Below are 70,167 nucleotides of genomic sequence, written 5' to 3'. Positions count from 1 at the left end.
GATCTGTAAAAAATTTGGTGTCTCTACACGATGCTTTTTTGGGTCATGAATTACTCGGTCTCATAGCAGTGTGATGGGGTGAGTTCCCATTAACAGAGAGGCGACTGTTCGCCGCCGCTTTGTTTGCATTGAATAGTTTTCATCTAACGGTATCCACGGAGTTGGGTTGTGTGCCAGGTGTGATTCGGTATTCCGCATGGTGCTTCGGCTAAGATCGTGGGCAATTATTTTTTGCAAGGAAAGCTACATGGTCCTTTTCAATGAAGCAGAAAGCCGTCGGTACGCTAACGCAAAGAAAGAAAGAATGATCGTCTTCTCCTGGGGGGTGTAATTCGCCCAAAAGATGACTGCGTTCCTTCCTCATCAAACCCGGTGTTGTTTGTAACCGGTGTTCGCTGTGCCCCTCCCCCTTTGCCGTTACTGCACCATCTTTGAGAGGGGTATGCCACGCAAGAGCAAGGAGGCATCACTGCGCATAAATACACGCCACCAATGGAGTCGGGAAAGGTTGGATAAAAACGAACTTGCCGCGTATCGGCTAACGCCGGTGGCGCAGAGCCGTCAGCACTGATATTTGGGCAAGTTGGTTGCCAGAGGACAACAACGGTGCCAACCTATGTCAGACGCATTGCAGCGCCTGGTGAATGAACACGGGCCTTGCGCGAAAAATACACCACACACAGGACGGACGGGACGAGCGCAAACTCTCAACTAAATTTTATTGAACAGATCATACACGTATAAGTACACTACCATCTGGTCACACATGCGCATTCCTTCAATCAATACAGTCTTTACAGGCAGCTCCATCACAATACTACAGACACATGTCAAGAAACTTAATCTCTGGTTTATGAAGCAACACCGATGTATCACTCACGCATCCCTCTCCCTTCTTTCTTATATGGTAGGCCTCCAAAAGTTCCCGTGACTTCGTGTCGCTGGAACTGCGCAGAACCTTAACTTCTTTTAGCAGTGGTTCACACACTCACCACTCTTGCAGGCCAGACAGTGAGTGGGCAAGTGGGCATTAGTTTTGTTCTTGATGGAGAGGTCATGCTCACGCATACGGTCATTGATACAGCGTCCGGTCTGCCCTACGTAGACTTTGCCACACTTCAGTGGTATTTGATATACCACACCCACTTTGCAGTCCACGTAGGGGTTGGCGTGTTTCTTGCCGCACCCTTCACGCTTCTTGTTTCCTTTTGCGATGCGTGAGCACATGCCTGCAAGTTTCACAGGGGCCGAAAATACCATTTTAATCCCGTACTTGTTGGCGACCTTTTTAAGGTTATGGGATGTTCTATGGACATAAGGTATGACCTGAGGCTTGGTGGCTCTCTGCTGCTCATCTGTCATATTCGCTCTTTCACTGACCTTCAACTTCTTCAGTAAGGTCTCCGCTACAGCGGTCATAACCGGCTCCGGGAAACCCGCGGCCTTGAGGCGCGATAGCTGTGCAGCGAAACTTTTATGCATAGAATGAGGGCATGATTTCATGAGTGATGATCGGATGCACTGAGTGGCTATAGCTCTTTTTACGGTCTTCGAGTGGGCAGAATCGTAAGGGAGCAGCTCTTATTTCGACCGTGGGTGGTAGCTCCAACATACATGATTATCTAAAAAGGTGATCGTGATGTCTAAAAACTGCATTTGGTTAGTCGATGAAAGTTTATGGGTGAATGTTAGACCTTCCCCATGCGCCTCAAAGGCCTTTAAAACATCAGCAATGGCTTCGTCATTTGTAAAAACAGGTCGCTTTCTTAAAAGAACAAGGAAGTCATCCACATACCTAAAAACTTTTGCAACAACATCGGTGTAGAGTACGTCATACAGGGCACGGTCAACATCGGACAAAAAATGTTGCATAAAACGGGTGCGACACACGAGCCTATGCAGATGCTCTGTTTTTGCAGGTAAATTTCATCATCGTAGCTAATAAAGGTAGCGTTGAGGTAAAACTCCAGCAGGGCTAAGAAGCTATCCACAGTCACTCCTGTTGCATTTTGGAAGGCTACTTCGCCATTAAACTCAATACATTTGCGTACTGCTTTAAACATTGGCGCATGAGGGACCGAGTAAAATAGATCTTCAACATCAATTGACAAGGCGCTTCCACAAGAGTCGTCTGCCTGTAGGAATTCAACCACCGCTTCAGAATTTTTAAATGCAGAGCATTTCTTTAACTCACGATGTCATCCGTTACAGTTGTCCGTAGTAGTCCGCACCCCTCCCCCTACACTATATAAAAAAATAATACTTACCGGCGCCTGGTTTCGACCCCACGACCCTGCGGGCGGAACGCAAGGTACATGGTGTTCTACCCACTGCGCCACAAAGCCGACACAGAATGGAGGGCTACGAACACGCCTTATATCCTTGACTCATTCAAACTACGTCAAGAAGCTGCTGATACAACGCATTCACTACCTGTGGGCGGAACGCGAGGTACATGGTGCTCTTCCCACTGCGCCACAAAACCGACACAGAATGAAAGGCTACGAACGCGCCTTATATCCTTGACTCATTCAAACTACGTCAAGAAGCTGCTGATACAACGCATTCACTACCTGTGGGCGGAACGCGAGGTACATGGTGCTCTTCCCACTGCGCCACAAAACCGACACAGAATGAAAGGCTACGAACGCGCCTTATATCCTTGACTCATTCAAACTACGTCAAGAAGCTGCTGATACAACGCATTCACTACCACCAACTCCCCAAACACTAAACGTTAACGCAATACACCCACCCCCTATGCGACGCATTTACTCGAGTCCCCCTTGCGGGGAGATGGGCCCAATTTTTGTGGCGAAAGGATCGTTAACCTCAAGAGGCCTTAAATGCTTGAGCAAAAACCGACTAAGTTCATTCTGCCAGGTTCCCCTTTCGCTTACAATCGTTCTAAATGGCACCTCGGGCTTATGCGTTTTTGCTGAGAAAAATACATTCAGCTTGTATCCTTTACACTTGGTAACAGAAGTGGCTAGCTTACGTAGTTCCAGTTCTTTGCAGAGCGCTACTGCTTTGGATTTCACACGTGTGGCTTTCACGTTCACTGGCTTAAAGTTCTTCGCAACTGCTGCAGTTGCCTTTTCGTTAAAGAGTCCCACCGGTATCACGGTGAAACCCCCTTCCTTATCTTGTTGCAGCAGTCTCAAGTCATTCTTTTTGAAAAAGGAGACGATACTCGCCGTTGGGTCATGCCTCCTCGAGTGGTGGGGGCGGTTACTGGTTGTCTTCAGCAGACAGTCCACGCCGTCCAAGAGGCACCTTTCCTAGTTTTCTTTTTCCGCCTTTCTGGCCACCCCGCGGTTTAGAGACAGACACTCGTGCGGTTCCACGGAAGCCTGTACGCTGTACTTGGGCCCCTTCTTCAGTGTGGTCATCACATCCTCAGGAACAACGGCTCCACCAAGTACGACGACGTTTCCTGGTTACAGCTTCTTGCTTTTCTCCAGTTTCCCTAGTGCGTCATTTAGACAGCACCTCCACCACTGTTCCGTCAATTGGGCCGCCAGTCGTCTGGAGTCTCGAAGCTTTATACTGGCCAGCCAACTGGGATTCTGGGCGTAGAGCAGGACCCGCAGCATATCTTGGTACAATCGAACTTGTCGCCACAACTCTGAGCGCAGAATCTTGCTGATACGCTTAGCATGTCCTGAGGGAGGCCGGACATGCCCGAACAGGCCAAGTATCTCCTGAGGACTGATGCCTTTCCTTACGTTGAATGCTAGTAGTCTTGCACGGCAGTTTGTAGTGACGATGTTGGCAATGATCCTAGGCACTTCGGTTACAGAGGGTGAAACACACATACAAGCGCCCGATGTAGAAGAAACGTAGTTTAGCAGAACTTGTTGTTGGGCGAGTTGGTGCATCTTTGTGAATGAACACGGGCCTTGCTCGAAAAATAGGTGTATTTTTCGCGCAAGGCCCGTGTTCATTTACCGAGATGCACCAACTCGCCCAACAACAAGTTCTGCTAATGCAGCGCCTGTTTTAAATGCGAATGCCTTTCTTAGTCGGGGGTTGTCGTGCTCCGTCGGCGTGCGCCTGCATTCCTCCAGCGCGAGCGCACGTGAGCGCGCGCCTCGTAGTTCTGCCTTCGTCGTCGTCGTCGTCGGCGTGCGCCCGCAAGTGTTATCTCTCCGCGCTCCTCCTCGCCCCTAGCAACGGCTGTGGCGCGCCTAGCAACCGGAGCAGGTGGTAGCTCGGCCGGGAGTAGCGGAGGGCAAGGGGAGAGGAGGAGCGCGCTCGGGCGTGTGAGGGCGCTCGCATCGCCGAGCTCGGGCGGAGTAGCGGCGAGTGAGTGGAGAGGAGGAGCGCGCTCGGGCGTGTGAGGGCGCTCGCATCGCGGAGCTCGGCGGGAGAGAGAGCTCGCGTGCGGGGCGGGCGTGTTGCGCGGGTCTCTCTCTCCTCTCCGCGTACCCTCTCTCCGCTCGCTGCGCTCGGAAAATGTATATAAATGCAGTGGAGCGCACGCCTCTCTCCGTTACTGCTTGCCGCAGCGCACTCATCGGTGCACCCAATGCATTCGCATTTCCGCACGATCCCCTTCGGGGAGGTGGGGGGAGTTTTTTTCACACCCTCGTTTGCGTGGTCGTAAAAAGTGGAGTCCATTTCTTGCCCCAGAACTTTCGTAGTTCGTTCCTCGATCGAGTCGTTGGTCTGCCTCTACTTCGTTTACTGTCCATTGGAATTGTCACTTCGTTAACGGGATATGGTTTCTCTGCTGTCCCTCATCCGCACAACGTGGTTTGCGCCAGCGCACTTTTTAGCTTAATTTGACTCACCACGTCTTCCGCTCGAGTTTCTTCCCTAATTCACGCTGCTGTTTATCTGAGTGTAAGCTCTAGGATTATTAGCTCAGAAGAAGCCTTCGTCCTGTGGTAGGCACAAACATGATGCTGATGATGATGATGAAGGGTGGAGTGGCCGGTCGTTGGGGGGAGGTGACGGCATTCCGCGTCTGCACCCTTTCCTCCTACACATCCTAGTTGATATTTTACATGTAGAACACATTTATTCCGACTTCAAGCGTTAGTTATAACGCATGTAACTTCGCAAACGATAAGTGTAACGAAAAGCCAGTGGACATCAATCGGAGGGGGTGGTCAACCGCCACACCTGCTTTGCGGCGAAAAACCCTCCGTAATGGTCGTGCACAGGACAAAATTATCTGGATAACGACAAAAGCGCGGCAGTTACAGGCACGTAAAGGGCCAGCTCTAGCCTCGAAGAGCAGCTTCGGCTGATCCATCGGGCTGAGGCGGCTGGACGCTCCAAAGGGGTCCTGAACTGAGGAAACCGCCCGCTTGAATCCTCTCATTAAATAAAGTTTATTCTCTCTCTCTCTCAAGTATTTATTTAGAATAGCCAAGTACATCACCTTTAAAACATTTACAATTGCTATGCTACACTAATGGTGACTCGTGGTGCTATCGCAGTGGTAAGGAATGAGCGGAATCAGACAGTCGCACACTTAGCTAAACGTCCAATCCTCATTAGAGAGAAAAAAGGAACGCTTGCTGAAGCAATTGCCGAGGACGTAATGTCAGAAACAGCGCAGCGTATTATGTGGATGAAAGACGCAATATGTTGGCAAAAATGCACACAATTGATTAAAAACCCAGCAAAGCAGCTTAGATACTAAATTCGTGATTTCTAGCCTTCCGTAGTTATATATACCGAAGAAGAGATCAACAAAAAGTCGCCGTAAAGAAGGCATGCAGTTTCAGAAGAACGATGTATGCTCCTCGGTGTGGTCGAAGGCGCTCTTCTGGCTTCAACAACGGCATGACCAGCGTTCCGGAATGCACGGCTGCAGGGAATACCGCGACCGTGTCAGCTTTGCAAGTTTTAACAAAAACCTTCATTCGCAGCTCACAGGCTCTACCGCAGTTGAAACACCAAAGGTAATCTAGAATTGCGGCCATCTTACAGGGAATCTCCGGCCTGCAGTGGAAGTTAACCCCACGCCCCGGACAAAAGGGCCGAGAAGCACAATCCTTGAAAAGAAAAACAGCAGAAAAGTCCGAAACTGCATAAAAATAAGCGAGTTGGTTAGAAGAAAAACAGCGCTGCAAAACACAGCGCGCAGTTCGCAGTCCTGTAGCCAAGCCAAGCCTCAGCCGAAGAAGGAGCACTTGTTGCGCGGGTTCATGGCGGAGTCCACGGGGCACCCGAAGGCTTCGGCAAACGGCAAGAAGTTGCGCACCGCCTTGTTGCAGTCGACGTGAAACATACTCCCACTGGCCGTGCAGGCCATGTAACAGGCCGTCAGAAAGAAGACCTGATCCCCCGACGGGGCGCCCGGCACGCCTTCCACGGCGTCAGCGCTGGCGTTCTGCGCGGCTTCTCGGTACGCCCGGTAGGCCACCTCGAGAGCCGGGATCTCGGGAAACAGGGAGCTGCTGCCGCCAGCCGCGCCCTCCGCCCCTCTCAGGCAGCCGTCCCGGGACTTGAAAGCACGCGTCGATGAGCTGCCAACGCACGAGGGAAAAAAAAAAAGATTCGGCAACTTTCGCAACTGATATGCGACGACGGAAGAAACAGCCGTCACTACCGGCTCTTCACTAGCCGCTCTTCATTACTCTTCAAACACTCTTCACAAGCGGTAACCCGGCTTTCCTTAGGTCTGCCTCTTTCTTAAACGGGCACTGACACAAAAATTTTGCATCTTGTTTTTTTTTGTTGCGATAAGTAGCTAGTGACTTACTTATAACCTGTAGAAACCTCATTTGCTTCAGCGTGCGACGGTTGTTTAATTAGAGGCATTTTCAATGCGGCCAGTCGCAGTTTCGGTTTCAGCGAGTGCCGTGAAACGATGGATTTTGTGTGAACAAAGCTGACCACGTGACCGTCGGAGGGATATCACAGAGCAGAGCCGCCGTAGCACTGTCGAATCCGCATCGACGGCAGTTTATGCGAATGCTTCCGCGTACTGATCTCGTGAGGCGCTTAATTAAAAAGCGACCGTGGATGTGACGCAGGCGCTGCGAGTGCAAATCCTACCGCGGCTAAAGAACGACGCGCGACGCTCGAGACGGTGGGTGGCAAGACGCGCGCTTGGGAGCAGCCGGCCGGTCTGCCTACAGGTCCGCCTACAGATGTGTTCGGCTTAGCACTGCGGCGGATATTCGAGTGCCGCTCTCGTAAGCGGTGCAGATGACAATTTTTAATGCAACCCGCCATCGCATCATTAACTCCTTTCTCATGTAAGCCACCATGGTCGGGACTTCGGGACAATTTCGTGCAGCGGTAACAAGCTATCACTCGAGCTACCTGCTATCACCTGCTAACAAGCTATCACTGCTAACAAGCTATACCTGCTAACAAGCTATCACTCGAGCTACCACGGCCACTTCGCGGCTGTGGCCGCCGCCTGCACAGCGACCGTGCGGCTCGCTCAGTGGGCTTTTCGTGCCTGCGGCGCGTTTTCGCATCCAATGGTAATAAACAGTAATAGAAACAGAGTGCCTGGAATCGCTGTAGAACTTTGGTCGCGGCCAGCTGCCCGATGAGCTGACGAAATCACGGCGCCTCCGCCGCCAACGATCGGGTCGTTCGTTCTCGAGAGCAGAAGCTCCGCCCTCCGGCCCTCCGATTGGAGCGGCGAAAAACGCCGGCAGTGCGGAAGCGCCAAACACAAACTCGTGACGTGTTTGGATGTTGTTTATTTACACAATATCCTCGGGATGTCGATTGCGCGTGGTCCTCTGCTGGCTGCTCGGTTGCGTTTCGCACACTTTAAAATTGATTTTAAATATGTTCTAGGCTGTATTCGCCGCTGATATTTTGCAGATGATGTATATGTGTTCCCACCAATCTATCTCCGAAGTTATCTCGCCTTCAAAATTTTGTGTCAGTGCCCCTTTAAGAGAAAGAGGCTAAAAAGCGATTGATTGATTTTGGGGTTGAACGCGCCGACGCTATACAGGCGACGAGGAGCGCCGTAGTGTGGGGCTCCGGATTAATTTCGACCACCTGGGGATCTTAACATGCGCCGAAATCTTGAACGCACGGGCTCTTTTCGTTTTCGGCTCCATCAGAAACGCGGCCGCCATGGCCAGGAATCGAACCCACGTCCTGGGGCTTAGCAGCGCAACGCCTTAGCCACTGAGCAACCGATATCCAGCTCCTCGTACCCCTTGGGCCTTTGGGGCGGCCCAGTGGTTAGTTTGCCAGTTTCACGGCGCAGAGGACTCCAGTTCGATTCACAAAACATCCCTAACCACATTTGTTTCTCGAGCCGCGTCCTCCCAACACCTGGTCCTGGGCTCCTTGCCTCTTCGCCACTTTCTCTCACACTCCTGGACCTAGCATTTTCACCCTTTTCACTTCCCCGATGACGATAGTTTTCCGTTAAGGATCCGCGCAACCACAGCTCAAGTTTAAATAGCTCCGCTGTTATTAGTTTTGAAAGCATGGATTCTTTCCTGCGGGTGTTGGACGGGCGTACTGACGTAGCTGCAAATGTCATCAGCGCAATGCGAGGTGCGGCCGGCGGCTAAAACATATCGTTATCTGTGTCCGTGATGTGGCGGAGGTAGCACCATGTGGCGGCTCGTCAAAATTAGTTAGTTGTACATGCGGGTATGGAGCTTGTAATGTGTCTAAAAATGTCACAAAATATTCTCCTTTGTGCCGCTTATGACAGCGCCAATCAAATATTCGCCGTTGCGAAGCCTCCAGGCGGCCCTGCCGCCAGCTCCGAACCCTCTGTAACCAGTAAGAAACTGTTCGAAAACTGTTCAAAACCGCCCATCGAAACTGTAATCTGTTCGAAACTCTAAACTGTTGGGAAGCAGCTTGAAACTGTAAACTGTTCGAAATCGCCGTTACAGACGTGCTTTTCGGTATTGGCGCAAGTAAAGGTTAAGTGTTTTGTTCCTTAGCCAGTATAAATTTTTGGGGAACGGGGCTGCCACGTGGTCGCCAGCAATACTACCCCCCCCCCCCCCCACACACACACACACCTGCACTCTTCCCCTCAACGCCTCTTTTTCCTGGAAGAGAAAGAGAGAATAAACATAATACCCATGTTTATTGCTGAAAGTGTTGGGGGGAGCCTTCCAGGGGTGAGCTCTCCCTGCGTCTATAGCCGTCAAAACCATCATGTGCTGGTCCTCGAGGTCGCAGGTGGTCAGAGCCTTTTCTTACTAAGCTTGTCAGAAAAAATGGATGGGTTTATGTGAGTTAAGAGATAATTAAACCCGTACGGTATGAAAAAATGGCCGCGTATCTGCTCCCTGCGTTGCAAATGTCGACAAAAGACAATAGTCTTTATCAACTTTTGCCAAGTAAATGCCTTCCTTGGCTTTCCCGCTCACCTCTCATGTTGTTGTTCTTGCGCCACGCTCCTCCCAAGGTAAAGACGCCAAAGGTTTGCTTAAATCATTTTAAATTTACTGCGTTCCACTGCTCCATGCCTGGTGTCTCGATGCCAAAGCTGTCGTACGGCGGAGACGCGCGTAAATCGAGGCGCCTTGCTTTAATGTTGATACAACCACGTTGCCCTACTCCGCGTGCGTTCCAAGGCGAACGTGGAACCTATCTAGTGGAACCTTTCGTAACTGTTGCCGGTTAAATTCTTAAAATGGCACGAGAAGCTATACTGGCGGGGGTGACAGCAGGCGGCGGCGGGGTTAATTGTTTTTCTGCTGTTGATGAAGTATTTAATTTCGCAAAAATCAAGCATGTATAATTTCTTATAAAAACACGGAAAATATCACTTCTGTATTAATGTGTTGTCTTATATTTGTGCAATGTCTTGTTCTTCTTCAAAAATGTTGGCAAGTATGAACATTACACCGGACTTAACAAGAATATTTAGCTATGACAAGACAAGACTATTGCGCATGCCTTGTTTTACTTTGGCCCGGTGGCTGAATCGAGTCACAGACAGACAGACATACAGACAGACCAAAATTTCTGGGATTAAGTAAGAAAGACTGTCGTCTTTCAAATACGTTCTAGGGGGTCCGCAGTATAGCGGCATGGCGAGGAGTATAGGGTGGGGTGAACTGGGGGTGTCCAAGTGAACGGCCCGGAGCTGCCCTTCTATAGGTGTTTATGTGCTGAGTGGTAAGTCCTCAGCGCTAACCCAGAGTTAGTGCTGTGCGATCTCGCGGTATGTTCGATAGGATCGTTCATATACGGTTCACTTCCCTGGGTCTGGAAGTGCAACACTCAGGCGAACAGATGTGACATTTTGTTGCATTGGACAGCAGAGTGAGCGGATCATGATGTGTCTGTCTCGCGAACGCTGGGTAATGATTTGGTATGTTGTCCTGTGAATTCGCACGCGCGAGACGTTACAAAACGCGAGATGTGGATGGGTAATGACTTGTGCGTGATGCCGAGAGCTGTGGCCGCTTCCTGCGCTTGCATAGGCGTGCGCACAGGGGGGGGCGGGGGGGGCGGCCGCCCCCCCTAATCATCTGAAGGGGGGCGCCAAATTGGCCCATATTTTGCCAATGTAACACATTAAAGTAAAAATTTCTGCTCAGAAATATTTTGTATGTGTTGCAATTCCATCGCATTGAAATAAAAATTTGATATCCATCCCTCTTTGCACTGCTTTCGGACCGCTAGGCCTTCAGGGGGAAGAGGTCGGGAGTTGCTGGAAAGCGGGGGGGGGGGGGGGGGGGGGAAGGGGGGCGCAGCGGTAAGACTTTGCCCCCCCTAATCGAGAACTCTGCGCACGCCTATGTGCGCTTGTAATCGTGGTAGCGTTACGATGGTGACAAGCGAACCGGGCTGGACGGCCGCGGCCATCATTGCTATAATGTCGGAATGAGCTGGGCCGTTCCGCCCGCGAAATTCCGTGCGACGCTGTTTTGGCATGATGCGACAGCAACCATATACAGCTGAATCTCTCCAAAGCTATCGTGATATCATATACTCACGAGACTTCGCCACTCATTTTTACGTATTCTCTGCTTGGTGAACCCGTAAAAGGTGTTTCTGTAATGCGTGATTTGGATGTAATGATGGATGTGAAAATAATTTTCAACTCGCATGCGAACTACCTGACCAACCGCTGTCTGCGTATGCTTGGCGTGATTTCCCGAGAGGCTAGTGAACTCCCCGAGCGATCATGCTTCGTCTCAATCTACCGCGCTCTGAATTCACCGAAGCTCGACTTTGCCCGTGCATTTTGGAATTGTTTAAGCCCTTCGTCGTCCCTTAGACTACAAATGATTCAGAAGCGCTTCCCTAGAACCGTCTTTCTGCGTTACTCACCACTGGGCCACTATGTGCACGGCGGGCTGATTCTGGATGAGCTATCTGTTGGCGCTCCAGGCGTCAGCTACTCTTAACAGGATAGCGTTATTTGGCTCATTTTTTGATCTCCCCGTGGCTGCTACCATTCCGCTATCAGCCGTGCTCTTCAAGCGTCCACGGATGTACGTCATCGCTGCCACTCAGAAGCTATGACTGAAACAGTGATGTGGGACTGTTCGACATAATATGGAATGTGGCACAACGGCAACTGAAGTACAGAAAGGGGTACAGTGATACCACGGCGGACTCGCATTTTCAGCAGGTGCCGCTCCTGCGCAGTTAAGTTCGTTCTACGCCCTGTCAGTGGTAGCATGCTCGGAAGACACGGTCGTCGGCCATGCATGCAACTGGCGCCATCACACCAAAGCACCTTTATACGGGAAGATAAAAATTGTTTTGGTAATTCGCATCCCGAAGCCAGACCAGGGCTACGAGGTGCGGAGTAGCGGACGGCTCTAGATTAATATCGACAATATGGCTATATTTGACGCACGCTCGAAACTCGATACACTGGCGTTCTTGTTTTCTGCTTCCTTTATGTAAACTGCCACCACGGCCGGGAATCGAACCCGCTTCCTTCGGCTCAGTGGCGCAATGCCGTACCCACTGAGCCACCGGGGCGTGTTTTCGACCCAAATTAATGCCGGAACCAGCACTGTGTCTCCAAACTAAAATATGGGCAAATAATGAACGGTAGTCTCTCGAAATTCAGTTAAGGCATACATTAAAAGCATATACGACTAAAACCAAACGCTATGAACTGACAATTGTACACGAATTTCCGAAGTATTTTCCGATATTCGCGCGGTTTTGTTTCCGCCGCTAGCTGTATTTGGAAAACGACGGAAGGCGCAAGTGGCAAAGTTAAAAGTCACCCCGAGAGTAGGGACAAATTTCCTCCCAGAGAGCAGTCACGTAAGAATGCTCGGGGTGGCCGTAGAATGAAGCGGCAGAGATTATCTCACAATCGCCGAAAAAAAAAGAGAGAAGGCCACTTGCCTAAATTATGAAATGACTAACCAAGAGAAGAGCAGGAATGACAGAAGAAACAATAAGACTCGTAGAGCAAATGATCATGAGCCTGATTTCACTGAGGCTACCATACAACTAACTTACCCGAAGAGGGTCAAATGAACACCACCAGGACAGCATATAAGGCAGTCCTCCATCTCGCAACTTTTACCGTGAGAAGAACGACAACCCTTGGACCACTAGGGTAGCAGAACGTACACCCAGAGACGGGCGTAGTAGAAGAGGCAGGCCTTTAACTCTATGGAGGGACGACAGAGGAAACTTTGGAAGCAAAGAATAAGCTCTGGCAATGCAGCAGGGGAGCGGGTGAAGGTAAATGGGAGAGGCCTGTTTGGCGTTTGATGTGGTTGGGAATAGGTCCTCAAATTGTGCGTCTAAAACACATTTGAAGTATTCAGACAAACCGGTGTCTTGTCACCACGGGCGTGGCTGGGATAACAAAATCAGGACGGGTCATCGTATGAAAGACAAGCACCCCTCCCGGCCACCGGAAATTATCGATTGCACGCCACCGCGTTCATGTCACCGATCCAGCGACTCCGCATAAAAACTTACACCCAAACCTACACAAGCAGGGTTGATATGACAGGATGAAGTCAATTCGGCGAGAGTCAAATATTTTGCGAGCACAGAATACACTGACTCCGAAATGTACGAAAATAGGAGGCAGCAGTTGTCGGAGTTGAGTACTGCGGTAAATTATGTGACTGCATGATCATGCCACATACAGGAACCAAGAAGCGGAAGTTTTTGTTATCCGACTCGCGAAAGTATCAAATTGTAGCGTAACACCTTTACGGACTCTGGAAGAGCATTAGACTGTTGGCTGTAGTCACAAAACCTGATGCTTCTGTAAGGTACTCCCATCTGCAATGAAGAAAGCTAACGGCGTCACCTGGACACCCGGCAAAGAGTTTGTAGAGATCGAGGCACCGACCTTGATGCACACGAGCTCTCGCACAGCGCTTCTTGCCACCACGACTTCTGCACTCTTTTTCCAGAAAAAAGTTAAGAAAGTCTAATAATATTACGCCACGAACAAGATCTTCCTCCGTGCTACAGGCGGCCCCAAACGCTGAAGAATTGCAAACGCCGTGGATGATGAACTACACAGAAGTATCTACAAATAAATATGGATGAACGTGTTGGGGGGAACGTAACGCATTGAATTAAAACTGCTGAAATCGGGAAAACATCCACTCTCTTTCATGCAACCTAGGCATGTACAGAGGTATGCGCAGGGGTGAACAACTCCAACATTACATATTCCACACCCATGTTAACATGGAGGCAGCTTTAACCAGCTCGTTACCTCAAGATAAGCGCGAGCTGATTTAGAGGGCAAGTAAAGGAGCCGCTGCATTCATAGTCCTAGATTCAAGTTCCACCTTTCAGCTCCATCACATCTGTTTATCGCCCTTTCGAGGATCCCTTATATTTTTTACCCAACAAGGATCTCTCTCTCTCTTTCCAAAAAAAGCAAGAACTGTCTGTCCAGCACAGAGAGTAGAAAACCGCACTTTGGAACACTGTCACTCCCACCTTTACGCTCAAACCGACCAACACCCCGCAGCCGGAACCTTTCACGCTAACACCTTAAGAGATAGAAGTACAGAGGGCCTGAGACTCTCTTGGGCCATGGCGAATAAAACAGCATTGAGGCTAGTCTTTCTCTTCGCGGACGTTCCGTGCTGCTCGTGAAGCATAAATCGCAAATGCAGCAGTTCCTCATCATAACGCTCCCTGGGAATCGAAGTAACGCTATCGTGTCGTACATCTTAAGACCCTAACGCAGATGTCATCTGCAACTTTTCTCTTTTTAACCTTATTCATTCAAATTGACATTTTTTGCAATGACATAGTTCTGTTTAAGCGCTTCATGGAAAATATAAAATTTTGAATACGCATCACGTGGAGAGGTCTCACCGGCACTTTTCCATCTGTTCTTGCGTTTCTGCACCAAAAGCAACACGTTGCTGATGCTCGTTATGAGTTCATAATGCATAATCTACACACCATCCCCGAGCTCTTGTTGTGCAGAAAATGTGTTCACCTTTTCTGATCACACTTCTCTTTCCTATATATATATATCTACACAATTATTTTTACCCATTCTTGATTTAGTGCCCTTAGTGACGTGTCTTTTTTTACGCCCTATATACCTCATGTCCGGGTACATCACCCCAGAAGACACAGTGCTGTCAGCGAGCACTTCAAACAAACAAACAAACAAACAAACAAACAAACAAACAAACAAACAAACAAACAAACAAACAAACAAACAAACAAACAAACAAACAAACAAACAAAAAATAAAAATAAATAAATGAATGAATAAATAAATTTAAGTAACAAGTTTTGGAGCAAATAACTTCGGTGTTAGACACCCATCACCCACTTGCCCCGTACTCCATCACCGTTGACTCATGAATCGAACGTCCCACACACAGACGAAAGTCGTGGAACAGAGTTAGCTCCCCCTTTCTCTCTCTCTTTCTCGCCAACTCAGTTCTGTTTTGCAGTTTCAGTTCGAGAGCTGTGAGCACGGCTGATGTCTTGTGGAGGGCCCGAATACTTGTCCTTAAAACTTGTATTTCGTCTCCATGGACTCTTTAAGAATTGCGATAACATTATTGCTATTGCACTGACCGTTCGCAAGCAAAACTGGAATATTATAGGCATATTGTACAAAATACACTAGAAGTGTGCTGGCTAGCGTACCTGGACAGGATTGACTCGTTGAACGTGCCGTCAGGGTGCCACCGGATCCCCTGAGGGTCCAGGGACTTCAGCAACTCTAGCGCCATCAAGAATCCGATGCCACCGTAGAACATGGAGTTGGTCCCGTCAGCGTAGTACAGCGGCTGCGTCACAGCCGCCACGGCCACGTTGACGGTTCCTGTCAGGACGTCGTAGCGTAAGTACGGGACTACGTAATTATACAAGTAGCCGGAGGTCTCCGCGTAGGACTCCGAACTGTACAGTGCCGCAACACTCAGCGTAGAGTTGATCCAGTACTCTGCGAACGAAGGGGCCACGTGGGGGAACGCCCGAAACATTTCCTCGAGTTCCTCGTTTTTCATGTAGCGCTCTGGCGCCCAGAGATGCAGCCGCGTGGAAGCCACCTTCTGGGCGGCCAGATCTCGGCTCTCCTCGTCTAGCCACTGAGCCTCGCTGACCTTGCTCGAAGCGACCGAGACCAGAGCGTCGAAGCCAGCGCTGACAAAGGCACGCTCCTCGGCAGAGAAGCGCGATACCATGTGCAGCGCGATAACGAGCAGTTGGTAAGCGGTTTCGACGAAGCGCTCGCAGAAGTAGGGCCGGAATATCTTGAGAGCTTCGGTTCCGCCATATCGGGTGTTCATGAGGTCTAAGTCAGCCGCCGGCGCATACAGCTGCACAAAAGACCAGGAGATCAGAGCCAAGAGCTGGTCGTCGGTGTATTTGCTCACGGCCATGCCCAGTGTCCTAAAGAAGCCTTCGTCGCTGAGCAAGACTTGGTCGCTGGACATCACCTCGGGTGTTAGTCCCACGTGCCTCATGGCGCGGAGCCACTCGTCTGAGGACCAGGAGGGAGTGTAGTTGCCCATCTCCGCGATCGGCAAGAGTACAGGTCGAGCGACGGAGGGATTGATAACGGCGAAGAGCTTCTCCAGTATGTCGGCCTCCATGAGCTTCATCTCTCCCATGAGCGTGGCGTCAGAATGTCCGCTGCCGAGAACCCTGTTGAAGGAATCCCAGTATATTTCGTAGCTGTGGCCCGTGTTAATGAGGCCGTGTTGCCTCCACATCATTGGGATGAGTGCGCCTGGCCCCATGAAAAAACGCCAGCCGTCCACGGACTTTCGGCGGAGGGCCGTGAGGTGAAACCAGAGCGGGGCGTGCCACTTGAACGCGAGCGTCATGAGGACGCGCAAGACGCTCCCGTTTCGTGGCCTCTCGGGCCAGCTGAGGCCGCCCCCGCGAATGAATGTCCTAAACAGGTTCACGTCCGAGCCGTACGCGGACTCGTCGCCCATGCAGGACGCGTACATTGCCAGCGGCTTCCGGCCGGCGGCGAGCGTCTCGGTGCCTTTGCTTAAGGTCCGGTAAAAGTTCGGAAACCAGGACTGTCGCACGTCATCCATCACCGAAAAAGTAGTGACGATGGTGCTTTTCGCTGGACTCCAAGCGGAGCACACGTAGGCTCTGAAGTCATGACACGGGTTCAGGCTTCGGTTCAGCCTGTCGATGATGACGTGGGCATGGCGGACACAGCCCGGGGTAAGGCAGGTGCGTTGCATGACTTGGGGCTTATTCTTTGATGGAAGGAGTATAAAGAGTGCCACAAAAGCCACCGCCAAAGCCACGGCTGCCGCGAAAAATAAAGCCTTGCCGTTGCTTCCCCAACTCGTTGGAACTGGTGTCGTCTCATGTGCAGGGCTTGGGGCCTGCGGACAAACGGAGCTAGTAAGTTGAACGGGTAGCGGCACCACAGCTTGGGCAAATCGCGTAGTAAGTGCTGGAGTTCCACAATTCGCAAGTAGCACACCCTATAGGAGGCGCGCAAAGCGATCCAAGATGGATGTCCTACGGAGGATCTGGGGGTTCCCTCTGCGGACCGCCGCTTATGTGCGCGTTGAAAGCAAAGGGGTTAGCTCTACTTTTTAACGTCGTTAGGTGGCGGTGACGCCAAATTTTAACGGCTGGCCTTAACTTGGATGGTACGTGCCACATTAGTACTAAAGACGAACATTTCATCCCTCAAGCGAAGGTGAAGAGATATGGCCAAAGCCGCTCACGTCGCTTGCTGCCGCGGTAGGGCTGCCAGCGCTCGATCTGTGACGCTACAAAGTTTCTGCCTGCAAATATCGCTGGTTCACTACAAAGCACCACAATTAGTAGAGTCCGCTCATTAGCGGTTCGGACTTCTCAGAGTACACGAGCTTACTAGGCGTTTTATTAACGCCCGATTAACAAATCCTGCCTGTGTAAGGCATTTTCATACTATACCGCTCGGTAGTACGTTGTGTCGCTCCGTGCAGAACACGCAAGTCAATGGCCTGGCCAGTGTGAATAGTAATAGTTTCCCACTAGGTCTGTTTTACCACCAGCGAAGGCAAGGATATAAACGTTTTCAAACTACCTGACCGTGACGTTTTCTTTTTGTTTAAATCAATACCGAACGGCCGACGCCGTCGCTGTCGTAGTCGCGTTGCCCCCTACTAAAACCAATATTTTGATAAGTCGCACTATTAGTATAGCATTGGATGCTGCTTATAAAAAAAAAGCACATCCAAACCAGCCAAAACAATTTTGTGGCTCCAGATTGGAGCTGATTAAATGCTTGAAACTTCTATGCATAATGTTAACCTGCAAACAACCTTCAGCAGCTTTCTTACTATCACCTAACATTTTCTGCATTGCTAGAAGCGGCTCCCTGAAACAAGGAAATCCGAGGAGGAAACACAAAGCTCTTTGCACGTAAATCATTATTGTAATGCTGGTTCTAAACTAGCACGCCTGGGCAAGCCTGTTTGTGAAATTTGATGTGATGGCCAAGATGTCCAAGATGTCCAAGAGGATGGCCAAGATGTCCCCAAAGACGTCCCCAACTGCCCTCACAGTGTTGTACGTGCAATATGAGCCTATATCTGAAAACGCGTCCGCACAACGCACGATGCGCAAAGCACAGAAACGGTCAAAAGCGGTAGGTTTTGTAAACAGATTACGGTTCAGCGTAACATCTCACTACTAAAATGTGCTATGCCTGCGCTCACACACCCTTGCTTTGCTATGTAAGAACATGAGCACGAAGAAAATAAAATTATGACAACGAATCGTTACCGTTCCTTGCACGGTTAGGGCGACGGACATCTGTGACCTGGATCGAACTTGTCATATGCATACAAACGTCGAGTAAGGGCGACGGAAACTAAAGGAGTCCGCCCTGTAACAGCGGAGTTGTTGTTTAGACGAGTTGGTACATAAATGCAAGGATTTAAGAGCATTGCACGAAGACGAGGGACTAAAACATCACAATACACACCATGCGCACTGTGTTCGGTTCGTGTTTCGGTTACTAGTTTTCGTGCAGCGCGCTGCAATCTGTTGCACGCGGTGTATTAAGCACGATACCTTTTAGAACATAACATGCATCCGGTGAATGTTGTGCTTCTTATCACGTGGAACAGCGTCAAAATCCCTGTGATACTATGGGCGAACGCTGCCGGCCAACGCGCAGACGTGCGGGCTCCGACGTTCCCGTCTTTGCGTCACTCGCCGATCCTCCACGGAGTGATTTCTCCTCCTGCACCGAGCGGCGCCACCGTCTGCGCGCCTTGCGAATAGAGTAGGCGCATGAATTCGCGAAGCGCTCTTTAACTGGACACCACGCAGTGCGTTCTTTTTCGTGGTAGGTGAAAATATCGTTCACCCACAGGACAAGCCTTACGACTCCCAGTACAAAAACGTCAAGAGCCTTTAATGTTTAATCCTGTCGATCACAAAATTAACGTGGTAAGTTTAAGTTTCACGGACACCGGATTGAGGGACTGGGTACTAATTTAAAGCACTTGTATTCCTTATCACACGACGAAAGCTTGCAAGCGGGCCGGGAGCTAGCAGAGGTTATATGGTCTTGTAACAGGTCGCCCCAATGTGTGGAAAAGGTTCGAATTTGTTCGCAGGTGTCTGCGCCGAGGATGCCGCCTCGCTTCACATGCAATCGCCTGGAGGGGAGCTTTTTTTATTCAAATGGGTGCGCAGCTGGCGCTAAGTTAACCACAAACAAAAGGAGATGACACAGCTTATGTGAAAAACATTCATAAGCACGTGGCAAGGCAAGGAAAATGTTTAGACCAAGCAGTATTCATCATTGCCTGTACATTGTTCTACACACAATCTGAAAAATCTAGTCTGAGCCGTTTGATGAATGCAGTTGATATGGTGCATTATATGAAGTATCTTTTTGTTCAGTCATGGCAAATGCTTCTTTTATCTCGCAACTACGACTACCTCACAAAGTAAACAGGATAATTTTTCACGGAAATATTTTGCGCCACACTTACTCCCATAGTGGGCAGTCAGTTTCAAGCGCAAACACGCCGACGTAAGCTCCCATAGAATGTTGTGTTCTCTCAGGCTTTGGTGAGCACATCTTCTTTCAGGAGAAAAAAGCCGTCTGGCATTTATAGGCATACTATGAAGGCTACCTAAGGAAATAAACACATGCGTCCCGACTAAGAAAAAGGTGATTGATAATGGGTCACACAGCGGCATTTTAAAAGAGCTGAATAAACTATTTTGTGGAGAGGGAATCTAGAATTATCTGAATGCTTTTTTACCATACAGTACCTCAACCATAGGAATAGGAAAACTTAGATCTAAAAGAATAAAAATGTCGAACAAAGACACGCCTCAATGATCTATAATACCACCTCTACGCTTCAATGTAGCAATCGTAAATCTAGCGAAAAATTCGGCCACCTTACCAATTGATAAACGAAGACTGAGAAAACAGCAGAGCTGGTGGTATTCACAGCTACCAGCAAAGCAGCAGCATTAGTAGAAAAAAATGATACACAGTTGTGATGGTTGGGGCAGAACCTACAGCAAAGCCATCGTATCCGTAGATCAGACACCGATGCCGCCGACTACACGCCGTCTGCGTCAACTAGGAGAGAGAGAGAGAGGAAAACTTTATTGAGCAGTTATACGCGTGGGGATGGCTTCTTAGTCCAGAATTCCAAGCGTCGTCTTCGCACGTTCCGCCCTCTCCGTCAGCATGATCTGGTCGGCGAGGTGTGCGCTGGACAGCGCTGTCTCCCACTCATAGGCGTGCGCAGAGTTCTGGATTAGGGGGGGCGAAGTCTTACCGCTGCGCCCCCCCACCCCCCCCCCCCCCCTTACAGCAACTTCCGACCTCTTCTCACTGAAGGCCTAGCGGTCCGAACGCAGTGCAAAGACGGATGGTTATAAAAATTTTATTTCAATGCGATGGAATTGCAACACATACAAAATATTTCTGAGCATAAATTTTTACTTTCATGTGTTACATCGGCAAGGTATGGGGCAAATTTGGCGCCCCCCTTCTGATGATTAGGGGGGGCGGCCGCCCCCCCTGCCCCCCCTGTGCGCACGCCTATGCTCCCACTGCTCGAGGTTGGAGCTAGGGAAAGGTGGTGGCAAGTGTGGGTTTTGGCTACATTCCCAGACTACGTGGTATAGGGAGCCTGATTTTCCACAGAACTTGCATTGAGGTGGATGCTGATGGGGGAATTGCATATGGAACCGGACTGGGTGAGGATACGTGTTTGTTTGAAGTAAGCGAAGTGTCGAGCCTTGTTTTTTACTTAATTGTGGGTGAGGTGGTGGATAGACTCTACGTTCTAGCCGGTAATGCTGGGTAATGTTACGGTAAGTCACAACAGGGGTGGGGTCAGGTTCTCCTTCCAGGGGCTGGTGGGCGAGTGCGCAGGCCGTCGCGTGGGCGAAATCGTTGCCCGCGAGGGAGGAGTGTGCCGGCGCCCAGACTATCGTGACGCGCCGTTTCGGGGGGTTTGTGCTCAGGATGCGGTATGCTGCGGGGGTCACCGATCCAAAATTAAATCTTCTGCAGGCCTGCTGCGAGTCAGAAATTATCGTCGTTGCCTTGGTATGGGTTATGGCAAGCGCTATGGCTACTTCTTCTGCTTCTTGAGGGGTAGTTTTGGGGATGGTTGCGCTGGTGAGGAATTTGTCCGTCGATGTTGCTACTGCCACAATTGCTCCCGTATGGTTACTGCTTGCTGCGTCGGTGTAAACCGTCCCTTCGTCTTTACCGTAAATTTTCTCTAGAGCTTCGGCCCTGGCCTGTCTTCTGCCTGCATGGTGTTCCGGGTGCATATTGCGGGGGTGTATGTGCTGCCTCATATCTGGCGCAAGAGTTCGGGGTTGTAGCTACCCTTGAGGCGTCCATTGAAGTTTCGTCAAGAGCTTTCTGCCTGAAAGTGTGAGTTCGAGTCTTAATTTTTGGCTGGAGAGGAGTCCTTCGATTAATTCTGATGCTGTGTTGTGAATACCTAATTTGAGTAGTCGAGCAGTCGAAGCGCTCGTGGGGATACCCAGTGCTTGTTTGTAGGCTTTCCGTATAATGACGTTGAGCTGCTCCTGCTCAGTTTTGGTCAGAGTTACATACGGGGCCACGTAGATAATGCGCGATAGAATGCATAGGCCTGGACCAATCTGGTGGCGTCTTCCTCTTTCATCCCTCTTTGTCTGTTCTGCACCCTGCGTAACATCTGGGTGACCTGTTCGGCGGTAGTCTTTAGTTTCTGAATCAGTTCGTTGTTCCTTGTGTCCGCATGAATATCAAGTCCAAGTATTCGTATCGCCTTTGTAGGCCTGATGGGATGGCCTTCCAGTGTGACTTGGATGTCGTCTTTGTCTTTCTTTGTGCGTCGTCTGCGTACGACCAGAAGTTGAGACTTTTGCGGAGCGCATATTAGTTCGCACTCTTTGGCATACTGATTGACGGTATCAGTTGCCTGTTGGAGTGTGTCTTGGAGGCCGCCGATCGAATCTGTGCCCGTACAGATACACCTGCACGTCAAAGCTTACGTCATCACTGGGCGCAGCCAATCCCTTACGCGCGCCTCCCCACCTGAACATCTGCGTCACGACGCGCACTCCCAACACCCTCTCAATTTTCTTCAGGCCTCTCCAGCCCCTCCTTTCCACACGCGCTACGTCACGCTATGTGTCCGACCGCTCGACTGGCGCGAGCCGGCAAGGCAGCACGGCTCCCTCTGTTTCCGCTGGCGGGCTCATACGGGCAAGTTCTGGCGGGAACTCGATCTTTCGGTGAGCGGCAAGCCGCTGCCTTTGTCTTTCAATGTGCTGTTCGTGCAGTATTTCATTACTCGCCCGAGTCTGTCGGTCCTGTTCCTTTTGTGGCGTGTGTGCGTGTAGAAGCCTTCGAATGGAAAGTGTGCCCGGAATTCAACGCTGAACACCTGCCGTGTCGCAACGAGGGCAACTTCGTGAAACATGGGCCGGTGCTGTGTTCCCGGGTGCCGCGGAAACTATGACAATGGCCCCAAAGTGCGTGTTTATTGCTTCCCAAGAGACGAAGTGCAGAAGAAAGCGTGGTTGCGGGCCATTCCAAGGAAGGATTTCACACCTACAGTGCATTAGAGGGTAAGACACTGCAATTTTGTTGCATAGGAGCCAGAACTCGCGCGCTACTGCTTGGAAGAACTTCACTTCAAGTACGTCTTGCTGGGCAAGTTTCAGACAGATGCGCTAGAGGTCCGCTTTGGCCGTTACCGTCAGCTAGCAGGAGCGCAGTACCACATTTCGGTGCGCCAACTGTATGAGTGTGAGAAGAAGCTTCGGCTTCAAAAACTTTTGATATTTGCTCGCGAGGAGGCCGAGTGTGGAGACACCAACGAAGATCTTCTGGCGTGCAACTTTTCTGTGTCTGTTACTGACGATGATATAACAAGCGGCCACTCCGATATGGATGCTATAGTTTATATTGCAGGGTACGCGGCTCATTCTGTTTCAAAGAAGCTTTCTTGTTCTACTTGTTTCAGCACGTTGGTTTTTGAAAACGGCGAGATCGAAGCGGAAAACACTGCCATGATAGCTAACCTGACGAGAGGAGGCCTGAAATTTCCGCAGCCATGGACAGTTCATATGGTACTGATGACAAAACTAGTTGCAGAAAAGTTGTCTTTTGGAGAAAACGTGAACGGTTTTCTATCCTGTAGTAATCAACGTGGCGTTGTGACTTCGCAGACGATTTCACTTCTGGAAGAACCAGACATCGAGATGTGTGAAAATGGCCACACTGCACAAACGCTTATGGGCTTGGTAGTTCGCGTTGCAACCAATAATGTTTTGAACAACTTTTGCAAGCTCAGAAATGACATCATACAAGACAATGCGCAGAAGAAGGCCGCAGCCCGCAAAGCAGCAACTCCGAAGAAGTAAAGCGTTATTCCTGATGCAATAAAAACGTTTTTGCGAACACTTCATTGGTTTCTTATAACGGTTGGATTAGCTATCCAGTACTTCAGTGGTGCACACAAAGGCTACATATATGACATGGCATGACTGTAGTTTGCACCCATTAACACACACTGTAGAACTTCTACAGCCCAGCATTATTGTTTGGGTCATATCTGAATGATGAGTTTTAACAGCTAAGCAGAAAAATTTGTGAAAACTTCAAATAATGTGCAATGTTGTCGTTTGGCTAGGTATATTAAATTGTTTGCACTAATGGAGAAAGAAACTTAATAGGCGCTCAAAGGTGGAGTATTACACAGTAAGATGTGTTCCGCTATAAAGTAAACACCTATAAATAAAGCACATGAAATGGTAGTCCTAAGCATGAACTAGGCCATTTAATGTTTACAGCAACCAAGAAAGAAATATGAGCGGAATCTCTACACCGAACAGTTCAGAACTTAGCAGCCAACTGTGGCAGTAACCGAACTACAGGCCAAACGGGCGCGACGCTCTGAAATAGTGGAACGACGCGCCCGAAAGGTCCCTTAGCGTGACGTCATGGGACCGGTGGAGAGGCCTTAGCAAAATAGAGAGGGTGTTGGCACTCCCCACACTTGCTCGTCGGCTCCTTCCCTCGTCACCCCTTTTCTTCATACTTCTTGGCCCAACATTTCCCTGCCTTCCAATTTGATCAGCCGATTTTTGAACGACGCCCGGCACGAGTGGAAGTAAACTTGATTATCTCGGCATTTATAACAGCACGAAATACGAAACATTCTCCATACGCTATATGGGGATGATATATCCATTTGGCCAACCAAAGGCTCATTTAGGGTAATGATCCCGATGGGAAGAAGCATTTTAAGAGGCGGCGAACTGTGAATAAACTATCGCCGAGGACAGCGGCCTCTGGTGAACTCCAGATAAGTCTGAAACGATCAGGAGCCACAGCAGATACAAGAGCCTGGGAGACAATGTAACGCTGGAAGGTCAAAAAATTTGAGAACTCCCTCTGAACAGGATACTCGGACTAGGGATAGAAACTCAAGGCCAACTACAGTATAGATGGTATTCGTTGAAAAGTTTAGGGGCCAATTTCTTCGCTTGGCAACACTGGAAACGGCCCCAGACATGACCGATGCGCCACGGACATGGACAAGTACCGCCATCCCGCGGAGCCCGACGTAACGAGTGACGGCGCACCACGGCCGGACTGGAGGAGCGTCAGGCGCTCAAAGTGCGCGCTAGCCGCTCCTCCAGTCCGGCCATGGGCGCACTCACACGGTTGCATGGAGGAAAAGAGGGGTGCCTGATCTGGGGGCCGTGCGCAAAACGTCGCCTAGCAACAGACGCTTGGCCACAGATATGGCGGCTTACTCGCATGGTTGCCTGCATCCATTCCACGCCATTGAATACCGGCGATACAGGTGCTCAAGAAGACCACACAGGAAATAGCACGCATGGCCAGAAGAATAACAAACAACGAAACAGGAATGACAGAGGAAGACACTCACCGTCTGGTTCAAGCCTTGGTGATCAGCAGAGTGGCGTACAGCCTATTGTGCCGCCGGCTAAGCTGACGAGGGAATAACCAAATAGAAGCAATAATAGGAGGAGCCTATAAAAACGCAGTCGCACTGGCGCAATCCACAGCCACGAATAAACTACAAAATTGGGCTTAACAAACACATCCGAGTAGATCAAAGAAGCCACCCTGATCGCTCGAAAACAAAGGCTGTAATACACGTGAAAATGCCTAGCCATACTCTAAAGAGTAGGCACGCCCACTGATTTACCCCAAATCCCAAGCGTGTTCGACCTTGATAAAGACATGCGCAGAGAACTATCACCGATGCCAAGAAACAGACGAGACAGCCCACCAAGTAAGAAAAGCGAGATTAGCACATCTAGAAAGAGAATTGACGAGACACTAACACAGTCTGCACCGACGCAGCAAGGCATAAAAATAACCGCCATGCGGGAGCAAATGTCGATTGTAATTACAACCTAACATTGTTTGGATATCAAGAACACGAATCCAGAGGAAGTGGAGGCCAGAGAAACTGCTTTTTTCGCCCGCCGTTAGAGAGACCACAAGAGCCTTTACATAACCACGGACTCCAAGCAAGCATGCCATGACTTAAAGGAAGGATACGACGAGTGGAAGGGTTCCCGCTAAACAAGATTAACGGGAGACCCCACGGAACACAGAGGCTGTCCTGGACCTCCTACCACGAGGCAGTGGCAGGGAACGAAGCGGCTAGCACCACTGCCGTGAATTGATAAACCGGGCGGGTAACAACATGCTGTTTTCAGACTACTTTTCAAAGGCTACGGGAAAAAGCCAGAATCACTCAGACAAGCCAGGGCACTTTACCAGCCCCCTCACAAGTAACTAAGCGCAATGGGAGCCAACCTCCTGGAGACTAACAAATACTTACCCAAACCTACACATGTATAGCGTCATGTACCCTGCAAAACACCGGCCAGATTGTCCAACCCGCAGGAGCTCTCCCACGCTATACCACATCCACTGGGAGTGGGGCAACAATCGGCACGCAGACAAAAAACTTGACATGGGAGGCAGCCCTGGCCAGCTCGAGCATGGAGTAGAACAACCCTCTGGTCAATCTCGCCCAGGGGAAAGACATACCAGTGGTATCCTGGACTAAGAACCCGTCTCTCGGGAACCCCTCTCTCGGGAATTCATTCATCCATCCATTCATTCATTCATTCATTCATTCATTCATTCATTCATTCATTCATTTAGCCTTTCATTTATGCAACTTCGAGATCGGTCAACGTGTGGTCATACTTCGGACAGTGCGATACAACCAGATCTTCCCGGAGCGACGGTCAGGAAACTGGCGCGCGTGCTTAACGCCACATCGTAGTCGCCTATCTCCTCCGTCTCTGTTTTAATGCGAAATCTTTCCATCTCTATGTTTCATGGAACGCTTTCAAGTACAACGTACAATCAAACCTGGATGTAACCAAACTTTATGTAACGAACTACTGGATTTAACGACATTTTTCCGCTCCTCATTGCCGCGCCCCCATTTGGAACGCGTTTCCAACCAAACAATGTCAGAAGGCAAAATTGATAACTGAGTCACGTTTGTGAACACGGGGGTAAGAGACATTGCATATTTGGAGCGCCGTGTAGGTCCTAAGCCCGTGGTGAAAATGTCGCAGTTTTTCGTTGTCAAGTAGACCCTTAAAGGGAGAGTTCACCTTCGCAGATGTCTAGCATACAGGTTTCGTTTCTGCTTCATTCCCGCGCAGCCTGAACTCCAAACTTGCATGTTACGAAAAATTACGAACTTTTGTCAACTTTGTTACCTCAAGGTTTAACTGTATCGTTGAGGGACAGACTCGTCCAGATGATAGGAGCGCGCACCGGGACAGAGGAAGGAGGATGCTTCTGCGAAAGGGAGGTGGAGCGCGCGCCTCGAGAGGGAAACAGCAGCGAAGTGTACGCTGCTGCCGGACCGGCGAGGGCAAATAGGAGACTTGTGAGAATGCCGATTGAGTGGAAGGAGCTTCGGAAGGGGCTGTCCGCGCGTTGGACAAATGGTTCAACGGAAGGTTTAGCACTAGATGAACAGAACGCCCAACTATACTTCCATACCACAAGCTGCATGCAGCACTGTGGAGGCTACATTGTTGTCAATAGCGCGCCCACTGGGGACACCTAACTGAACTCGAAGTAAAGTGAGAATGGGCGTGGGGCGTTTCGGTTCCACCTGCCGAGAGGGGAGACTGAAAGGTCCTTTCAAAACCCCGTTCACAGTAAGTTAGGCGCGCCCTCAGTGGGCGCGCTATTGACAACAATGTAGCCTCCACAGTGCTGCATGCAGCTTGTAATATGAACCGTAGGATTTCGTCTTCACATACTTAGACAGTCCTAAGCATCCCCCGTAATTTTAGATGCGACGCTGAGAGCATCTCTTGTCGGCGGCCCTGTCCTTCCTGCGTGCGCCCGTCGTCGTCGGCGGCGTCCGCACTCTCCTCCGCTCACCCCCTCTCCTTTCCGATAGCGAGCACTCTCTCGCGAGGGGCATTGGATTAGATTCGATTGGATTGGCTTGGCTTTGGATTGGATTGGATTAAAGTGGATTGTGTTGCGTCATAGCAGCGGCAGACGCACTGGCGCCGGCGCGTGCCCAGGTGAGCATAGAGTTTCATACTAATGAAACTAGAGGGGACACTGGCGCTGCAATCGTTCAACCCCCATGGAGCTGATTGTGTGACGTAGACTCGTGATTTTCGAACTTGGCTTAACTTGAGGCTTGACGATTGTTATATGTACTAGGCTTCGTACTTTTCCGCTCCTTCAGTTTCGGTTTCGGCGTCGAAAGCGTCGGTGGTCATTCCGGGGCAGAATTGCTGTTGACGTTTGATTCCAGCGGCTGCAGTGCGCAAATACTGCACGGCTGGAATGAATGGATACGGGAAGCACTCCGCGCCGGGTAGTGCGTTCCATCCTAGCCACGTTCATGACTACGCTTGCGATTATAACGTCACGAGCACGGTAGCGCCGAAGACAAATAAAAATCTTTTATCAGCAGTAAGTATGTGTGCACAGCCGGTGATTTTTTCTTTAATGTTGCGGGAGCGTCCACCAGCGGGTGGGTCGGCACCTTATCGTGGGAGAAAGCGGCGAAACAAGTGAGGGTAGGCCGCTTGCATAGGACGATTCCGCCAGTGCAACCGTCGTCTGCTAGGCTGTTCCCGCAAGCACAACACAGCCGACACAGTCCCTTTCCGCAGTTGCGTGTATTCACCGGTGTAACCAAGGCTCACGCGCAATCGCTGTGACCACCCGCAACCATGGACGCATATGGGGTGTTTGAAGCTGAAGGTAAAAACAATGTAATTAAATGAATACTCTGTATATGCAGTGCAGTATCAGACAGGGGAAGAAAACGTACCTCTGCAACGGTAGAATGGCTTTACCTATTGCAACAGAACGTGGCCAAATGATTGCCTGGGGCCTACCAGTACTTTTGGGCCATAAACTATGGCTTACATAGCTATGTACAGTCGGTAAATCGCTTGTCTATAACAGCGATTTCAACTTCAACCAGCTACATCCGAAAACTGCCGAAACATACTCGTTCCAAACATGTCGGAGGCAAAAGTTAAGGGCTAAGACTTCAGAATTCCGCAGTAGTTTTATTGAAATCCCCCACCGGCGGGGCAGGATAGGGCTGAGTACGAAAGCTGTGTTATAGACAAGCCTTTTACCGGCTGTACTGGTGAAGCCATATGAGGCGATCACCGGCATGCATGCTTGCTATTCAATGAAGTCGCTGTGATTCTACATTGGTCACAGTGTTCCCCATCCAGTGGCAGGTGTTGCTGTAGCAACTGTTTGCGTTAGTGGAACCCTGGCTCAGCGCCTGGAGACAGGCATATTGAGCACATGCAGAGAAAAAGTTGGCGACTGCACTAAGCGAGTACTGTGTGAATTTATTGTGCCAACAGCAAAGTGCAGAATTCCGTTTCACTCATTTATAAAAAAGCCCTCACCACAGTCATACTCAGTAACACTAATAAAAAAAGCACAGCATTGCTTAATACATCGAAAGCAAGAGTGCAAGCTTACCTTGATGAAGTTGTTTTGAACTTTTGAAGGCTGGTAAACAGCAAACATGCAAACTATGCAGCGAAAATGAGTGAAGGCATAAGCATGTCGCATCAATGTATTTATTGTCCCATCCAAGAGCCACTGTGAACATATTGGTACCAGGATTTAGTTTGTAGCTACCTACCAGCATTGCCATTTTCGCAACCAGCATACTGATGTACGCAGGCTGCTTTATGCAGGAATCAACAAAATGGTTACTGTAAGTGGTGAACAAATGCGACGTTAGGTTACGGTAAAAAGATTGCATGAAAGGAACCCTAGAAAAGCTTAGCTAGAAAAAAAAAACCCTAGAGCAGAAGTGTTTCGATCAGCATCTGCCAGCACAGTAGAAGCAGGGCAACAATATCTGATCAACGAACAAAACAAGGGTCTTAAAACAGCGTACACTCGGCATGACAATATACAGCCACAGTGAACAGCAGTGGGTGGATACAATCTGCAACTTGATAACAGCCAGAAGTAGGTGAGGCAGCCTTCTACCCCACTGATCAGAACCTTTTGAGCCATACTGACAGTGCAAGATGGGAAAGGGCAGCTTAACATTTTTCAATCCATTGTTTGGGCAGACATCAATGGTGCATAAACAAAACACTGCAGCCACAACGTATAATGTAAGTTTTAACTGACATTCACGTGGTGAAAGCTGATCCCCTACGTCACACCTTCATGAATATGTTGCTGGAGGAGGTGGCGGCGTCACAAAAAAGTTTGTGAAAGGTGCACAATAGAACCTGGCTTCAATAGAGGTTTACATGGGCAGTCAGGACGTGCCAGCTCTCTCACAGTCATTGGCACCACACACAGTCCTCCTCAGCAAGGTCCCTCAAGTGAATACCACTTTGGAACACAGTGGGCTAAAATACCACGCAGAATACTTCCACTTCATTCTTTCAGTTCAATAAGCACGTACACAAGTCTTCAAATGGCTGCTCATGGTAGTTAAATGAAGTTGGTTTCATGCTGTGCCAAGGCTATCGCAAATGAAGCCACTGCTATAAGTCACATTTATGCATAGAATGGATGGTTTTGAACAACTAATTTTCTTGCACCCGAGAAAAATAGTTTGAATCTTGAGTGCCTAACAAGCAAGATTCAAAGAACATCTTCCATGCACTACAAGGCACTTTCCTCACCACTTGTTTTTCTCTTTATTGTGCAGCTGAATGTACAGGATTGTTTTTACTATTTACATATCGTAGGCTGCAATCAACCTCTCCCCAAGCCCTTTTGCTTTTTCAACAGTGGCCCTTGCTAGAATTTTTGTGTTTTTGGCAGCTTGGCGGCATGCCTGCCTTGTCTTGCGCTGCTGATGATCCATCCAATGACCCTGACTTGGAAACTGGTTGCATGCCTGGTGCAGCTTCTTGTGTTGCCTGCTGGTCTGCTCCTTGCACTGCTGACACAGCTGGGACCTGTATCGAAATGGATGGCATCATTGAAGGTTTTGCAAGGCTTTTGTACAGATATTTAGAGCACAAGTATGTACTCTTAAAATCCAGCACACCAGCATGCTTATTTACAAAAAGGGTTCCAGCAACATAACATATTCAATGACTCTGGCTTTCTCATAAAAACACACAGTTACGATCAGCTGCGCGCTGCCGTGTTGACACTGAAGTCATTACTTAAACCAAAGAGAAGGCACATACAATAAACTCACAGGACGCCAACAATGTTTTCAGAGGTCGTGCTTTAACAAGACATGACTTTAGCAGTTGGATTATTCAAGACTGAACAACCACACAAAATGAGTAAATGTTTTGAACTTATTGTGGAACAGCTACGGAACAACGAATGCATGAAGGCAGCTTGTGTATTATGGAAATGGTACCCCAGAGGCACTATTTAGTTGCTATTTAGGCAAGCACCGTCTGATCAGCAACATTTACGCTGTTTGACACCTTCGCACGTAATTTCAAACTGTTCCTGCGCTTCGGCACGCTTGTTAGAGGCACTGGAAAAAATAGCCTTCAATTTCACACGCGTACCTGGTTATATCTGGGCGTGAGACCTCGGTTAGACAGGTGATGATTGGTACTTGTGGGCGTGTAATGTACACACACGGTGCTTAGATATATCAGTGCGCGTTATTGGTCATCTAATAGAAACATTCTACACGGGAATTTTCACAAAATTAGGAACTCCCGTAAAATGCAGCCCACTGCTCCAGAACGCCCTGCATGCCTGCCGCTCTTAGCAAGACGAGGCCGTCTTCTGGAAGGTTAACACGAATGAAGTACGAGAATTTTTTCGCTGTGTAGCCTGATAAGATACCCTGTTTCCTACGTTTGTCGCTCTCAACATACAGTGTGTTGCGACGATAACTGGAACACTTTAAAAATTTTTCCTGAGCGATCCGCCGCTCTGTTCACGCTCAAACTTTACACAAAGGTCGCATTTTGTGGTCTATTTTGTTTGACATCGGGAACAACAACGGTAGTTACCTGTTTATTCTGAAAATAAATAAAAACGATTTTCGCCTATGGGAAATAGGCGGCGATTTGGACGTGCGAGCCCGAAAACCGGGTTTTCTGATCGTCTGTTAGCTCATTTCTAGGTGCATTTTCTGATCGTCTGCTGCACCATTTGGCTCCGTACGTGAATCCCAAACATGCGTTTCACTCTGCAGGTGGTTCCGTCGTTCCAACATCAACTTGCGCTGGCTCGCACGTCCAAATCAGCGGCCATTTTCCCATAGGCGAAAATCGTTTTTATTTATTTTCAGAATAAACAGGTAAGTACCGTTGTTGTTCCCGGTGTCAAACAAAATAGACCACAAAATGCGACCTTTGTGTGAAGTTTGAGCGCGAACAGAGCGGCGGATCGCTCAGGAAAAATTTTTAAAGTGTTCCAGTTATCGTCGCAACACCCTGTATAAGATTAACATTTGCTCACAGAAACAGCTCTACAGTGCGTCAAGACATCAAGAATACACGAATAGTACAACAAAGAAAGAACCCGATTAACCATCCGGTCAATAAAACATCGTCTGCGTGTTAGCGACGAACAGAGGTGATATGGTCGAGTTGGCCGTTATGGCTTGTTTAAGGCACCAAAGCAAACGATCAGCTGTTACTCAGCGTCCTTTCACGATTTTGTCAGCATGCCGACCGCACGTCGGGTAAGGCGACAACAATTACACTTATGAGTGGAAATGAACAACAACCGTGTATACTTACTTGGGGTTATATGACGCGTCGCTCCGCTACTCGTAGTCTTCCAGAACGAAATTTAACGCTGTGCAGCGGCCCTTCAGCAGACACATGCCACCGATGCCACCGCTGACCATGACCGCCGACTCGCAAGCAAAAAAAAAAACGAAAAAAAAATACGCTTCGCCGCCGAATCACCGGCTCCGCTAAACTCAGCCGCGTATGCCGTTCACAAATCACTTTCCCTCTTATAAAAGAGTACTTCTAAACCTTAATTAAAACTTAACGTATAGTACAAGTTGTTTATGCGACTAATAATTTATACTGTAATAAACATTAGTTGTAGCTTTTCAATTTAAAAAAGATATTTCGAGTCAAGTCAAGATGTTGGCATAGTCAAGCCAAGTTTGAAAATCACACGTCTATCTGGCATGGCCGCCCTCATGGGGGTTGAAGCAGACGATCAACGGCTCGCATAGACACTAGCGCCAGTGTCCCCTCTAGTGTATATTAGTATGAAACTCTATGCAGGTGAGAGCGAAAACTGTCTCTCAACATCTGCGGGTGTGCGGCCCAGCGCGCTCTCACTCCGCCGGTGGGCGGCGCTGTGCGCGGTGCTGCGCATGTGCAATACTCTCTCTCTCTCCGCGGTCTCCTCTCTGTCGGCGCTGCGCATATAACCGGTGTGCCGCACTCCGGCGGCCTTTCGGTCGACGGTCGCTCTCCGCTTGCGCTTGTAGTCTGGAACACCTTCAGCGTCGCATCACACCAGGGTTCCCGCGAGGGGAGGTGGGCGTAATTTTTGTATTTGTACTGCAAAGCAGTATATGTGTAGCCCCCCCCCCCCCACCCCCCCCATCCCCCCAGTTTTCATGCCGTTGGCATCGATTTACTCGGCGCGTTCCGGGGCTCCTCCTCACCACTGTTGACATCTCTTTCACAACTATTTCCCCCCTCGCCTCCACCGATGCCCCTTTGGCAAGTTCCGCATTCGGCAGGTAACGGAGGCAGTGCGGTTATCAGATGATTGCGAAAAAAACAGAAGCACGGATGGGCGTAAAAACTACACTGACGATAACTACACTCCCTAATATAAAATTTGTACGCAGCGCGAGCTGCAATATTCTCGGTCACGGCGCATCACTCCTGCGTCTCAGGAAGTGTTCGCGTGATCAGCGAACGTACGGCGGCGTGCGCGACTCTCCTGCTACCTCGCAGTGCACCGCCGCCGCAGCCGCCGGCCAGCATGTTGCAAATCGGGTTTGAACCTCCTGCGCAAATGTCACGTGGTTCATATTAGACCCGCACAAGCATAGAGTTTCTTACAATATACACTAGAGAGGAATATGGCGCTAGCGTCTATTCGGCTCAAATCAAGGCCGTCTGCGTCGTCATGGACCGCCATTATACATTGCGCTCGCCTTAGTTTCATCACTGGCTTGGATTGAAACGTTTTAGTGACCGCAAATTTAAACAAAGTGCCACAAAAACGCGAATAGTGTGCAATTATGTACGTGGAAAATAAAATAGGTCTGTTTTAAAACTAAGGAAAAAGGAAGTAAAGCGTATTTTTGCCGGAACAGTTGTGCCTGCTATTCCACAGGCCAAGGTTGTAGTTACGAACAAGGTTGGTATTTGAGGAAAAACTTACTGCAGACTGCTTTTATTATTTTAACAATATTGCAAATAATAAGTTGCTTGAAGAGTTTGGTATTAAAACGTTGCCTTCGTGGTGAACCGGTGCACCGAACGCCAACTAGTTTAACAAGAAAAAAGAAAACGTGGCGTTAAACAGTAGCGCACGATGACAAGATAGGACACATACAAGCGACCGTATCCGTCGTATCCCCGCGGTCGTATCTTGTCTTCGTCGAAGTACGTTTTGTTTCTTCTTTTCGTCGGCGGCAAATTTCGGGGTAGCATACTCCCCGCTCAGTCATGCGTTCTTCGACAGCGGCATGAGCAACGTCAGGTGCGATCACGCACTGCCTGCTGTTTCACCGAACACGGCTACCACAGATACGGGAGGATTTCGGCTTCCTTATAGCTTGTAAACGTGTTAATGCCTAGTGAAGAAAGCAAATCCCAAAAACCGCTTAAGAATCCAATTGTCATGCCAAGCCCAAGCCGAAATGGGGCTCTTCACATGAACCCCCACGACGACATGGCTTACGAGGTGCAGTTTCCTCTCTAGTATACTTACTAAGAAACTCTATGCGCATAAGGGAGCAGCGAGCATGTTGTTGCATATCGTGTTTGAACCTCCCGCGCAAAACTCACGTTCGTTGGATTAGCTGAGAATGGAACAGCGTCTGGGGAAAGTGTCTAGGGGGAGCGCGCTCCAACGTGGCAACACCTGAAACATGTGTGAGGGAAACGCAGTCAGTGAGATGACGTCATAGGCGGACGTGTCGTACTCCACTTCACCCTTCGCTCGACACTGCTCTCCGTTTTCTTTCTTTCGTCGCTGCCGCATTCGCTCACTCGGTTACGCGGATATAAACAGACGCCACTCCCACGATGCCCAGGTAACGTCTACCAAAGAGCTGCCCCCTAAAACGACCGAGACACGCCGTCGCTGTTTTCACAGAAATTCACTTCGCAAAGTAGCTGCGAATCCCTCCCGGCAGAAGAGAAACTTCCCTAGTAGGAACACTGCAGCTTGAGCCCATATTTTCTTCAAGCATGGAAGGCCTTCCGAGCGACATTTTCGCCGGTGCTTTCACGCCTAAGTATGCGCTATCACCGGGTGCCAGTTTATGCGTTCACGGTATTCGAGTAGAAAAAGGGGGCGTGCACGCACAAGCTAGGCTTCATGTCGCAACCAATGAAATGCCGGTTGTGCTGGTGGGAGATTTAGATGTCGAAATTACATGGCTCAATGCGGTTAGTCGGCTGTCCACCTCAATCGAGTGGTTCGGGTGTGGGCTGATGTGTTAGACTGACATCTTACACACACAGTAGAATGCAAACGAGGGGAAAAGAAAACGCACAGCCACATATTTGTAGGCGAGAATAGAGCTGAAGGGCTTCCATGTTGTAAATCGTTATGGGACGGATGCATGCCGTTCGTTTGGAGGAAGAGCAAGAATTCGAGCGTTGTTCCGAACATAAGCGCGAATGGGTGCAAAAAACACGGAAAGTCGCTGGCACCGCCATTACCGCATCAAGCTCAGCCCGTCGAGTAGCGGCCAATCCCTCCCGGATGAACAGCAAATTGTCCGCTTGGAACGCTGGCGTGAACCAATATCACTTCTTCAGAGGGCTTGTAGGCGATATTTTCGACGGCGTCTGTCACTTCTAAGTGCCCGCACATGACCGGTTGCCGGTTTCTGCGTGCGCAGGTTTCTAGTGGAGAATAGTGGGATTGAGGAGGGGAGGCGTGCACACGCAGCTATAGCATTCATGCCCGAACTGATAGGTGGCATGTGCGTTGTGCTGGCGCGAGGCTTAAACGCGGCCGTTAAACGGCCCAATGGGACCTGTCTGGAGTTCGTAGTGGTAGAGCGGATTGGTTTGTGTGTTATGCTATGATTTAGCTTACCGACGCAAAACCCGTGTTGTGATCTATGGACGTAAAAAATGCCGTGTCACGCAGTCTGGTTGACTTAGACGTGAAATGACGTCATTCTTTCAAGTAATTAGGACAGTTGCGGCAACAGTCTGAACCCGGCCTTACACTATCGGTAAGATGGTTACGACGCGGGAGGAACACAGGCAGTTCCATGTTTATCTGCAAGAACAAAACTTGGATCCGACAGAGGTTCATTCAGCTAATTGCTTAGAAATATCCTCTATCGCAAATTACGATAAACGTGTTTTGTTTCGTTCACTCCATGGTCTGCGTTCAGCTTTGCAGGTCATCCTTTTTCACAGAGTGGAAGGGCACGAATTTTTTGCGAGAACGTCGTTTTCTACCCCTTTTTAATTTGCCGTCGCGAAAATTAAGCAAATATATTTTTATTAATGAACACTGCTGGTATCAGAGGTTTATTGATGTTTTGCCGCAAATATGGCTAGTGATTTCTTTTAACTGAACAAGCTTTTACAAGTTTGAAGTACGGTACCAGATTTAGTAATATCGAAACGTTTTGCTATATAAAATTCCCGTTCAAGAATACCTCTAACTTTTCGCCGGGTGTCTGAGTCGAGGTACAGACAGACAAAGATACTTAGTTTCAAGTAGCTGAATAAACACTATCGTGTTCACAATCACAGGGTCTCTTAGGATACCCTTGCGACGACTTGAAAGTAGAAGCCTGAGTGGCTATGCAATAAAGAGAAATCATGATTTACTTTGTTTCTCGTTCACTTTTCCACATGCACGTCTACCAGCGACACATCTTTCTTCCTATCCGGGCGTGACTATTGCGCCGGGAACGCTTATATTGACGTTCTTAAAATTTGGTTTTAGGAAGTGTGATTATTCAGCTTAATTACCCTCTGTCCTTGTTTGTTTGTTCACGGCCACTTTCGCCGCTGCCGCATTTCTTCAGTTCGAGTTATGGAACAGCTGGGGCCATATCGTGCCATAACTTCCCAAGCGGAATATTTTATATGGTGGGGAGCAGTCTTCGCTCGACGATCCGTGTACACCACTCATCGCAAACCATCTCAAGCTACGAATGCAGTCCAAATCTCAACAAACGGTGCTAACAGAACCGTGAAACAAACACGTGAAGTAAACTTACTATGCCCATGAAGTCTCGCACGGCAATGCTCTTTGCATGTGGTCTAAAGGGCCGTTTCGGGGCCGTCCCTTCCGCGGCGTTGCTGGGTGTTTGGCAAGAAGCAGCTTCTGCGTGCCCCAGCGTCAACGCCTTTGGCGGTGGAGGCGACAGATCTGGCGATGGGCACGTGCCGGAAGGCGATGACAACAGGGGAAGTGTCTTCACGAGACTTGTGGGCGAGGCAGGGGTAGACGGCTGCTCTGCACCTTTGAGTTCCGAGGACGCCAAACCGGTCGCCAGCTCGAGCTCGAAGCGGTGGCCAGCTCCTAGCGCTGTGCCTCGATTGGGCGCCGTTGGGGCGCCGGGCTTTTGCTGCTTGCCACTGTCCAAGTGCTTCCCTGCTGCGGGAACAACGGCGGCGGTCGGGGTGGCGGGCCCCGGAGCTGTTCCTGCGCCACCCGGCGACGACGCGATCGCGTCGCGCTTGCCTCCTCGGCGTTGGCTGGCATCGGCCGGTGGCTTCTTTGCCCGGCGCGACTTTCTCTTCTCCGGCGCGGATGCAGGGTCTTTGGGCATCTTTCTCGGTTGGAGCGGACGGCTAGCAATGAACCTTTCTTTGTCTTCTTTAACATCAAATCACGCGCCATGCGCGCACGGGGTCGGAAGAGCTGACGGAGCCGCAAGGTGGCACCCATCAAGATTATGGTGGTGGTAAAGTTATTAAATCTGACGTCGGACACCACGTCGTGCAGTGAAACACTTTGGCGCCAGGGGGTATAATTCTACGCGGGAGAACAACAATTAAGTCTGCTGTCAATTACCGAAGTATTACGAAGAAACTGGATATGAATTCCCCGCTCGCGCACGTAAGTAGAAATTAGGATATATCCGTAGAACTGAAAACATAATGCGCGAAATTATACACAAAAAAACATCGGAAAAGGGCCACAGTTTTTAACGAATTATGGAAAAGGCACCAGTTGTAGCGGATAATAATACTACTACCACAAGAAAGCCTAGGGCAACTGCACATACCCACTCAAGCGGGATTCACACGACGGCGGAATTCCGCCTTTCTGGCCCGCGGAGCAAGCTTGCGTTTTCCAGTTAGGCTTGGCCCCTCTGCGCCCCTCGGCTATAAGCACCCGCGGATACTCCGAGAACGAAAAACGTTCGACGGCGGTGGACCTCCGCCGGGAATGGTACCTGCTTTGTGGTACTGCGGTCTCGGCCATTTCAGCTGGTACCAGGTGCAAGGGCGGCTTTTTCGAGCCGTCGTGGTGGACACACGTGGAAGTGTCAAGTGCGGGCGCCGAAAAACGCGTCTTGCCGGTTGGGGTGTTGTGGCGATTGCCAGCTGGGGTGCCTCGATGTAACCGCTCTGAGAGCCGTCCCGCTTCCTCCGCGCCGTCGTCTGATCGTCGATCCGTACGTAAGGATGCTCCGCCATCCGGTGACGTTGTGTTGACGTCACATATCCGTCCGCCACCGCGGGCCTCCTCGTCCGTCGTGTGAATACCGCTTCTGGGGGGGTGTAGAAGGGAGCAGATGATTTTCTGCATTACCAATGTCCACTGTGAGCGGGAAACCATAGCTCGATATAGGGCCACCGTGGTGCCAACTACGATAACAGAAAGCCCATTATAAAGGTGGCAAATTATAGCTAGTTTTGTAGAAGGGTGAGCGTGGCGCCAGATTCCGTTCCCGCTAGTTGTACCAGCATCACAACATGATTGTATCTCCCCACAGCCGCACCGGCTCCGTGGACTTATGCTGCTGATTCATCCCTGCCACAAACTCCCGCGTACCGCGTTCAATAATATTGCACAGATTTTAATATTATTATAGAGGGTTTAATATTATTGTATAGCGTTTTGTTAACGTGGTACAGCCGCTCGAACCATTGCAGGTTTCCTTTCTATTCCACCGATGGCGCTGAGAAAATTCGCGTTCCGGGCGTCTGTGACTCATCGCTCGGCCGTCGGCGAGAACGGGACACGCAGCACAGTTGACGTAAGGTGGTGAGCATCGCTGAGTGACTGACATGGTCATTAGCGTTTAGGACATCCATGGTTAGTAACGTTCGTATGCTACGAGCTCTGCCTCCCAAAAGTATCATGTTTGAAAGATGTTCCAGGCCATGTTCTGTGCCGAGGTGTTGGCAGAAACATATCTGAGCTGGATGATACCACAGGTAGCGCTCAAGCTACCAGGACAGGCGAGTAGCGAGCAGTGTTGCGAAGTTAGCACTCCAGAATTTTGAAGATACCGGTATGGAATGAGAATGTAATGAGGACAACGCTTGGAGGAATGGTATGGGAATGGAATAAGGCGAGCGCCTTTCGCGCGGAATGGAATGGAAATGGAATGGGGATTTTTATACAATGGCGTCACCATTGCTGGGCCTCCCGGATAGTTCATTAGTATGTGGCGACGACTGCGTCGGTATATCTCAAAGGGAGCACCGGCTACTAAAACGAGAGCGTATACCCGCCATCTCGAGTAAGTGAATCCGCGCAGCCTGCCACAGCGCGTGTGGAAGTGAACTTCGAGCTGCGCGAGCGCGTCTAGCCGGTGGAGCCGGTAGGTCGGATCCTCGTGCTTCGGCAGGCTTTTTGAGGCATAGCTTTTTCTGTACAACTGTCTGTGTCGCCGATGGCAGACAGGCGTTTATCTCAGTGGCAGGCGCCGTGTAGCCAGGCCAGCAGGCGGGGGATAGCATCAAAAACCAGAGGAAAATGGGGGATATGAACGGCGCGCATCCGAAGCCGCGGTGTTTCTCCCCTCAAGCTGATGATGCGAAATCTTGGAGCTAACAATTTAAAGCGTTTGCTCATGAAACATGAAACAACGAGTCTGCTTGGCATTCTTCTCCCAACCACTGTACAGGACACACAAAAAATATAGCCTTGTGGCTTGTAAGCCGACCTGGCAGGCAACTCGCGGGAGTACGGCGCCAACCTGCCGATCGTCTGCCCGTGTGTTGCAGCGGGTCCCAGAGGCTCCAGCAAACCAAAACCAACGCAACAAAAAGAACATTGTGGGTGAGGGCTTGCATGCCCGGCACCCGCAATTAGAGTAATAAGCCAGCTGCGGTTATGTTACTTAGCTTTCTACCACCACGCTCTGCTACGGCGGCTACGGTAGTGGGCGCTGGTATATACGATTGAACTAGATATTATATAAGACAATGCAAAACACACAGCTGCCGAAAGGTGTTTGTTTTTAACAGTTCCAGCTCCAATAGCGCCCTTTTTTGCGAGTGCTTTGACAGTTCTCAGCAGTGCAACACCGTGGTTTGCTTCAATCCGAGTGCGCGGCCCTCTCCTGCAGTTGTGCCATACTGGTTCGTGGTTTGGTTGGTGTGCCTCTGTGAACGCGGCCTTTGCGCCGGAGTTCAAACGTACCTGATTACTGAAGCCTTATTTCGTCGGTTTGAAAGTTGGTGCACCGCCACTATTCAGGTAGAAAGGTCTCATTTAAAGATTTTGAGTATGTCCTCGCTCAACGTAATAGCTGCTTTATCTCGCGACGCGCAAAAACAAACCATTAAAAGATGCTAACATGAAAGTACTAAAATAAATGTTGGGATCGCGCTACTCACGCAAAAAGGGGAATTGTGACACTGCGCCTTTTTAAAGCGAAAGCATTTTTAGTGAGACCGATCGCATTCTATCAAAAAGCTCATACATTCTTCCTTAGACCGGTTGCTCGGCGCAAAAGCTATAATAAGGTCTCTACACACACGGCGCGTGCGGGAAACCGGGGACCGCAAATTAACTCCCTTTCCTCTCTCTTTCTCTCTCTGTCTGTCACTGAAACTGGGCTTCCATTTTGTTAAATTGCTTACTTGTAAATCGCAAAAGACTAACGATTCTAAAGACAACACGCACGCCGGTCATGAAGAAGGAGTACAATTGTATACCTTTATCTCGTAAATCACGTAACGGTGTACATTCAGATCATTAGTAGTTTCGTTTACTTAGTGCACTAAAAATCGTCGCACGGGTTCATTCTTCAGTGGCGGTTTGGGTGTTTGAAGGTTGGTCGATCGGTTAGACGCAGTTTAAGCGAAATTTGGAGGCACTTTTCTCTTTCACGCTTTGTATTTTCGCTAGGAAGGGACGGTACAGTTTTTTTTTTGCATTGGTTTGTTGTTCTCCACGAAATATGTAACCAATGTGCTAACACCTCGCACCTTCGGTGACAAGTGACACATTTTGCATACTTTTTTAGTTTTCAACCTGTATGATAACATGAGATTCATGTTGCGTTCGTCGGTAACTCGATAGAGCACCTGAGACAGTTTTTATGTTGAGGAATTAAAGGAATTGAATTGAACTTCCCGTCTATTCCAGTAGTGGGAATGGGCTAACTTCGGACATTCGGAGTAATTAAAAGGAATGGAATCGCGCCCAGTTGTAATTCTTAGGAATGTAATTGGAATGGAATGGGGATGCCCATTCCGCAACACTGGCAGCGAGCATACGCTCCAACAGCTTGCATATAGTGCCCGTCAATGCAATCTGTCCAAGGTTACTCATGCGGGCCACTGGCTTTCCTGGTTTTGGTATCGCCACCACTTCCGCACCAGATGGTGTTGAGTGACTCAAGCATCCGCTGAAGAGCTGGGCTATCAGCGTTGTTGGAACACTTCATAGGTGATACCATCGGGTCCAGGAGCAGTGCGCAACTTTGCCTGGTCGATGGCGGCTACAGATTCCGCCATTGTAAAGGGCCCTTGCATACCATAAATGTCCACCTGAGCTGGGGACCGACCTGCTTCAGGAGGGAGGTAAAGTTGCCCGATGAATGGTGGCGGAGCCTGGTCGAACGCCGGGAAGAATGCTTTGGCTAACTCTGGTTCAAATAGTTTTGGCGTTTCCCGGAGGCATGGCAATCACTAGCGGCAGAGTCCCGTGATCGTGCACCAGCTTCCATGCTGCGGAATGTCCGCCAGGTGGAAGCTGTCGTTGAGGACGGTCCAGTGGACGCACACCAATCTAGCCACCTTCGTCTGAAGGGCGCTTCTCGTGGCGGCTGGCAGTGGCTGTGGCACGATTTAAAGAAGCTCGCAATTCTGGCGATCCTGGATCTCGTTTCGCAGCCCGTTCAGCACGACAACGAGCTACCCATAATCGAAGGAGATGCAGGTCAGGAACTGGCCTCGGTAAGGCTTCGGTTTGGGCTAGTTGGCTATACATCGTTTGAACAAACAGCGCAAGGACGCGGACGACAGAACGGAAAAAAGACAGTACAAGCGCTGACTAGCAACTTGGCGTATTTTATTGCGTTCTGCAATATATACGAAAACGGAGGCGACCTCACACCTTTCTGATCAATCAAAAAAGAAAAAGAAAACGACACGATAAGGAAAACCGGTAAAAAAAGAACAATGCACACTGCACTGAGGGAAACATTTTGATGCTGCTATCTCCGACATGATCCGTATGAGTAAGTAAATGATGGTTCGATGTTCTTCTTGATGTTGTTGAAGATGATGATGATGATCTGCGTTGGTGCCTGTTGGTGACGGCACTTGATGACACGACGACGATGGTTGATGGAGGGTTTTAAAAAAACTGTATATTTGCACAGAAGATATATACAGAATATTGACAGACTGAAGATAGACAGAGTAAGAAATAAAATGGGGTTCTAGGTCAGCTAAAACTTTGTGCACGCGGCACCCCCGTCAGCGACGGACCCTGATCTTAAAACTACCCAAGTGGTGAGATCCTCCCTAGCCTCACCTGGCTAGCCCGGCAATACGCCGGCCGTGCATAGCACATTAAAACCCTGAGGATTCGACCGCGGAAAGCGCATCGAGCATCCGACCCACGATTTCCCACGCTCGTACTGTGATTTGCAACACGCCGTTCAAAACAACGCCACAGACCAGCTGAGGCTCAAGACAAGTCGTCTCCACGCAGGCGGCATGATCCAAAGGCTGCCTGCTGTTGACAGGCTGGCTGCCATAAAGCCCTACAGAAGGAACCGCCGCTTGCACACTTTCGACTTTGCAGCGTCGCTGGCGCCTGCAACCCTTACAGAGTAGTCACGTTCCTTCTGTAGCACATTAACAGAGGGCTGGCTGACAGCACGTGTCGCCCCTTTTCGCTAACATGTGCGCCTCAAAAATTTCGCGCGTGCGAGCTTCCAAGTAGTGCTTCAGAACCTTGGTGTTCTCAGAAAGAGGTGGGGTGCACCCACACGTCTTGCAATAGGAATACAGGTGGCTGCTGGTGCCGACACGCGTGCTACCATAGGCGTTCGTTAAGACATCTCCCCGTTTGTCCAATGTACACTGCACCGCACCTGAGGAGGATTTCGTACACTACGCTGCCGCGACAGGGAACGAAGCGAGTGGCATGTTTCATCTCGCATACCGCCTTTGGAGGTGTCACGTTGTTCACAGCTTTGCACACGCTCCCAATCTTGAACAATCTTGGTACGCGGTGAATTCCGTAATGCGTGGCATAGAGATGGTCTCCTGCAGAGCAGAGCAGGGCCCACGCTTGAGGTGGGCCCACGCAGAGGCGAGGCGTAACTGGAGCTAATTGGTCGCAAGAGCTCTGCAGTTTCATTGAAGTACACACTTATGTCGTAGCAGGATTGGGGCAGAATTCACACCTTGAGGGGCTACTGAACTCATCGTGGACGTAGACGTGCCACGAGAACCGCCGCCAGATGTTGCAGTTGTTCCGCCACAAAAGTGAGAAGTTCCGTTGCCGTAAGGTGAGCAGAGTCAGGATGAAATTGCCGAAGTGGCGCTGAAGTGGCAGGTGCAGGAGCAGGTGCATCTTGGTGTTTTGCCCATTGCGCGAAGGTCACGCGATGTTGCACAGATATGGGAGGCGTTGAAACAGGTGTTTACGGGCGCTTCGCCCGTTGCGCTAAAGTTGCACGACTTCGCAGGATACGCTTGCTTTCTGCTTCTAACTCCTCCAAGCGGTGGTCCAAAGCAGCCACGCTATCCGCGCAATCCGTAGTTGAAGGCGGTGGTTCCTTGCGGGTGTTGCCTGGCGGTTGACATTGCCGCTTCACCGTAGTGGTGTAGATGTGATCGCCAAGTGGTTGACTCCCATTTGGCTCCGTCAATTCGTCACGTTCCTGGTCTTCCGCCAACACTTCATACCTGTTCGACAGTACTAACGTAGTGCCAGTGTCTGCGGTAGCTTTGTTTTGGAGCGTTTGTCGACGGTTTTCCCAGAGCTTCTCTGCTGCGCGGCACTTTGTTGGCACTTCGCAGGCGTTATGTCGTGATCGTGGCTGCGACACAATGAGCAGCGTTATTGTGGCGTTGTCGGGGCCTCCATGACTGCATCCTTTGGAGGAGTCGGACAAGAGACCTTCAGACGTTCCCACTGGTGATATTTGGGCGAGTTGGGGTTGCCTAAGGACAACAACGGTGCCAACCTATGCAAGACACATTGCAGCGCCTGTTTTTCCCACCCTCACTTACGTCCTCGTAAACGTGGAATCCATTTCTTGCCGCAGAATTTTCGTAGTTCGTTCCTCGATTGAGTCGTTGGTCTGCCCCTACTTCGTTTACAGTCCATTGAAATTGTCACTTTGTTAAAGGGATGTGCTCTCTCTGCTGTCCCTCATAGGCACAACGTGGTTTGCGCCAGCGCACTTTTTAGCTTAATTTGAATCACCATGTCTTCCACTCGAGTGTCTTCCCTGATTCACGCTGCTGTTTTTCTCAGTGAAAGCTGTATAATTATTTGTTCAGGAGAGGCCTTCGTCCTGTAGTAGGCACAAACATGATGATGATGATGAAGAGTGGAGTGGCGGGCTGTAAGGGGGGGGTGACAGCATTCGGCGTCTGCCTCCCTTCTTCCCACACATCCTAGTGGACGTTTTACATGTAGACTACATTTATGGAGACTTCAAGCGTTAGTTGCAATAGAAACTTCACAAACGATAAGTGGAACAAAAAGCAAGTGGACATCAGTCGGAGGGGACGGTCAACCGCCACATCTGCTTAGTGGAGGAAGAACACCGAAATGGGCGTACACAGGACATAGAAATTATTTGGATAACGATAAAAGGACGGCAGTGACAGACAAGTTATGAACAAGAAGTAGTTCCAAGTCATCATCATCATCACCACCAGCCTGTCATTAACCTCCAATTACCACGGTCCTGTGCTAACTGCGACCGAGAGATTAAGTTCCAAGTATATCATTTTTTATACGTGTAAAATTGCTATGCTACACTAATGGACACTTGCAGTGCTATTGAAGTGGTGTTAAGAAATGAGCGGAATCAGGCAGTCGCGCACCTAGCGCAACGTTCAATCATTATGAGAGGGAAAAAGTGAACGTTAGCTGAAACAATTGCTGAGGACGCAAGGTGAGCAACAAAGTGCGTATTATGTGGATGAACGACACAATACATTGGAACAAATGCAAAAAGATTATTATACAGCAGAAGACAGCAGCAATAAGTCACCGTAAAGAAAGGAAGAAGTTTCGAAGAACGATGTCTGCTCCTCGAGTGGTCGAAGGCGTCCATCCGGCTTCAAGAAAAACATGCATCCAGCGTTCCGGAATGCACGGCTGCAGGTAATACCGCTACCGTGTCAAGTTGCAACAGGTTCTACCGCAGTTGACACAGCAAAGGTAATCTATAAGTGTGGCCATCTTACGGGAAATCTCCGGCCGTGCAGTGGAAATTAACCCCATGCCCCGGACAAAAAGGCCCAGAAGCACAATTGTTAAAATAAAAAAAACTACAGAAGAGTCGGAAACTGCATAAAAATTAACAAGCTGGTTAGAAGAGAAACAACGGTACAAAACACAGCGCGCAGCTCGCAGTCATGTAGTCAAGCCAAGCCTCAGCCGAGGAAGGAGCACTTGTTGCGGGGGTTCATGGCGGAGTCCACGGGGCATCCGAAGGCTTCGGCAAACGGCAAGAAGTTGCGCACCGCCTTGTTGCAGTCGACGTGAAACATACTTCCACTGCCCGTGCAGGCCATGTAACAGGCCGTGAGAAAGAAGACCTGGTCCCCCGACGGGGCGCCCGGCACACCTTCCACGGCGTCAGCGCTGGCGTTCTGCGCGGCTTCTCGGTACGCCCGGTAGGCCACCTCGAGAGCCGGGATCTCGGGAAACAGGGAGATGCTGCCGCCAGCCGCGCCCTCCGCCCTTCTCAGGCAGCCGTCCCGGGACTTGAAAGCACGCGTCGATGAGCTGCCAACGCACGAGGGAAAAAAAAGATTCGGCAACTTTCGCAACTGATATGCGACGACGGAAGAAACAGCCGTCACTAGCGGCTTTTCACTAGCCGCTCTTCATTACTCTTCAAACACTCTTCACTAGCGGTAACCCGGTTTTTCTTAGGTCTGCCCCTTTCTTAAGCGAAAGAGGCTAAAAAGCGATTGGTTGATTTTTGGTTTTATCGCGCCGTCGCTACTCAGGCGATGAGGAGTTCCGTAGTGTAGGGCTCCTGATTAATTTCGACCACCTGCGGATCTTTAACGTGTGCCCAAATCTCGAACCCACGGTTTCTTTTCGTTTTCGGCTTCATGAGAAACGCGGCCGCCGTGGCCAGGAATCGAACCTGCGTCCTTAGGCTTAGCAGAGCAACGCTTTAGCCACTGATCCGCCGCAATCCAGCTCCTCGAACCCCTCGGGCCTTTGGGGTGGCCCAGTGGTTAGGTTTCCAGTTTCACGGCGCAGAGGACTCGAGTTTGATTCACAAGACATCCCTAACCACATTTGTTTCTCGAGCCGCGTCCTCCCAACACCTGGTGCTGGGCTCCTTGCCTCCTCGCCACTTTCTCTTACACAATATGGGCAAATAATCAACGCCAGTCTCTCGAAATTCAATGAAGGCGTACATTAAAAGCATATACGAGCTATACAAACCCTATATACAAACCCTATAAACTGACAATTACACACGAATTTTCGAAGTATTTTCCGAAATCCGCGCGGTTCTGTTTCCACCGCAAGCTGTGTTTGGAAAACGACGGAAGGCGCCACGTGGCAAAGTTAAAAGTCACCCCGAGAGTAGGGACAAATTTCCTCCCAGAGAGCAGTCCCGTAAGAATGCTCGGGGTGGCCGTAGAGTGAAGCGGCAGAGACCATCTGACAATCGCCAAAACAGAGAGGAAACGCTGAAACACTTGCCTAAATTACGAAATGACTAACCAAGAGAAGAGCAGGAATGAGAGAAGAAACAATAAGACTCGTAGAGCAAATGATCATGAGCCTGATTTCACTGAGGCTACCATACAACTAACTTACCAGAAGAAGGTCAAATGAACACCATCAGGACAGCATATAAGGCTGTCCTCCATCTCGCAACTTTTACCGTGAGACGAACAACAACCCGTGGGCCACTAGGGTAGCAGAACGTACCAGAGACGGGTCTATTAGAAGACGAAGGCCTTTAACTCTATGGAGGGACGAGAGAGGAAACTTTGGAAACAAAGAATAAACTCTGGCAACGCAGCAGGGGAGTGGGTGAAGGTAAATGGGAGAGGCCTGTTTCGCTTTTGATGTGGATGGGAATAGGCCCTTAAATTGTGCGTATAAAACACATTTGAAGTATTCAGACAAACCGGTCTCTTGGCACGTGGCTGGGTGCCAAGAGACCGGCATGCAATTATCGATTGCACGCCATCGCGTTCATGTCACCGATTAGGCGACTCCACATAAAAAGGTGCACCCAAACCTACACGAGGAGGGTCGTATGACAGGATGAAGTCAATTCGGCGAGAGTCAAATATTTTGAGAGCGCAGTGTACACTTAATCCAAAATGTATGAAAATAGGAGGCAGCAGTTGTCGGAGTTGAGTACTGCGGTAATTTTTGTGACTGCATGACCGTGCTACATACAGGAACCAAGAAGCGGAAGTCGGAGACACACCTTGGGTTATCCGACTCGCGAAAGTATCAAATTGTAGCGTAACTTCTTTACGGACTCTCGAAGAGCATTAGACTGTTGGCTGTAGTCAGAAAACCTGACGCTTCTGTAAGGTATACTCCAATCCGCAATGAAGAAAGCTAACGGCGTCACCTGTACACCCGGGCAAAGAGTTTGTAGAGATCGAAACACCGACCTGGATGTACGCGAGCTCACGCACGGCGCTTCTTGCCACTACGACTACTGCACTCTTCTTCCCGAATAAAGTTAAGAACGTCTCATAATCTTACGCCACGAACAAGATCTTCCCCCGTGCTACAGGCTGCCCCATGCTGAAGAATAGCAAACACTGTGGATGATGAACCAACAGAAGTACCTACAAATAAATATGGATGAACGTGTTGGGCGGGAACACAACGCATTGAATTAAAACTGCTAAATTCGGGGAATCATCCACTCTCTTCCATGCAACCTAGGCATGTACAAAGGTATCCGCAGGGGCGAACAACGCCAACATTACATATTCCACATCCATTTTAACATGGAGGCAACTTTAACCAGCTCGTTACCTTAAGATCAGCGCGAGCTCATTTGTAGGGCAAGTGAAGGAGCTGCTGCATTCACAGCCCTTGGTTCAAGTTCCATCTTTCAGCTCCACCACACCTGTATTTTTTCAGCAACAAAGATCTCTCTCTCTCTCTCTCTCTCTCTCTCTCTCTCTCTCTCTCTCTCTCTCTCTCTCTTTCCACAAAAGCAAGAACTGTATGTCCAGCACAGACATTAGAAAACCGCACTTTGGAACACTGACACTCCCACCTTCACGCTAAACTGACCAACACCCCGCAGCCGGAACCTTTCACGCCCACACCTTAAGCGACAGAAGTACAGAAGGCCTCAGACTCTCCTGGGCCACGGCGAGTAAAACAGCCTTGAGGCTAGTCTTTCTCTTCGCGGACGTTCCGTGCTGCTCGTGAAGCATAAATCGCAAATGCAGCAGTTCCTTTCCATAATGCTCCCTGGGAATCGAAGTAACGCTATCGTGTCGTACATCTTAAGACCCTAATGCAGATGTGATCTGCAACTTTTCTGTTTTTAACCTTATTAATTCAAATTGACATTTTTTTGCAATCAAGTGGTTCTGTTTAAGCGTTCCTCGAAATATATAAAATTTTGAATACGCATGGTGTGGAGAGGTCTTACGGGCAAGTTTCCCTCTGTTCTTGTGTTTTGCACCAAAAGGAACACGTTGTGCATGCTCATTATGCGTAATGCATACTCTACACACTATCCCCGAGCTCTTGTCCAGAGAATGTGTTCACCTTCTTTGATCGCACTTCTTTTTTCTATAGATATCTACACACTTATTTTTACCCATTCTTGATTTACTACCCTTAGTTACATGTGTTTTTACGCCCTATATACCTCATGCACCTAGCCCATCACCCCAGAAGACATAGCGCTGTTGGTGAACACTTCAAACAAACGAACAAACAAATCCAAAAATAATAAATAAATTAATGAATAAATTAATAAATAAAGTCACAAATTTTGGAGCAAATAACTTTGGTGTTAGACAGCCACCACGACTTGCCCCGAAATCCATCACCGTTGCCTCACAAATCGAACGTCCCCAACAAAGACAGAGTTAGCTCCCCCCTTCTCTCTCTCTCTCTCTCTCTCTCTCTCTCTCTCTCTCTCTTTCTCGCCAACTCAGTTCTGTTTTGCAGTTTCAGTTCGAGAGCTGTAAGCACGGCTGATGTCTTGCGGAGGGCCCGAATACTTATCCTTAAGGAACCGAACTTGTATTCCGTCTCCATGAACTCTTTAGGCATTACGATAAAATTATTGATGTTGCAGTGACCCTTCGTGACGCACCCGCCGGTGCCGGATTTCACCGAATAAATGTCTTTATCTCTCTCTCTCTCTCGCAAGCAAAACTACAATATTATAGGATTATTGGATTATATAGGAGTATTATAGGAATAGTAATATTATAGGAATATTGTACAAAATACACTAGAAGTGTGCTGGTTAGCGTACTTGGACAGGATTGACTCGTTGAACGTGCCGTCCGGGTGCCACCGGATCCCCTCAGGGTCCAGGGACTTCAGCAACTCTAGCGCCATCAAGAATCCGATGCCACCGTAGAACATGGAGTTGGTCCCGTCAGCGTAGTACAGCGGCCGCGTCACAGCCGCCACGGCCACGTTGACGGTTCCTGTCAGGACGTCGTAGCGTAAGTACGGCACTGCGTAGTTATACAGGTAGCCGGAGGTCTCCGCGTAGGACTCCGAACTGTACAGTGCCGCACCACTCAGCGTAGAGTTGATCCAGTACTCGGCGAACGACGGGGCCACGTGGGGGAACGCCTGAAACATTTCCTCGAGTTCCTCGTTCTTCATGTAGCGCTCTGGCGCCCAGAGATGCAGCCGCGTGGAAGCCACCTTCTGGGCGGCCAGATCTCGGCTCTCCTCGTCTAGCCACTGAGCCTCGTGGACCTTGCTCGAAGCGACAGAGACCAGAGCGTCGAAGCCAGCGCTGACAAAGGCACGCTCCTCGGCAGAGAAGCGCGATACCGTGTGCAGCACGATGACGAGCAGTTGGTAAGCGGTTTCGACGAAGCGCTCGCAGAAGTAGGGCCGGAATATCTTGACAGCTTCGGTCCCGCCATATCGGGTGTTCATGAGGTCTAAGTTGGCCGCCGGTGCATACAGCTGCACAAAAGACCAGGAGATCAGTGCCAAGAGCTCGTCGTCGGTGTATTTGCTCATGGCCATGCCCAGTGTCCCAAAGAAGCCTTCGTCGCTGAGCAAGACTTGGTCGCTGGACATCACCTCGGGTGTTAGTCCCACGTGCCTGATGGCGCGGAGCCACTCGTCTGAGGACCAGGAGGGAGTGTAGTTGCCCATCTCCGCGATCAGCAGGAGTACAGGTCGAGCGACAGAGGGATTGATAACGGCGAAGAGCTTCTCCAGTATGTCGGCCTCCATGAGCTTCATCTCTCCCATGAGCGTGGAGTCAGGCTGTTGTCCGCTGCCGAGAACCCTGCTGAAGGAAGCCCAGTATATTTCGTAGCTGTGGCCCGTGTTAAGGAGGCCGTGTTGCTTCCACATCATTGGGATGAGTGCGCCTGGCACCATGGAAAAACGCCAGCCGTCCACGGACTTTCGGCGGAGGGCCGTGAGGTGAAACCAGAGCGGGGCGTGCCACTTGAACGCGAGCGTCATGAGGACGCCCAAGGCGCTCCCGCCTCGTGGCCTCTCGGGCCAGCTGAGGTTGCCGCCGCGAATGAATGTCCTAAACAGGTCCACGTCCGAGCCGTACGCGGACTCGTCGCCCATACAGGACGCGTACATTGCCAGCGGCTTCCGGCCGGCGGCGAGTGTCTCGGTGCCTTTGTTTAAGGACCGGTAAAAGTTCGGGAACCAGGACTGTCGCACCTCATCCATCACCGAAAGGGTAGTGGCGAGAGCGCTTTTCCCTGAATTCCAAGCGGAGCACACGTAGGCTCTGAAGTCATGACACGGGTTCAGGCTTCGGTTCAGCCTGTCGATGATGACGTGGGCATGGCGGACACAGCCCGGGGTAAGGCAGATGCGTTGCATTACTTGTGGCTTATTCTTCGATGGAAAAAGTATAAAGAGTGCCACAAAAGCCACCGCCACAGCCACGGCCGCCGCGAGGAATAAAGCCTTGCCGTTGCTTCCCCAAATCGTTGGAACTGGTGTCGTCTCATGTCCAGGGCTTGGGGCCTGCGGACAAAAGGAGCTAGTAAGTTGAACGGGTAGCGGCACCACAGCTTGGGCTAATCGCGTAGTAAGTGCTGGAGTTCCACAATAGAGTAGGCGCATGAATTCGCGAAGCGCTCTTTAAGTGGACACCACGCAGTGCGTTCACTGTCGTGGTAGGTGAAAATATGGTTCACCCACAGGACAAGCCTCACGACTCCCAGTACAAAAACGTCAAGAGCCTCTAATGGTTTCACCCTATCAATCACAAAATTAACGTGGTAAGTTTAAGTTTGACAGACGCCGGATTGGGGGACTGGGTATTAATTTAAACCACTTGAAGACCTTATCACACGACGAAAGCTTGCAAGCGGGCCGGGAGCTAGCAGAGGTGATATGGTCTTGTAACAGGTCGCCCCACTGTGCGGAAAAGGTTCGAATTTGTTCGCAGGTGTCTGCGCTGAGGATACCGCCACGCTTCACATGCAATCGCCCGGAGGGGAGCTTTTTTTATTCAAATGGGTGCACAGCTGGCGCTAAGTTAACCACAAACAAAAGGAGATGACACAGCTTATGTGGAAAACATTCATAAGGCCGTGGTAAGGAAAGGAAAATGTTTAGACCAAGCACTGTTCATCATTGCCTGTACATTGGTTTACACAGAATCTGAAAAATCTAGTAGTGTCTTCTGATCCGTTTGATGAATGGTGCATTACATGAAATATTATTTTGTTCAATCGTGGCAAATGCTTCTTTTATCTCGCAACTACGACTACCTGACAAAGTAAACAGGATAATTTTGCACCGAAATATCTTGCGCCACACTTCCTCCCACAGTGGGTAGTCAGTTTCAAGCGCCAACACGCCGACGTGTTGGCTTCCATAGAATGTTGTGTTCTCTTAGGCTTTAGTGAGCACATCTTCTTGCAGGAGAAAGAAGGCGTCTGGCATTTATAGGCATACTATGAAGGCTACCAAAGGAAAGAAACATATGATCATGCGTCTAGACTTAAAAAATGTGTTTGGTAATGTGTCACACTGCGCCATTTTAAAATAGCTGAATATCCTGTTTTACCATACAGAACCGCAACCATAGGAATAGGGGAAGTAGATCAAAAAGAATAGAAATGCCGAACAAAGACACGCCTCAAGGATCTGATTTCCCCTTCTACGCTTCAATGTAGCAATCGTAAATCTAGCGAAAAATTGGGCCACCTTCGCAACTGAGAAACGAAGACTGAGAAAACACCAGAGCTGGTGGTCTTCACCACCAGCAAAGCAGCATTAGTAGAACAAAATGATGCACAGTTGTGATGGGTGGGGCAGAACCTACAGCAAAGCCATCGTATCCGTAGATCGGACACTGATGCCGCCGAGTACACGTATGCGTTAACTAGGAGAACACCTGCACGTCAAAGCTTACGTCACCGCTCGGCGCAGACAATCCCTTACGCGTGGTTCCGCACCTGAACATCTGCGTCACGACGCGCACTCCCCACACGTGCTCGTCGGCTCTTTCCCTCGTCGCCCCTTTTCTTCATACTTCTTGGCCCATTATTTCCCTCCTTTCCAATTTGATGAGCCGATTTTTGAACGACGCCCGGCACGAGTGGAAGTAAACTATTATCTCGGCTTTTATAACAGCACGAAATACGAAACATTCTCCATACGCTATATGGGGATGATATATCCATTTGGCCAACCAAAGGCTCATTTAGGTTAATGAACCCGATGGGAAGAAGCATTTTAAGAGGCGGCGAACTGTGACTATCGCCGAGGACAGCGGCCTCTGGTGAACTCCAGAGAGTCTAAAATGATCAGGATCCACAGCAGATACAAGAGCCCGGGAGACAATGTAACGCTGGAAGGTGAAAAAATTCGAGAACTCCCACTGAACAGGATACTCGGACTGGGAATAGAGATTCAAGGCCAACTACAGTATACAGGTGCTCAAGAAGACCACACAGGAAATAACACGCATGGCCAAAAGAATAACAAGCAACGAAACAGGAATGAGAGAAGAAGACACTCACCGTCTGGTTCAAGCCTTGGTGATCAGCATAGTGGCGTACAGCTTATTGTACCGCCGTTTAATCTGACGAGGGAATAACCAAATAGAAGCAATAATAGGAGGAGCTTATAAAAACGGAGTCGCACTGGCGCAATCCACAGCCACGAGTAAGCTACAAAAAATTGGGCTTAACAAACATATTCGAGGAGATCAAGCAAGCCACCCTGATCGCTCGAAAACAAAGGCTGTAATACACCTGAACATGTCTAGCCATACTACAAAGAGTAGGCACGCCCACTCATTAAACCAAAATCCGAAGCGTGTTCGACCTTGATAAAGACATTCGCAGGAAACTATCACCGATGCCAAGAAACAGAAAAGACAGCCTATACCAAGGAAGGAAAGCGAGATTACCACATCTAGAAAGAGAATTTACGTGACACGAACACAGTGTACACCGACGCAGCAAGGCATAAAAATAACCGCCATGCGGGAGCAAATGTCAGATTGTAATTACAACCTAACAGATTGTTTGGCTACCAAGAACACGAATCCAGAGGAAGTGGAGGCCAGAGAAACTGCTTTCTTTTGCCCACGTTTAGAGAGACCAGAAGAGCCTGCACATTGTGTTCACAATCACAGAGTATGTTACGTTACCCTTGGAACGACTTGAAAGTAGAAGCCTGAGCGGCTATGCATTAAAGAGAAACCACGATTTGCTTTCTATCTCGTTCACTTTTTCAACATGCACGTCTACCGGCGACACATCTTTCTTCCTCTCCGGGCGTGACTATTGCGCCGGGAACCCTTATATTGACGTCCTTAGAAATTCGCTTTAAGAAGTGCGATTATAAAGCTTAATTAGCCTCTGTGCTTGTTTGTTTGTTCACGGCCACTTCCGCCGCTGCCGCATTTCTTCAGGTCGCGCTATGGAACAGCTGGGGCTATATCGTGCCACAACTTCCGAAGGGGAATCTTGCGTATGGTGGGGAGCAGTCTTCGCTCGACTATCCGTGTACACCCACGGCCGAGCAGAGTAGCGGCGTGCGCGCAGCGCACGCCGACGCTCTAGCCCGGCTGTGGTACACCACCCGTCGCAAACCATCTCAAGCTACAAATGCAGTCCAAATCTCAACAAATGGTGCTGGCAGAAAATAAACACGTGAAGTAAACTTACTATGCCCCTGAAGTCTCGCACGGAAATGCTCCTTGCATGTGGTCTAAAGGGGCCTTTCGGGGCCGTCCCTTCCGCGCTGAAACTGGGTGTTTGCCCAGAAGCTTCTGCCTGCCCCAGCGCCAGGACTTTTAGCGGTGGAGGCGACAGATCTGGTGACGAGCACGTGCCGGAAGGCAATGACAACAGGGGAAGTGTCTTCACGAGTCTTGTGGGCGAGGCCAGTGTAGACGGCTGCTGTGCACCTTTGAGCTCCGAGGTCGCCAAAACGGTCGCCAGCTCGAGCTCGGAGCGGTGGCCAGCTCCTGTGTCGGGTAGCGCTAGGGCTCGATCCGGCGCCGTTGGGGCGCCGGGCTCTTCCTGCTTGTCGCTGTCCAAGTGCTTCTCTGCTGTGGGATCAACGGCGGTGGTCGGGGAGGCGGGTCCCGGAGCTGTTCCTGCGCCACCCGGCGACGACGCGATCGCGCCGCGCTTGCCTCCTCGGCGTTGGCTGGCATCGGCCGGCGGCTTCTTTGCCCGGCGCGACTTTCTCTTCTCCGGCGCGGATTCAGGGTCTTTGGGCATCTTTCTCGGAGCGGACAGCTAGCAATGAACCTTTCTTTGTCTTCTTTAACATCAAAATCACGCGCCACGCGCGCACGGGGTCGGAAGAACTGGTAGCGCCGCAAGGTGGCACCGATTTAGATTATGGTGGTGGTAAAATTAATTTAATCCGGCGTCGGACACCACGTCGTGCAGTAACACACTCTGGCGCCAGGGGGCATATTTCGGGGCAAGAGAACAACGATTTACAGACTCCTGTGAAGAACCAAAGTATTACGCAGAAACTCGACATGCACGAGCGGGGAGCTTGTGCATGTGAGCTGAAATTAGGATATATCCGTAGCACTGAAAACATGATGTGAGAAATTATACACACACAAAAAAAAACATAGGACAATGGATGCACTTTAAACGACTTGTGAAAAAGGCACCAGTTGTATCTGATAATAGCACTACTATCACTAGAATGCCGAGGGGAACTGCACATACCCACTCAAGCGGGGTTCACACGACGGAGGAATCCCGCCTTTCTGGACCCCCGAGCCCGCTCACGTGACCATTTTAAAGGGACACTGAAGTGAATTTGTCAAGCTCCCGTTTTTGCTTGCACTGCTTAGACTGGCTCAAATTAGCACACTTTTCATCGTTTATCCGGTTGATAAATCGGTAATTATTTTACATAGCGCGAAAGAAGAAAAACTACCATGCGCGGTTTGCGGCGGCCGCACCAACTAAGGCTGTGACGTTGGGAGGAGGGGCGCCGTGATTGGACGATGCCCAAGGTTAGCAATCAAACAAGTTTCGGTTTCGGTTTCGGTTCTGTAAAACATAACCAATGGCGTTGTTGGATGGGCATTCTCAATATCTCAGTAATCATCGTACCGCGCTTCTGCCATGTTGTCGGCTGTAAAATGCACAAGATAAGCCTCACAGGACGGCTTGTAGTCGTAGCATTCACTAGCCGAGACCTACGCAGTGCATGAACGCCCTCCGCGTACCCGCAGACGCCCAAATGTCATGCGCTTTTCATCCATATTTGGAGCTTGCCTCCCTCATGCCTGTATCGTAAAAAGCGTGTTCGCACCAGGCCAAGGGTCTGTTCATTCTGGCCTGTGCCCACTGCCTGCAAGCAGTCGGTGCTTATGGCAACAGCACGCCAACGAGAACTCGCTAGCGCGCCAATGCCAGCCTGCGCGCGTTTTGTGAACTAGATCGTATAGCCATGAACGTTGCGGCCCCAAAAAAGGTGAACTCCATATAGAAAACATCGGCGGAAAACAAAAAAGTTAACTTACAAAAAAAAAAACACGTACGCGCGGGGATTCGAACTCGTGACTTGCAAAACACTTGCGGTGACATACCTAGCGCCCCAGACAACTGAGCCACGGACCGGGATGCGAAAGCCGTGCTAATATAGGGTATATATTGTACAACCGGTTTACACTTTTATTTAGTTTTGGCATTTCAAGCAGCTTAGGTGACTATTTGTTGTACTGCGCTCGTGCAGTAAGCGTCGCCCGAGTTTCCACAGTAGCTCACGTCTAGCAATTGCATTTCGTAGACGGAAAAGCGTTTGCATGCAGATGCGTAGTCGTGCTGCTGACCGCTGTGCTTGTTCGCCCAGCGCAAAAAAGTGCTTCCCGCGCCCTAGTTTTACGCTGTACGGTAAAAATATCAGTTGATTTTATTTCTTTAGTACCTATATTGACTTCGCTGACTCTTCTCCCGCCTTCAAGAGGCCTTATATTTTCCTACTGGCGTACCAGTCAGCGAAGCGTCGCATGTGCGCTTGTGCAGCGCTTGCGTGAAGCGACCTTGACTTGGAGCTAGATACAGTGTACAAACAAACCAAGTATAGAAAGGCACATTCTTCCATTCACAAACGTGTCCTGGCTGCGTTTCAACTAAGCGAACGAATTGCGACCAAGCAATTTTTTTAACCTCCTTGATTGCGACGACCCGCCGGCGGCCGGCGGACGAAACGCTGGGCCGACTGACTCTGTCTGAAGGCCGGGGAGCCGTGCAGTAGCGCAGCCAATTGCGAGCTCATCCCCTCCTGACGTCACGCGAAAACGCCACAGAAAATTGGCGAGCGTAAAGAGAGGAGGACAGCATTTTCGAATTAGTTTTTCTACTAAATAAAGTCGCGTAAACGCGCCTAGAGTGGTCGAAACATGGCCTGGGGACTCCGGACTACAATTTGCGCTAGTAATCCCTCAATGTTTACATATCACTTCAGTGTCCCTTTAAGGCTCCGCCCATCGGCTGGGAACGCCCGCGGGTGCTCCCGGAAAGAAAATGTCCCCGCATGTTTTCGTTCGACGGCGGTGGACCTCCGAGGGGAATGGAAACTGGCTCGCCTTATCGTCGTAGCTCGCTCGCTGGACCCAAGTAGAGCCACGCGTTGTTCCGTCGTAGCGGCTGTCGTCGCGGCGTAAGCCATACGCTTCGAAACCCAAGCGGTTTATATAGTCAGAACTGTTCGAAACGCGTGAACCGCTGGCGCTTGTCCCACATCTCCCTGTTGTTTAGCGCAAAGAAAACTGTAAATGCATTCGAGGCAAAATATACGTGATTAACCGGCAGCGTCCGCGTTCGTTTACTTAGGAACGCTCGTTGGGTTGGTTGTTATGATAGTAAGCGAAAAAAATTGGCTGGCGATTACGATTCTCCCTAATGCGATATTTGGGTGCAGCAGCAGTGTGGTGAGGCAGCACTCACTCGTGGGTTCTCTCGACGGCAGCGATGATGAGCCTCTGCGGCGGTGGGCGAAGTGCGTCTCAGGAAGGGACAGTGAAGTGGGTCTTAAAGGAGTACTGACACGAAATTTCTCGCTTTCAGTTTTTATGCTGTAAGGAATACCCATTGGCCCAGTAATTACGAAAATCGAACCGAAAGCCGTCAGCCGCCAACACTCAATCAATTATAGCACGTTTATTGCAATCAGTTTCAAATTTGGTCGCCGCGCGGGAAAATGGCCGTTCGAAGGCCAGCCAGCGAGCGGGCCAGCCTTACGTCACGGTCTCACCCGTGACGTCAGGCACGTTCGCCGCATCGTCTGCTACGATTGCACATTGCCCGCACTCGCCCGCGCAGTCGACATGTCGTCTGAATCGTCAGACTCGGATGAGTCACTGCCACCCGACAGACAGAACAACTTTATTTGGCCAGGCGATTAGGCCGGCGATGTCTTCGCCGTCGTCCGTTTTTTAATATCACTGCGGCTCGAACCGGCGCAGACCGTGATAGCAACAGCTTGTCGCCACTCTTCTAACCAATCTGATCCGAAAAAGAAGTTCCACATGCTAGAAAGTAGATGTTAGTGTGCTGAAAAATTGTGCTAGGGGTTGTTATCAGCGCTGAATTTAAAAGCGGCGTTCACATATTTGCCGCGATGGTAAGCCTACGCTGACCGGCGACGGAGGTTCGGCGCTACGACCTAGCACTGCCAGCACCGCGGTGCGGAGAGCGGCCGAAAGATGGCGCCACCTGCGCGCTAGAATCAAAACAGGCCACGGCAGATGTCTTGGTCACCGATCGCTGAAACAGTAATTATCGCCAAAATAAAGCTCCATATACGAAAAAGGGGATGATAGTGTGGTGGAAAGTTGCGTAAGGGATGGTCATTCGCAGTTGTACAGATACCAGCGATCCAATAGTCGCCACGATACTAAGCCTAAAGTTCCCAACACCCAAGCTGACGCCAGCAACGCCGAGCCCGCTGACTTGGGCGACAGTTCTTGCGGCCGCCGCCGAGCACGAACTCAGTCCACGTTTAGCGCTGCATATCGTCGCGTGGAAAATGCATCTTGGCGTCGTCGTCGATTTGCTCGGACAGGCTTCCACGAGAAGTACTTCGCATTCCGCGAGCTTGCCATAGCACAACTTGAGCGAGCTCGGCGACGTGCATCCGCGTCGCCGCGGTGCCCGCACCGCGCAGTTTTCGGCACCAGTTCAAGGGAACACCATGCGCCGGCCACGAACTGAAGAGCAAAGACGTCGAACACGCAAAGTTTACAAGTATTGCTCACACAGCTACGCCCACGTCACCTGCCCAAACGAATACCACCGACAACAGCAGCGCAGGATATCGTTTCCGGTTCCGATAACGACTATATGACGTCACCGTTAACCGGCCAGACATGCAGACAGATATTTCGTCACGCCGAAAGCGATTTCGCTAGTGCTGCCGATTTGTGGAAGCTCGCGGCCGGGACAATAAAAATCGATTTTAGATGTGATTCCGGCCTCGGATCGCTGCAAAACTTTCTGCGAGGCATCTGTAAAAGCTACTGAAACCAAGTATATCATTTTTTAGGTATCAAAATTTGGTGTCAGTACTCCTTTAAGGCCGGAATACATGGAGCGAACTTTCACGACGAAGTTCGCGCGGCGGGAAATCCGCGGCGGCAGGGCGCTGTTTGTTCGCCGGGCTGAACTACATTGAGCGAAGACACGGCGTCCGCCGCCGCGCCGCTGCCGGGTTGCCTGCATGACCAGAATCAGCGGCGGCGTTCAGTAAACAGACCCAGGGAAAGAAATCCATAAGTTCGTGTAGCGCGAAAAAAAAAAAACCGACTTCAACTTGGGCTGCATAATACCCTCAGCGAAATTGTGAAAGCCCAACGAACCTCACAGCTACAACGGTTGGCCCTTACTCCCACTTGCAGGAACGTGCCTCGCACCATTGGCCGGTCCACTCCGTCTGCAACTCACGAACTTCAACGCATCCCTCTTCACATTCGCCAGCGGCTTAGGGTCGCCCCAATCCCGAAACATATGCATCCAACGTTCAATAGGGGAAGGCGACAAGCTCGTGTCAGAACGCTCACAAGGCGATATGAAACCGACGCCCAAAGGCGATACACGGATATCGCCCATACTCCAAACGGTTCACACACCACCCTCGTCACCCTGGACTCTACCGGCCATATCGCCACTGCAGCCACCTACAAGCAGCTACCAGTTCCCACAGCACAGGCACTCGCCGTCGCTCACGCGACCACCACTCACCAAAAACAGCCCTACCTGACCATCATCACCGATTCTCAGCAAGCATGCCAGTGGTATCAAGCTGGTCTGGCACCCTACAAGCAGCTACCAGTTCCCACAGCACAGGCACTCGCCGTCGCTGACGCGACCACCACTCACCAAAAACAGCCCTACCTGACCATCATCACCGATTCTCAGCAAGCATGCCAGTGGTATCAAGCTGGTCTGGCACCCCCTCAAGCTCTTCCCATTTTTCACTGTCTCCCCGAAGAAATAGAGAAAATAGTTTGGACCCCTGGCCACTCTGGTATCCCCTAACCACCCCTAGCCACCCTGGCCCTGGCCACTCTGGTTTGGACCCCTGGCCACGGGCTGCGGCATGGGCCGCTGGGAATGAAGCGGCCCATGCCGCAGCCCGTGCTCACCACAACCGGGCACTCCCCTCTGCCAGGCTAGGTACCACAGGACGTCCAGATTCCGCAAGCACCACCTTAAAGGAGCCATGAAGAGAAAATGCAAGTTGGTTTTATTCGAAAGATTTCGTGTTTTATAGTGCCCCCAGCGCTTGTCCGGATACAAACGGTGCTTTATTCACTGAGAAATTAAACAATTTAGGTTAAAATTTTGATTTTCCCGCTCAATCGTGCGTTTTCGTGGCCCCAAGTGACATCACAGGAACCGACCGCTCTGCAGCCTAGAGTACCTTCATTCACGCATCCGCCGTACAGGGTAGAGACACGTAACGCTGGCGCCGCCATGTTCGGTTGCTCGCTCGCCGCCGAAGCAAGTCATTGTGTCAAAACCGCGCTAAAATTATCGCCGCAACGCGGTTTACTGAAGAAGTTTGAATCATATTGTCTGTTTCGCGTTGCTAGGTCTCGTGGGAAACGAAAAGAATAACGCGTTGAGCCCGTTGGCCCAATTGCGGCGGCACGGGACCGTTCAAAAATTGTCTCCACCCTGTACAGCGGTGTTGGTTTGTTCCCGCGTTTCTTTACGTTCCGTAACCTAGATGGCGCCACCATACCGTGGCAAGCGTTTGGTTTGTTTTTGCCCGCATTTAAACCTGGCTTGTTTTTGTTCTGGGAGAAAATATTCGTTCCCTGAAACAGTGCTCGCTCGAAAAATAAGACACCGTTGCTTGCGTCAATCGGCCAGTGTCGTCTGCGACAACCCCAAGCCCCGTAGTGCTGTGCAGCTAAACCAAAGCATGCGGTGCGCAGTACGAACAGCAGAACGCATCAGTACTTCTATGTTTACATGTGCTTTCGTAACTTCCACTGTTTGTCCCATCATTCTTATTGCTTTGTAAAGAATGTGCCCTAAATTTAAGCGCAAATCGCTCGTTCGTCTAGTTTGTAAGCTCTACCTAATTTGCGTCTGCTTCTGCCAGCCTCCGCCAATCGCAGAGCTTAGCCCATGTGACATCACAGGTTCTGTTGCGGGAAATGAGCTGGTGGGTCGCATGACCATTCCCGTTTTTCCTAATTATGTAGCTTATTTGAGCGAAGTTTACGTTAAAAGTGGTGTCAGTATGATTCTAACGAGACAATCTTTTGAATGAACCAAACTTGTGTTTTCTCTTCATGGCTCCTTTAACACCGCTGGACTCTACCTATAGCTCCATCCTTTCCCACTACACAAACAACAGAAGAAGGTACCCTCCTCCCCACCCATCCCTTAACCCACATGAAGCCTATGTCTATCGCCACCTTCAGACAGAAACTTTCTATAATCACACAATTATCTCACACATCTCCCCATCCCTCTTCCCCCATAACTACCAAGCGTGTAACCTTCCTTTTACCACCTTCCACCTAGTCTTCTCCTGCCCGCAGCACATAACCCCCCTTCACTCCCCCACCCTTGAGCAGTGGGAGTCCGCTCTGACCAGCCAACACCACCTAGTTGGACCAGCTCGGCACCGGAGCAGCAACCCGCCCTGGTGAAACGAGCTCTGGAATCGGCGCAGGCTCGTGGCCTCCTAGACATGGGAAGCTAACCACTTCCCCTACCTTCTCCCCTAAAGCTCAAATAAATTTTTTCACCACCACCACCGACAGAGTCCTCTGTGTCCTCTGTCGTTTTTTTTGCGCTACGCGAAGTCATGGATTACCGCTACCAACGAACCCAAACTCTGACCAGTGGAGGAGCTTCCCGCTTGGGTTGTGCGTCGTTTGACGATTCTGCGTGACTCGGGGGCGTTTCTTGTGCTGAAATGTGCGTTTTCAGTTCTCAAAATCATTAAAGGGAGTTAAAAAACAAATAGCGTCGCCGGGGAGCTTCGAACTAGCGACTCCAAGAACATGGAACTTGCCTTCTACCTCCACTCCATCTTGACTATTTTTTTCCTTTATTACTAGCGTTCAACACACATGTACAACACAAAAATAACCACACGCTGCATGGGGTACGACCCACACCGACATAAATCTACAAGCCATGATTCCGGCTAGCCTTTGTCATTTAATCATCACTTTAGAGTAATTAACGGCTCTAGAAAATCCAACCAATCTGGTACTGCCTGCTCGACTCTCAGCCCCTCAACGAACTGCGTGACACTCTCCCGCAGAAACTGCCGGGCCGGTCGGGCATTCACGTTGCCATGAAGCCACGCCATACGCGCCCGCCATACGCTGTGAAGGCACAGGAGCATTATTAAATCGTAGGGGACTCCGTTATTTTCTGTGGGTAAATACCGTATACCATACGGGTTAAGTGGGAAGTCTGTGTAAAGTTCGCTGCATAATATTCCCAAAGTGAACCGCCGTTCAAACATGTATAAAAACGTGGTCTATGTTATCCGGTTGTTTACAAATTGTGCAGTCAGTACCCCATGGTGTATCTAACCCCCTTTTTTAACCATGTTTGCACAGTTAGTGTCCCCGAATGAAGTTTGAAAAAAAGGGGACTTCACCCCCGCTTTTACAGCCATATGCTTAACTCTTTTCAGTACATCCTGCTCTGGGCCTTTTTTGTACAGTTCCCTATATCGTGTTACCGGGGACAGGCTGTCGCAAACCTCCTTATATAATTTTCTAGGTGACACTACGCAAATAGTCCATCTAAAAGGGAGTTGACAGAAACCTGAGTGGCATGGCAACTCCTTTAAAATATCCTCAAATCCTTCCCTGGATACGACAAATTCCGGCAGCGCTTGAGACAGCCGCACATGGCGAACTGTTCGTAAAAAAGGATCGCTTGTATCGGGAAGAAAAAGCAACCTATTCACCAACTGGCGGACAAACAGGTTCGCCAACCCAAGACCGCCCTCCTTGACGCGTCGAAAAAGATCATCTCTACTGCACCTCTCCCAAGTAGATGACCATATAAATACAGCCAATGCACGATGCATTTTCTGTACATTCAAACGCGAGCAATGCAACACTTGCATCACGTACCACACTTTGGCAATAAAAAATAAATTAAAAGCGGTCGCTTTAGCAAACATTGGAAGAAAAAAATTTCCCCGCATTTCCCCGAGGGGAAGAATGTGAAAGTGCGAATGCAGGAGTTGAATTTGCGCGGTTCGGTAATGTTCGCGAAAGAGAGATCACACACACACACACACACACACAACTACAAAGAAAGAAAGATGCATTTATTCACAGACACCTATTTGTGTTGTTGTACTTGATTGCTAGAGCGGATCTGAGCTTTGAAATTTCGTGTCAGTACTCCTTTAAGCGGGTGCATTAGCCCTTCTCACGCCCGATTCCTGGCCAATCCCCCACGTGGGTATGTGCCATGTCATGGGCCAGGCAGCGCGCGCCCATCTCCCCCCGTTGCCAAGGAAGACGAGGAGATTCCTGGCCAATCCCCCACGTGGGTATGTGCCATGTCGCCCATCTCCCCCCGTTGCCAAGGAAGACGAGGAGCGCGCGCACCCGCAGCTGTTGCTATGTGGACGGACGGCGGTCAACGGAATTCAGGGTCGCTTATAAAGTGCATTCGCACTTAAAATTAGCAGTGGCTCAGCTCGCCTATGCCAGGATATACGTAGCGTGAGCTAAGGTTCAGCCGGTTTCCGGTTGTCTAGGATTAACTCACTATCATGCTTACTGCTGCTAAAGCGATTTTCAATCCAATCCAGTCCAATCCAGTTCAGTCCAGTCACTGATCCTCGCGCATACACAGCACGGCTCTCCAGAAGCCACACGAAACGGCTATCAAGCGGCTCCAGCGCAGCGTCAGACCTGGCCACTGAGCAACCGAGGCGCACAGCTGGGCACGCGCCGGCGCCGGGTGTAGCCCGAAAGAACCCATTCCAGTTTGGACCCGTACCGCTTGAACCCATTCCCGAAACGCCCTTCCCGCTTAGCCCGTCCCGTGTGCGCCCGTTCCCAAAACGCCCTTCCCGTTTGACCGCTTTCTGTTACAACCCGTTCCCAAAACACCGTTCCCGTTTGAACCCGCTCCCAAAACGCCCGCCTCAAATAGTTGAGGTAAGTTTCTGAGCTCGCAGTGTACTTTTAGGCCTCCAAAATTCTGGCTGGGCAAGGTAGTGTATGTTACTGAGTAATGACTACAACATATTTTACTACTTTCTAGCCTAAATATATAGCGCGGGGGCAATTTCTATTTTACCTTGACTCTAACTCTACTCGGTAGATGCGCCACCGACACGTTTTCTTTTTAAAACGCTACAGTCGATGGCTACAGTATTCTCAAAACATCTACAATAATTGTGAACGCTTCACCCGAGAAGTGAAATATTCAAGCTACTTTACACGAAAGCCAACACATATGAGCAACAAAATTATGCGTGATTTACTTTGAGACTAATTCATCAGCGGCAAACGGAAACCCCGGCTCCCGTTAACATGGTAAACGGTGACGCAAACACGGCAGCGATATGCTAAAACTCTCTTTTATAGATGGATAACTACCTAAATGTTTGCTTTTGCTTTTCCGCGTACTGCATGGCCGCCTATGTATTATCCGTAAAAAGTACGCGCAAGAGAATACAGCTTCGAGTGTTCTTAAGAAGGAATCCAGGCGTAATTAACGCCAGGATGAAAAATGTGTGCGAACTATTTTCTCCAAGCAAAAATTTCAGCTTTAGACTTCAATGGCTATTGTTTTACAGACATTTGCATATACAGTGACCGTTAGCCACGCATTAAAATGGATCGTACCATTGGCTTATCCCATAATAGTTACCGCTTTTCTTAAAATACGTTTTTTTTTCATAGTTAGCTAGATCTGGTAATTGTATTTCGCGAGATCTTTTTCCTGCGTAGAAATAAAACAGTAGCCCTGTACTACCTCCCAAAAATAGTTGCATTTGTTAAAACACCCAACTTCATTCTCGGCAAGAGCTACGGACGCTACAAACTGGAACTGCGACCGCGGAAAGGTTCTATTTTGTTAGTTCTCGTCCTTTCTTTTTATTGTGTGTGTTGCATATAAGTGCATGTGCATTCCTATATGCAACCGTAGGGACTGGAACCGTCACCGCTCCCGCGGAGTACGCATGCGATCAGCACGTTCCAGACGGCTCGACCAACGCAGAAGCAGACGGCAGGGGGTGGTTTCAGCTGTAATTCACCAACGTTGTACCGGGTCGGACGCAACGTATCAACCTACGTGTTGTTTTTTAATTAGCGCCGCGTATCGTAAAACGGACCATTGCAAAAAGGTTGCCGATTAATAGGGCGTCTGCAGGCTCTGCCAGCCGTAACATTTTTTTACCTTCAAATAAATTTTCAGGTTACAGCGGACGCCAGTAATTTTTGACTTTCGGTTGCGTCGGGCGTAACTCAAAACATGAGGTTAAAATACAGTATCACGCAACTTTAATTTTAAAATCGCACGCCTCGGTCCGAGTCATAAGAGTCGAAACTGGGTTCGTTATTCCGTCAAGGGGCTAAATGGGAAAATACGAAACGGGAAGGGCGTTTTGTACCGGGTTGAAGCGGGAGGGAACAAACGAGATGGTTCAAACGGGAACGAGTTCAAACGGGAACAGGCAAAATGAGAAAGGGCGAAAAGGGAAGCTCGTTTTGCGCCGGGTTGAAACGGGAGGGAACAAGCGGGAAGGATGAAATGGGAATGGGTTCAAACGGGAACCTCCCCCGGCGCCAGTGCTTCTGCCGCGGCTATGACGTCACTCCTCTGGAATGAGCAGACCGGCCAATCTGCAGAAGAAGTGCAGCTTGCTGGGCCAGTTGGTACATTTTGATGGTGAAAAAACCAGCGAAATAGACGGAAGACGTAAGACGGAAGACGTGTGTTGTCTCGTCTCTTCTACGTCTTCCGTCTATTTCGCTGGTTTTTTCACCTTCAATCTGCAGACCCACTTCTCTACAAACCCGTACTCCAACTGGATTGTATTTCCAATCCAATCCAATACAATCCAATTTATTCCAATCCCATCCAATTCAATCCAATCCAAATCCAAGTCAATCCAATTCAATGCAATCCAATCCAGTTTAGTGCTCCTCGCGCTTGCGCAGCACGGCCGTTCAAGGTCCACGCGAAACTGCTCAACCTTGGCCAGTGTAGCTTAAGGCACATTCCCACTGGCGATCCGCCTCGTCGCGCAACGAAAAGCGACGTCAGAAAGCGATGAGCCGGCCGTCGCTTTTCGTCGCTTTGCGACGGCGGAGCAGATCGCTCTCGGTCCGAATTCCCTCGTCGCGCCACGGCCCCGCAAAACCGGTAAGCCAATCATGGCCGCGGAGTAGGCTGACGTAGCCGGAAACCGAAACGTTTCTTTACATCCGGCTATGGAAACGGCGGCGGGCGGGCGAGCCGCCGCCGCTGGGCTCGTTCGGTCAGCGCTTGGCTGGCTTGTCCCGCTATCGCCGGCTGTACCCGCTGGGTCGGGCCGGCACGCAACTTCCCGTAAGCTTCGGTTCTTTCGTCAGTGGCTGCAGCGTACGCGTGCACTAATCAACAAATAGCGTGGAACTCATCAGTGTGGAGAAACGTGTATGGATCGTAAAAGCAAGTAATCATCGTATACAGGTGGATAGCGAGACGGTAGGTTGACTTACAGCCTCTTCGTACTTCTATCGGCGACTGGTAAACACGCGTGGAGTTCGGAGGCGTCAGAACTTTGCGCCCGTGAAAAGAAGTGAAATTTGTGGGCCGTGATGCGGGTGTTGTGGCGTGAAAGCAAGCGTGTGCATTTCTTCGTGCAATAATATGTTGAAAAGAGCCTTCTTGAGTTTGTTATTTTCTGCTCATCCCGCAACCCGCAATGCTTTCAGCATTGTTCCAGGTTAGTAGCATGTGTTTTAGTTTGCTTTCTACCTGCTTTTGTAGCTCTCGTGTAACATAATTTTCTTTGACTGCGAATGGCTGACGCACCAAGGAGGTCGTACAAGTCGGGAAGCAGCTGCGCTGAACGTAGTCGCATCATCGCTGATCGCAAGTGCGAACACCGCCTCATGGCCTCATCGCGCGACACGCGTCGTCGCGCGACGAGGCGAATCGCCAGTGGGAATGTGCCTTTACGCTACAAAACCCCTTTCCACTTTTCTTCCCTGTCCCGTATGTCCTGCGTCCGGGCACGCCAATACGGTTCCCTGTCCTGGTAGCACTCCAGTGGCATCCCTAGATACTTAACGGGACTGGCTTGTAGGGCGGGGAGATGCGGGATAAAAGCCGGGCAACAGACGGCCACCCCTTGTCACCGGTGGCCTGTAGAGTGGATGGGCTTATTTTCAAGAAAGAATTCACTTTCCCATCCTCTCAGCAGTGTAACCTATAAAAAACGGTCACAATCCCGAACAACCCGCGCACAAAAAAGTATTCATCTATCTTTGGACCCAATGACATGCGAAGCAACGTCAAAGTCATTGTACGTCAAGGTGCCGGCACTGGTTGGCGACGTTTGGCCTCAAAGCGGAAAGTTAGGCCTAACTTCGGGCCGTTGCACACCCGATGGGGACGCAAGGCTGCCGCATGCCAACAACGTTCGCCTCCACATGACGCTTTGAAGGCAACGGGAAGGTGAGACTGGCGCATGATGATAATGATGGTTGGATGTTAATGGATGGCGCAAGGCCAACTGGGGCAAAGAGCGCCAAAACAATGGTTATATACGAGAGGTGAAACAGTGAACACTAAGATAAGTCAGAAAAAACACAAAATCAGAAAACGACAATGAGCATGGCTGGTGTATAGGCCAGGGAGTGGTCATGCGTGGTATGAAATGAGGTCTAAAAATTTAAAGGGGCCCTGAAAGGCGTTTTGAGCACACTAAATGAAGTAGCGCAATCGTTGGATTGGGTCGTCAACGTCATCTGTGCCAAGTACTACTCTTTTACACGCAGCGGAAAGCTCACACTTTTGTTGCAAAGTTTGTCGCTTTCTTCTCACCCTTCCCTTCGTGTTTTTGGACGCCGCCATCTTCACATGTCTACGTCATCGATTCCCAGATGTTCGTCATGAGCTAGACATCCTGCTATTGGGCGGCTTTTTTACGCACTTCCGGCAAAGAGATGAGTCGTCTGCTCAGCGTCGGCTCGCCGGCTGAGCTGCTAGCGGAGTGCCGGAGTGCTTGGACATTTTACGACAAACGAAACAAGTGTAAACAAACGCTTAACCGTTTGTTTTGAATGCAACACGGCCATAACACGACATGGATATTCTCTTACCTGAGTACGTTCCATAAAGAAAGCGTTGAAGCCCCGTGGCACTTCTTTCGTGCAATCGCAGAGAACGCCCTGAGCCGAATGCCCGGGTTTGACGCATACATTTTATTCAACCTCAAAACAATCCAGAGATGCGTTTCGAACGAACCAAACGTCACAACATGCGTTGCAAGTCTGAACCTCGATTGACAGACGATGGGTTGCCTTCTTTTGCCCGTCGTAAATTCGGCAGTAACCTTGCTTGCGGTTTGCAGGGACGAACAGCAAGTCACTTAAAGGAGCCATGAAGAGAAAACACAAGTTTGGTTCATTCGAAAGATTGCCTCGTTAGAACCATAACGACACCACTTATAACGCAAACTTCGCTCAAATAAGCTACATAATTAGGAAAAAAGGAAATGACCATGCGACCCACCAGCTCATTTTCCGCAACAGAACCTGTGATGTCACTTGGGAATGTTCTGCGATTGGCGGAGGCCGGCAAAAGCAAACGCATGTTAGGCAGGGCTTACAGTTTGCATAGCGAGCTAAATGCCCGTGAAACATACTGCACATTCTTTTTATGACAAAGAACGGTGGAGTAAACGGTTGAAGGTCCGAACGAACTCGCAAGCGTGTGCGCCAATGCGTACGAAACTAGCGCCGGCCGATCTCGACATCTCGCCGTCGCGCAGACAAATTTTCGGGTTCGAGGCTCTTCGGGGCCAACGAACCGTTCCAGCACGCACAGCCGCGACCTTGCTTCGTATCGTAATCCCTTCACAGGAGGTTGGCCGTCATATCGCCAACCAGCAAAGGTAAAAATAGAAACGAGGGGAGTAAGGAACAGCAAGAAGCGACGAGATAGTGCCAGTCGTCGCGTAAGTTTCGAATGGTATTGGCTTGCTGCTGTCGTTACGAGCTCGTTTCCAGTTTACAACCACTGAAAACTTCAGTTTGTTCGAGTACTTTACAATGAAATTTCGTTGCTGCGTTTTGAAATGCCCATGTAGTATGGGCAAATCGTCGAGGGAGTGCGACATCCCCGCCGGTGAGATCTCCTTTCATGTGCTGCCCAACGACGAACGTAGGCGAAGCAAGTGGCTACGTTTTGTGAACTTTGCAAACGGAGGAGAAAGAGAGCTAAAGGAAGTACGAGTGTGCTCGCTTCATTTCCGAGGAAGTGATTACGGCAGGGACCCTTACGTTAGCTCACTCCTGGGACATGCGCTGGCGCTCGTCGCCGACTTCGTCAAATCGCTCTGACCTTGGGGAAAAAATGCCGTAAACACCGCGCATTGACGCTCGTATCTTTCTGGTCGAAGCAGAGAGCTCGCGCGAACGGCTTTCCATACACGACACCGGCCAACTGGCATAAGTGATACTGCTACTGAAATTGAACTATTATTAACCGTAATCAAAATACGGCACATACGTACCAGTCTATATTCGTCCGTCGCGACGGGGCTGACGAGGC

The 70,167-nt window shown here is 49.9% G+C and overlaps 1 protein-coding gene and 1 long non-coding RNA gene across 2 annotated transcripts; both read right to left on the bottom strand.

Annotated features, from left to right (window-relative positions):
* Window positions 1-28,995: 28,995 nt before the first annotated feature.
* LOC144147004 (uncharacterized) lies at window positions 28,996-32,593 on the bottom strand. The gene is made up of 2 exons (XR_013317794.1): window positions 32,134-32,593; window positions 28,996-30,366 (listed from the first exon to the last, which is right to left on the bottom strand). It is a non-coding gene; the product is annotated as an uncharacterized LOC144147004 (long non-coding RNA).
* Window positions 32,594-45,510: 12,917 nt separating this feature from the next.
* Window positions 45,511-55,134, bottom strand: LOC144146537 (endothelin-converting enzyme 1-like). The gene is made up of 3 exons (XM_077678480.1): window positions 54,741-55,134; window positions 49,698-51,138; window positions 45,511-45,976 (listed from the first exon to the last, which is right to left on the bottom strand). Exons 1-3 carry the CDS (start codon window positions 55,132-55,134, stop codon window positions 45,622-45,624), a joined length of 2,190 nt encoding a protein of 729 aa, XP_077534606.1. The 3' UTR covers window positions 45,511-45,621.
* Between the last annotated feature and the right edge of the window lie 15,033 nt (window positions 55,135-70,167).

Source organism: Haemaphysalis longicornis, unplaced genomic scaffold (assembly GCF_048455015.1).
Source record: "Haemaphysalis longicornis isolate Haplotype H1 unplaced genomic scaffold, Haemaphysalis longicornis Haplotype H1 scaffold_7, whole genome shotgun sequence".
Classification (NCBI taxonomy): Eukaryota; Metazoa; Arthropoda; class Arachnida; order Ixodida; family Ixodidae; genus Haemaphysalis; species Haemaphysalis longicornis.
The sequence above is the reverse complement of the archived record's forward strand: the minus strand, read 5'-3'. Positions and strand labels throughout refer to the sequence as shown.

Coding starts and splice junctions, on each gene's coding strand:
- LOC144146537 (XM_077678480.1), bottom strand. CDS start 55,134: ATGCCCAAAGACCCTGAATCCGCGCCGGAGAAGAGAAAGTCGCGCCGG. Junction 51,139..54,740: donor CCTGTTGTCATTGCCTTCCG/GCACGTGCTCGT, acceptor CTTGGAATTCAG/GGAAAAGCGCTCTCGCCACT. Junction 45,977..49,697: donor AACGAGTCAATCCTGTCCAA/GTACGCTAACCA, acceptor GTGCGTTGGCAG/CTCATCGACGCGTGCTTTCA.